The following is a 61,391-nucleotide window of genomic DNA, read 5'->3' as shown; positions in this document are numbered from 1 at the left end:
AAAGGATTGGAGTTGGCTCGTAATATTCACATCAATAGATTATCCTATTGGATAGTCTAGCATCTGTGTTAGTCTACGAGGTGATGCGAATAGCAAGGAGGATTGGGAGGTGAAAGCAAATCATATTTATCGTGAAGAAGATCATATGACGGATTGGCTTGCCAATCAAGAGGTGATTCAATTTAATAATTTTAGAGATCTTGACAGGGGGCTCCCAGAGACCTTTGTAGGAAAATGTAATTATGGATTCATGTCTCACACTAATCTTGTAAATTTGTACTAACGCAGATACAGAATACTTAAATAATACTAATAGTTAGAGATATATATTTGCAATTGAACAGAGAAAATACAAGTTTATCTTCATGATAAATGGCGGTAGCATTATTTTTCATATACTTTCATATTGTTATGTTAGATGAATATCTTTGTGATTTTATTTTTTCTTATTAATTGACTCAATTCTGCACCTTATTTTTGTTCATTTGAAAGGAATTGCAACAAGAACAATTCATGTTATTCCCTTTTAATCGTTGACAGTTTGTCATATTAACCTTGTGTTTCTCCCTATAGTTCATTCATTGAAAAACACAATGCACGAAAAGGTTGGTAATTGCAGTTCAATTTTGTACAATATCCCAGTTCTGCAACCAAAACTTTTGTTGACATTATCAAACCCACGAAAACTTCGCGGTATACCTACATCGAATTCCAACATTGAATCTCCAAGAATAGAATTCCTCGGTGAAGATGCTGTACGCTTAAATACTATGTACATTTTGGTCTGCTGATTTTCAGTCATCTTCAACTGTACAACAAGCAATCATCTACACAATTTGTGCCCGGCCACCTGAAATAAAAGACAAGAACAAGAGTTAGATTTAGTTGATAGCATTCAGATTTCTGAGGCAAAGAAAAGGGTTAATAGCATTCAGATTTCTAAGGCAAAGATTAGGAAAACAAGTGGTCTATCAGCAAAAAAACAGATTAGCAAATTACCTTAAATAATCCAGGCATCCAGCCGCGGCTATTTTGCTAAAAGACGGTTTCCACAGGCTGCAGGAGCATGTTTTCCTTCCTTGTACACGAGATTTCCCCTAACAAATGTTGCCAATACTTTACCAGAAAGTTTTCTTCCCACGTAAGCTGAGATGCTCTATAATATATGAAATCAATGAATTAATTAAAATTGGGGAGACAAGTTGATAAAAAGCATATAGCACAATTTTAAGTGTTTCATTCTACAGTTGTTAAATGTAGTAACTTACAGGATGCTTGAAGTATGAAGGATGATTTTGGTCAAGATCAAAATCTGTTTCGGGTTCCCATGCAACTATATCTGCGTAATTCCCAACTGCAATAGACCCCTGCACATGTTCATAAGCTCAGGTTAGATTAATGTTTGAGTTTGTGTCTGAATTCATGCATTAGTCCTAAACTTCGTTCTTTTCACCTGGAAAATGCTTATCATAGGTTAAAGGAGCTGATTAAAATCAATACAGTTAAAAATAAACTTGGATAACCATTATATTAAACTTTTGTTACTGCACCTTTAAAGGTAGGCCAGCAAGTTTGGCTGGTTTCTCGCTCCACCATGAAGCTATTTGTTCAAATGTTACTCCATATTTACGACCAGAAGTCCATGTTGCAGGAAGGACATACTGCACATAATTGAAGGAGATTGTTTTAGCTGAATGAACAAGTCAGGATACTGAGATAATAATAATGATAATAGCGCGATACTTCATAATTTAGAATGGACAGACCTGCAAAGATGATATTCCACCCCATGCCTTCAAGAAATCACCCTGCTGTAGAAGTTTAAGGTCTGGGAGTGCTGGTGAATGGTCAGAACTCAGCATATCGATATCTCCACCCTAATATAGCAGAAAAATCAAGAAAATCCAATTCATTGATTGTAATTTGAAACAAGTCATCAAAACCTAATGCATATATAAATATGTATGTTGGTTCAGAAAAATACCCTCAAAGCCTCCCACAATTTTTCTTTGTTTTCAGCATCTCGGATAGGAGGAGCACACTTAAATCGTGTATCTCCATCAGGAATCTCATCCGCGGAAAATGACAGGTAATGAGGACATGTTTCTATGCTTATGCTGTCACCTCTAGCCTTTGCATTCTGCAACAAAAGAATTTTAAAAACACAGGAAACTACTAACAGGCATTGTATTATGTTGCAGGATAACTAAAACATTAATCATTTTTACACATTCACAAGGATTGTGAAAAATGGTAATATATACCTTCAAAAGGTTTAAAGAAGATTGAGCATCAGAAAGATGGACAATATGAAGATGAGCTCCTTCTGCAGGACCACCAGCTCTTGTGTTTTCGCTTACTGTCAAAAGATTTCTAATAGCTGCCTCCTCCCTAGCATAGTAAAGAGTAATGACAGTTCAATAAGAGCACGAGCAACATCCAATCTATAGACTAGTTAAGAAACAGTAACACTCCTTGCATGAGGGGTCATCTATGTATTTTAGGCTCAAAAATCTGCATTCTTTAGCATAATAAGCTAAGACATACGGAGTAACTTACATTGACGGGGGTCTTGTCTCAAGGTAGGTTGAATATAATCGAGCATCTTTCTTATCGTCCTTCACTGACTTGTCTGCAAAATCTTGTTGAACTTCTGCATGTACAAGCAACGGTCTTTTGAATTTAGCCAAAACAGACAGTCCTTCCTACAGAACCAATATACAGATTCAACGTTAATGCAAACGTAGAAGAAGCATAATGGTATCCAAGCAGAGGAAAATCAGAACAGAGAAGATTACTAAGGAAGATAACAATCACCTTAATATGGGTAATGTTTGTCATGGGGAAGTCATTGATTCCTGATGGACACATGAAAGACTGTAGGAGAAAGTGTCAGTAAATGATTGTGGTACTTCGATCTCCAAAATCTAATGCAAAACTCAGGAGCAAACAAAAGAATAACAATGACATTCTTACCTTTAAACCAAGAACACCAGCTCTAAGGAAACGTTCTAAAGCAGTGGCATTGAGGGCATTATCAGGCACTAGACCACCCCAGAAACCTATAGCAATGATCCCAAGTTAAAAACTCTATTTGACACAAACACACAAGGGAAATAAAATTAAACATGACTTCCGGAGCTTACCAACATCAACAAAAATTCTGTTCTTTGCAGCATTGATCTGTTCAACACACAGATAAAGTTTCATATTAGGTTTTTAGCTTTTTACACAGACGGCTAGTATATGTAACGGATATGCAATGAATGCTACTACAGTTACGTAGTAATACCTTACAGGCTTAGACAAGGACTAATTAGCAACATGTTTATAACTTTGGTCAAATAACAAAATGACAAGTTTTGCATAAATCATTACCTTAAGCTTAAGAGTTTCCTCTGAAATTGTTGAAGGTTCACTGTTCAAAGGCATGTCTATCAGGGTCGTTATCCCACCTGTCAAAATATTATTCAGTTTCGATATATGCTTAACAACCAGCATAGTGTAGCATGCAGATGAAAGGGAATTGCAATCACAAAACACAGGGGAAAGATTGAAGTACCAGCAGCAGCAGCTCTGGTACCAGAAGGAAATCCTTCCCACTCCTCTCTTCCAGGATCATCTAAATGCGCGTGCCTGGAGTCAGGAAAACAAATAAGTTGTTGAAAATAGAGGAATAAAACATTTCATTGAGATAAACTAATCAAGAAAGTCTTAGTCTAGCACTGATTGCACTTGCTCCTTGAGATGAAAGGAACAAGAAATAACTTATATTCATCTATGAAGCACAAGATAACACGAAAGGATTCAACTTATGTTGGTTCGTTATTAAGTAAAAATGATGCAAATGCAATGCAATTCAGGTCTCTCGGGTAGATATCTTACACATCAATTAGGCCCGGCATGACAACAGCCTCCCCAAAATCAACTATTTGACCCTTCCTGATATATCCATGCCAATCTTCTTCTTTAACAAGGCTAAAGACTTTGCCATCTTTTATCTCAACTGTTTAAATTGTGCGCATCGAAGAAATATGATTAATTGGTAGTATGGGAAAAGTTTAATTAGCGACGAGGTTTCTTAACTTCTTTCTTCAACTCTTGCGTATGATCTTGTCAAATTCAATCAAGGTAAACTAAAAACCATCTTCAACGGAAAAAAACTATTAGAGTTATAGACAAACCTGCACCAGAAATGACACCGTCCTGCGTTACAATCCGCTTGCTAGATATCCAGTAATGGTTGTCATGTAGAAGGCTACATCCACTTGGAGCAGTCTGCAACATCATCAAATTATTCTAAGTTATTGATTGTTCATGCGTACGATTAAATTAAAGTATAGTAAAGGTACTAACACAATTTTAAGCTTTTTTTTTACTATGCGCAATTATAACAGTATAAGTTAATGCATAATGTAGTCTCATAATTTAAACATCTCTTGAAGTATACCAATACTGTGCTCGAATTTTAGCACGCTCATTATGGGATATTACCCCCTTACCCTATTGTTAAGGGTCGAGTACAAGTCTGAGAACTAGTCAACTACAGAGTTAAAGGTAATACCCCAAAATGAGCTTGCTACAACTCGACCCTTGATATTCTGCTCGAAAGGAAGAGGGATACTAAAATGACTTTAGGCCATGGAAGGTCAGTTAACATGATTTTTTTTATGTTCCATATGCTACATACTACGTACAACCTTAGAATGATAGAATTGGTTAAGATGAGATACTCCTATCACATCAACATAATGGTGCTAAAGTTATTGTGATTCATTATTTCTTTATGTTGCAACCATCAATAGTGTTGAAGATTTTGATGAAAATGGGACCAACTTAGATCAAACGTACAGCTACTAAACTTCTGGTCTGCCCTTGATTTATACAGCTCATTTGAAACGTGTAGGCTAACAACTCATATGAATAAATTACTTGATCTGTCCTTTAAAAACACACCGTCTCATTTCCCATATAATAGTATTACCTTATCATAGTAGTATTACGTCGATAAGTACGGAGTAGACAGATATTGAAGTAATTTCTTACGAACAAAACACAAAAACAGAAAATATGAAAATCTTTTATAAACGGAAGAATTATAAGTTCGACCGTATATATGTTATTAAAGAAGGATTGTAAATTACAAATTGAAACACAGGATAATATAAAGTGAAAAAAGAATCAATTGAAAATTGAATCCAACTACCACTACAGTTTAAGATTCTAATTGGATACGAATTAGACATTTGAAAAAGTTTGAGTAGTGCCGTAATATTTGAGCATACTATTCATGTGCATGAATTTGGTTGTTAGTGCTTTTTCTATTAATAAATTTTTATGAAGTGCAGTAGATTTTTTTTAATTTTTTTTTACTAGTACTCCGTACTATTTTTGTGCGGTTAACAAGAACTCAGACTTCTCCAAACACTTTGCAACTTGCATTGTATAACACTCAGACAATAATTTTGATGAGGTATTTTAGGGTGACATTGACTCAACAAAACCTAATTTTACCCTCTACTTAGTTGTTATGCCACGAGGTTAAAATAGCGTCCACACAGCATATTATTGTTGAATCTATCACTCTGGAATCTCGAATTTTTTTCCTACAAATGTGTTTATATTTGAGAATACCTTTCGAAAACAACTAACTATAATAACAACCCGATATAAACCCTGCATGCTCGCTTTTATTAATTAAATTATTAATCAAAATAATAAACCAATAGAATCAAAATGAAGCCCTAGAATTTATGATTCTAAGCCAATATAAGAACATGAAACCCTAGACTTTATGATTCTAACTTACCCCACCAAGAAATAGTATCCCCTCAACCTTTGCACCAAGAAAAATAAAATAAAAAAAGGCAAAATCAAAGATTATACATATGTAAATAAAAAAAGATTTTCTCCAATAACAAGACAAATGAACAATTTAGTAAAGTATCATCGGTTTGAGAATAACTAAATCGAGTAACCAGAGAGAATCCTCTCGTATCATAAACATAAGAGAAAATGTGATAAAAGAAAGGTCAAAAAAATAATTAAAAAAATGGGGAATAAAAGAACAAACCTTGAGAGAGAACTTAAGAAAGAAAAGAAGAATGGAAGCAATAACAGGAAGTAAAGAGAAGAAGCTCCGTTTTTGAAACTCCATTATTTTCTCTCTTCTCTTCTTTTTTTTCACTCACACTCTCTCTCACCTCTCTCTAAAAAATATAATGAATCAACGTATGATATAAATCGAATAAATATTTATACACAAAACAAAGATACTTAGACCTACGCACTAGAGGGGGACAACCACTTGACTTAAAAAGATTAGGTCCTTTTTTATACTATACTTTATTATTTTAATATATCGTGACTGCGGAAGTCCTTAGCCTTCTATTTTATGCAATTATAGTATATCTAAATATCTTATTATCTCGTACTAGTATATTGTTATTAGTTAATTAGTTAATTTGAGATACTTTTCATCTCGATCAATTAAAAACACGTATTTTTTACGTGTTAGTATTATTATACAAGTAAATAGGAGTATAAATCGTTGTATGAGAAATATTTCGAGTAGAAGGTGGGGATCCGGGAATCCTTGGGATATTATAATGGAAAAAAGGAAAGGAATCAAAATGCTCCGTGATGTAAGGGACCAATTAGAGACGTTTGCAAGTTGGATCTTTACTTTCCAAATTTGTTGTTTACTTTATAAATACGAATAGTCTATTATTTAATTTAGGAGATATGTAAAAGATTCTTTGTTCTTATTCTTTTTGGTGTTCACGGCAAGTGGATTCTAGACATGCTCGTGCTGTCATTCACACTTATTTGCATGCACCTTTGTTTTTTTAGTTAATACTGTAAATAAAACACAAGTATAAGGTATTTTTGTTTTGTGTAGTCGCAACCTTTTTAGTTTTTACACATAATAATATTAATATATACTATGTATTAAATTTTAACTATTAATAGACAAGTATTTTATCGTCAAAAATTATATATCATCAAAAGTTGATAGATTAAAATGTACTATATGAATTACTACAAATTAAGATAAATTTATCTTATATGATAGCTTTTTCTAAAATAATCAAAATTATTAAAGTAATACTCAATACTGTATATGTAATCAGCCTGAAAAATACTAAAGGCCTTGCAACTAGTCGTATAATTTTCTAAAAATGATATAATTATGAAATGGCAAAGATATTATTTTGAAAAATATTGATTAATTAGCTAGCTAAAAGCCAAGGGGTAGTCTGCAAGATGCCCACCACAATCAGCACTCACCGGCCATACACGACCCACACCAACCCACCATGCATAAAATAGGCCCCATACTTCTGGTCAGCGATTTAACACTTTTAAAAAATACTCCTATAAAATAAAAAAAAGTGGTAGTAGAAAATTGTGTATAATTATTATTTCGGATTTTTATTATCAATTATTATAATTTGCAATGTACTCCCTTTGAAGACATAGATAGATAAATGAAAAACAAATAGCTAAACAAATCTATATTAAAAATCTTGAATATTATTTGTATGAGGGATTTAAGGGAAGAGTTAGGTTATTATTATAGTTACGAAACTAGATAATACCGAGTCATGCTCGGTAATTGAAATTAAATATAGAAATCTCATGAAAAATTTGATCTAAAAGTCCATCATAATAATAATAATAAAAATCTAAATGAAAAATAAATAAAAAAAAAAAGAGTTTAGGAGGGAAAATTCCCTCCAAAAAAAACTCGCATATAGTTTCGTATATAGATAGATGGGCTTAATATTTGAGCGGGAAAATTTTTCATGAAATAGCATCACGTGTACATATTTGGGAAAAGATGACATCAACAATTGCTGCTTTATTATTAGTTATAGATTTTAACATAAAACAGTATTTTCATAAACACACAATAACATTTAAAAGTTATCTATGCAAATTGATTTCAAACCTGTATTTTTCAACCATTGAAAAATTTTCTACACCATAGTTCGTTCCCAAGACTTTATGAAGACCAATTGGTTTGAATTGAAAAAATTAGTCTATACTCTATATGCATGTAAAAGCATAAACAAAATACTACTCTGCAACTTTTTATATTCACGAAATATGTGTTACATTATATTAGCTCACTTTATTTCAACAAGATCTTTTCCATATTACTTATGTCTTATTTCACATAAAAAATAAAAAATAAAAAAGTTTAAATTATACTATATCATTTTATTTGTAATTTTTATCATTAAATATCTTTAATTTTTTGTGATGAATAGAAAAAAAATAAACAATAAACATTAATTCAAATCTTATAAGGCCCCATTTGATATTTTTATTTCCTTATACTATAGAGATAATATCACTAAATATTCAGATTGAAATTAAAAAATACTCCGTAAGTTTGAAATCAAATAAGTAAAAACAATTTGAACTGAACATAGCCTTACTAATATACTTCAAATTAACTAAGGATTACGTAAAGTATGGAATTCAGCCCTTTCATTTGCCTATGGGTTTAAATTGAGAATCATAGAAATTAGGAAGATTACATATTCTTATAACTAAATATAATCCTTAAAATTTAAAATGTCACGATCTTTTCCCTCGGAAAAAAAATGTTGCGATCTTGTATGAGTATATTATTTCTCACATTTGTACATGCTTTTGGTAAATTTTTAATTAATTTACTTTAATTTATAAGAGATTAGAAATGTAAGGTTATTTAGGTGGTTTAAAATCTAAGGCACTAGATTGTTTTTTTTTTTTTTTTTTTTTTTTTTGACAACAGGCACTAGATTGTTAGTTTGCTACGAGTCAGTAAAAATAATTTTACTGAAGTAGTTCGTTTGTACTTCATATTCTCTCATTTTATTTTTATTTTATTGTAATCAAAAAAAGTAGGGAGAAAATATATAAACGAGTATATATATATATATATGATGAATAGCTTAATTCACTCTCAATTAGATTACACTCAATCAAAACTAATTTTTAATTCTTGTTTTGGATCTCTATCCTACCAATAAACTGAGCAAAAAATAAAAATAAAAATAAGTGTGGATATATCATTATATTGTAGATAGTGGTCATCATGATAATATAATTCGTGTAACAAAATTAATCTTCAAATTAGATAAGATTGAAGCCGTGAATTATCACTGTCTACTTAATACTTCGCATAAGATAAGATTGAATTAAAATCGAGTTAATTTTGTTTACATATTTGGAAGATTTCGCAAATATATCAAGTTCGAAAAATTAGCTAAATTGATAATATTTTCCTATTTTAAAAGATATTATTGTTTGTTTTTTTCTTTTTTTTTTTTAGTAAACTATTATTGTTCATTGGAATATCTGCCTTAGCAAATATAAATCCAACTGACAAATAAGGTGCATGTACCCTTCTTTTTCTTTTAAAAATAACCCTATTTGATTAGAGAAAATCAAATATTGCAAACATTGAAATTATGCATATAATATAATATGAATTACTATTCGTATATGCTAGGAATCTGGAAAATATGCTTGTTTAGAATTTTGATCCACGCGCTCAAGTCATTATCTAACTTATCAAAATATGTTCCGTCAAATGTATTATAGCAAAAAATAAAAGACCAAATCAATTTTCAAGATTCAATTCACTTAACCAATAACAACATTATTACGAGTACGAGAAAAAATACATATGTACTCCATAAGTTCATAGTAACCTATAAAATAATATAACATTTCAACTTTTATTTTACTGTAAAAACAGTCACGATGATAATAATAATAATAACAATTATAATAATAATCTTTCAACCATAATGCAAGGATGTAATACAAATGGAATAAGTCGTGATTGATTTTCTCCGGTAACTAGACGGTGCAATTATTGGGGAATTTGAGGGGTAGATGATAACTTTTTCAAAGAGAAACATGCAATATGTAGAAAAAAAAATTCTAAAAAAGAAAAAATATAAGGAAAGGGAAAAAAAGAACAAACCTTAATAGAGAACTTAAGAAAGAAGAAGAGAATGGAAGCAATAACAGGAAGCAAAGAGAGTAAGCTTCGTTTATGAAACTCCATTATTCTCTCTCTCTCTTTCAAACTCACTCTTTTTCTCTCTAAATGAATAATGAATGAATGAATGAATGAATGTTATTGAATCATAATAATGATGATATATTTATGCACAAGATCATAATTATTAAAGAATGAGAAAGATAGCCCTACATATATACACTAGACAACCACTTGGCTAATACAATATTATTAAGGTTTTTTATTTTTCCTTTTAAATAAAGCCCACTTGACTATAAATTAGGTTACTATAATAATAAATATATCCATTTAAAAAAAACACACACATTTTTTTACATATAAAATTATTCGTATAGTATATGGAGTAGTGTTTTTAGTCTTTTTACTATGTTTTTCTAAATTTCTAGTGATACTCCATTGGATTCTTTTATTGGTGCCATTTCACTTTTTGCACATTATAAATGCAATACTCTTTACATTTTACTCCACCCAATTGTTATTATTTTATTATTATCTAATTTGAAATATTATATGAGATCGATCCAGTTAGATTTGTCTCGTTTTAGGATTTTTAAATACAATATTACATTAAAAATTATGTAATTACACAAACAAACAAAAAACAAAACAAAAGGAGCACTTGACACCAAATACATATTGTAAAAAAAATAAAAATAAATAATCATACGTTTATACCTAGCATTGAATATTTTAATTTAATTTGGAAAATAAAGGTGGGTGAGAATTGAATTCATGATCTTCTTATCTAGCTATCTATTGATGCTATGACGGTTATGTCACATGATCAAATCAACCAAAAGCCTATGATTTTGGTTAAAGTCCCAAATAATTGGTTCTCTTTTATCAATTTGTACGCATATGATTGAGAATAAAAAAAATTAAGAGCATTACAATTTGATAATTATTTACATTCTTATACAGCGTGCAATCTAATTTAATACTTGTAAATAGTAGTATATATGAATCATATAAATACAATTTACATTCTTATGATCTAGAAAGTTACAATCTTGCATATTATTTTCGTATGCTTTTTGATATAAACTTGCGGTTGAATTTCTTTGAGGTTGAATTTCTCTAGGTTGAAAATGTAAAGTATTCTTAGTTCAAAATCTAAACAACACCTTTTTCTTTTTTTTTTTTTTTTTTTAGGAAATTTAAACAGCAACTTGTTACAAGCTAAGTTAGCTTATCTTTAAGAAATATAATATAGTAATAAATTTGTTCGTTTGCACCCGTATTCTCTAATTTTTTTTGTAAAATACTTGTATTACACAAGAAGTTGTTATATACGCCTTGGTGCACGGCGTATTTTATGACATTGCTTGTTTGCTCATTTTGATGATTATTGCTCATTTAATCACCATCAAATGCAAAAACTACCCTTGGGTGCACCATACACCCGTGTATATATAATTATTTTTAATATGGCACGTTGCAATTGAGAAAAATGCAGGAAGTATGCATATCTTAGAATAATACAAAAAAAAAAAAAAATCGAGAATAATACAAATGTTAAATTCTCGTACAATCAAAACTGTTTTTAATTCTCCTTCAGTCAAATTAATTGAGCTAAAAAAACAAGTGGATAGTGGTCATCATTCTAATCCTTATACGTGGATCAAAGTATAAATGAACTTCATATTGGATAAGATTGTAACATTAATAGTGTTCTCTATTATCACTAATTTTGTTTATAGATTTGGAAGATTTCAGAATTATTAATATTATTATATATGTTCAAGAAATTAATAAAAAGTTCTTCAAAAAAAAAAATTAGTAAATAGTACTCCATTTAATTTAATTAACTATGTATAATCCAATTTTCCTAGCTACTCCGTATCTTTTAATTATATTTATATTTGACTAAATATATAATATGATGTACATATTTAACTTGGATTGATGAGAAGGTTTATTTTGTTTTATATTTTTTTCAATCAATTCTTCTATTGTTTGCTATTTTCATTCTATAGTACCTCTTCAATTGGCCGGGTATTCAAATCTCTTAACAATATTATTCTTTGGATAATATTCTACAAAGTACTTATTATGGATCTTGCTAACAAGTGTCCCGGGACGTTAGATAACTACTTAATATATTACTTAAAATAGTATTAAATTCGGAATGCATGATAAAATCACACGTCGATCGGTATAATTAATGTTAATTTTACTTTAATACTTCCACATTTAATTCTTTTATCTAACGCCCCGGGGGCGCTCATTAGCTTTTACCTTATTTAATTTTGTAAAATATCACCCTATTTGATTTTAGAGAAAATTGGTTTCACTAAAAATTAGAATATATATATGATATGATAGATTCTTCTCGGTAATAAATAAGTACATTAATAAAAATAAAAAGTATATATAGGTTCTTCCAAATTCATAACGTGGTGATAATATTATTCTTGAAAGTTAAAACCTGGAAAATATGTTTAATTTGTGTAGTTGTGTGGACTTTTGATCCATGCACTGGGGAAGTCATCTAACTTATCTAAATAAAAGATACGGACTAGATGTTTTGTTAGCATGGACTTTTGATCCATGCACTAGGGTCATCATCTTATGTACGAGTACTTATGTTTGTGGTAAAAAAATAAAATAAATAAATAAATGTACAAATCAACAAGTTTTAATTAATTCTCATTTTACTTATGGCTTATTTAATTTACCTTATTTTTACTTATTTAATCTGATTCGATCTGGTCTGATCAGATTTGATTGTCTGATTTGACCAAACTTTGACCTTATGTGTACAATAATCTATAAAAAAAGAAATATATTAAATGGGGTTTTGTTAGAATCGTATTAATGTGTATTTTATTAATATGTAATTTTTATAATTTTATTCATTACATAATTAAAGATATTTAGCGATACGCACATAAAACGATAATTTGATCTGAACTTATTTTTCTTGATCTGATCTGATCTAAACTTATTTTTTCTGAAATAAGTAAAAATAAGTTGAACTAAACAAGGCCTTAATAACATAGTACAAGGAAAACCATATGAAGTATTCATATTTAAATTTTTATAAGATCCTGGTTTTTTTTTTAAAATAAAAGCCCTACTATACAATATACATGCACTTTTTTTTTAGAACTTACTGTACATACACTTGATTAATAAGAAGAACAGTACATTTTTATGGTTTTTTATGGTTTTTTTTTTTTTTTTTGAAAAAACAAAATAAGAAAAAAGCCCACTTGACTAATGATTAATTAGGTTGTTTTAATTTTTTCTATTGTTAAAAATTGTATCATAGAGAATTAAATAATTTTGCATTTTGTTCATATATACTTCATTGACTATATTTTTTCATATATGCATTAAGAGTAGGTAGTAGGTTAATATTTTTGTTAATATAAATACTTGCATTAATTGGTAGTTTGCAAATATTTTGATGATTGGGAATTGGGATAATTGCATGGAAAGTATGTATGTATGAGGGTAATTTGTAAAAAAATAATAATTAGTTTAATCAAGAAAATAATTAAAAACGTAACCATGAGAAGAGAACGGATGGAGCACGATTTTAATTTAGAAATCATCAAAACGTAAGTACGTAACCTTTTTCTTTATTTTAGGAACGAATGGGATGGAGTACAATTTTCTTTATGCCAACTAAACATGATTATAGTATTTCCTATAACTTCGAGTATCGTTATTTATCATGTACAAGTATATATGTAGTAATATCATAGGAAAAATTGGTTTTATATCATATATTATAAATAATCTCAACTTTTGTTTTTTTTTTTAACATTGGGAGACATTCTCTTCATTTTAACAGGCCAAATGAACAGTGACTTGATTAAAAGGTCATTTTTTAATTTCTTTCTTAATTGCCACATGTCGCAGTCTCATTAGTAAAATTTAAATTTTTTTTAAAAAAACTGAAACTACCCGGCCCCCAGCCTTCCCTCGTCCCCAAAAGGCCAACCGCAGCTCTTCCACCCGTGAAAACTACTCCCCCCCCCCCTCCCTTCCTCACCCCGTAAAATGCCCTGATTGGTCCAAAATCAAAACTAAAGAGATAGTGAAACTCAGAAAGGTGTGGAGAGATCGAGAGATAGACATGTGGGGTTTATTACTTTATTTGTTGGGTGTGGTCTGTGGTGGTTTAGCAAATTTAGAGGGAAAAGTGGTGTGGAGAAAGCGAGGAAAAGAGGAGTTTTGGGAAGGGGGAGAGAAGAAGAAACAATTGTTAATGGCATTTTTTTTGATGAACATGAGTTAACGGAATCTCTCTACGGAATACGACTTGACGACAAGGGCGTTTTATGGGAAGGCTGGGGGTTGGGTTTTCGGCCGGGGAAGGGGAGGGGGTGGGGTCATGGGGTGTTTTCCGGTGGGGGCCGGGTAGTTTCAGTACATTTTTTTTGGATTTGGACCAATCAGGACTTAACACGTGTCAAGTAACATATTATAATAGGTCGTTGACTTTTGTTGGTTGGTTATGACCCAATAGAAGAAAACGCTCCCAAAAGTTGGGATTATTAAAAAAAAAAATCAATAGTTAGAATTAATTAAAAGTAAATAGCCCAAATTTGAAATTAATATTACCAATTTTTCCAATATCATATGCAAAAAATTATGCAGACGATTTTATTATTGGTGGAAATTGTGATGGGCCTAGAATCCTCTGGAATATTTTGGATACGGCGTATCATGATTCATGACTGAGTGGAAAAAATGGAAAGGAATCAAAACACTCCATCATGCAATGGACCAAATGACCAATGAGAGACGTTTGCTAGTTGAATCTCTTTTCCATTTTTGTTTTATTTATTTATTTATTTTTTTCTTTTGGAAATGGAATTTGCTAAAGCATTTTATGTTTGTTCTTTTTTGGCCACAACCAACTGACCCAAGTGCAATTTTGACAACACATTTATTAAATATACATTTTTTCTCTTTTAAATTTTGTTTGGAAACTTTTGGTGAATGAGTAAAAATTTGAGGAATACACATATGTGCCGTAAGAGAGAAAAAAAAAAACTTTGTATTTTTCAAAATCTATTAATTATCACTAAAATAAAACATTGATAACATCATCAACCCTCAAAATATCTTACGTGTCATTCTCAAAATCTGTTAATTATCAATAAAACAAAACATTGCTGACATCATCAACCCTCAAACTATCCTACGTGTCATTCTTACATTAAAATTTCCCCTCCAATTCTATGTGTGATTCATCAATTATTAATGATTTTTATTTTTATTTTTAATCTACATTGTTGACTTCAATGTATAAGTGTCTCTATAAAATTCAATTAACCAAGTTTCTCTCCTAAATTATAGTTTCACATACCTAATTTGTTTGATGTTTGATTGTGGTATCAATTTTTTTTCAATTTCCGTAAATGTAAATTATTTTTCTATCTCATCTAATCTTCATATACAATGTATTGCAAATTACAAGAAAGATTAATATAATGGTTTTTTCACCAAATACCCCTAAATTTTAACTTTATTCGCCAAGTACCCATGAGATTTTTCAAATTCACCATATACCATTCACTTTCATGAAAATGTCACAACATGCCCTTTCCGTTAAGTCTGTTAGTCATTAACGTTAATTCTGCCACGTGGTACCTTGTAATTGGTTTTTTTAATATTATTTGTTTAATTATTTAATTAATTAACTTAAATTTTTTTAAAAAAAACCTCCACCAGCCTAGACACCGCCGCCTCCAGCCCAGCCTGACCCCTACACTCAGCTGGCTGATGCCCAACCAAAATCGCCTTCACAACGCACAAATCCCACAAAACCCCACGCTCCTCTACCAATCCAGCGCACAAATCCGATCAGCGGGTCGAACACAATAAACCACCAGTTATACCTTGCAACACCAGTAGCCGCCCCTCTAAAACAACCAACGTTCACCGCAACAACCCTTCTCCTGTTCGCCGGTCCCTTCCCTCCCTAAAATGACCCCCTTCCTTGTTCGACGGCCCCCAAAACCCTAGCTAAACCCCACTCGAAACTACCCCAAAAACCAAACCTGTTTTCTAGGTTGTTTAAAAACCCTAAATGGGTTGGTTTTAGGGGTGGTTTTGGGTGGGGTTAAGGGTTTTAGGGGCTGACGAAAAGGGGAGGGGGGTTGTTTTGGGGAGGTAATGCCATTTTCGAGGTGGGGGAATTGGTTGGAGGGTGGTGTCGGGGTGGGGGAAATTTGGGATGGGGTGTTCTGGGGAAATTGATTCTGGGAAGGATTTGTCGCCGGCGTGGGAGGGGTGATGGGCGTCGGCCTGCCGGGAATTGGGCCAGCTAGGCGCCAGCCAACTGCGGGTGGGGGTTAGGCTCGGCTAGGGGTGGCGGTAGCTGGGTTGGTGGTGTTTTAATTTTTTATTTTCTTAATTTTTTAAAAGTTTTTTAATTAATTATTTAAATAATTAATTAAATAATATTAAAAAAAAACCAATCATAAACTGCCATGTGGCACAACTAACCTTAATGACTAACGGAGTTAACGCCGTCAGTCATTAAGGGCATGTTGTGACATTTTTCGTGAAACTGAATGGTATGTATATGGTGAATTTGAAAATTTCGTGGGTATTTGATGAATAAAGTTAAAACTCAGGGGTATGGTGAAAAAAACCGTTAATTTAATCGTGAGGGATAACCTAGTTTTAAAATATGTGTTGCAAAATGCAAATTGTGAAAAGCCAAATCAATACATTAAACAATTACACAATTTCTTATATGTGGTTGGTCATATGGTATGGTCAACTATCATGGGGTTACTTCATTAGTGTTATAGGGGTTACTCGATCAGTGTTACAGGGATTACTTCGTCAGTGTTATAGGGGTTACTCGGTCAGTATTACATGGTTACTCGATCAGTATTATAGGTGGTTACTTTTTTTTTTTTTTTTAAAAGTGGCCACATAATGTGGTCAGCCGCACACAAGATGGGCTGAAAAAATTAAAATTGATATATGAAAATAAATAAAAAAAACGTAGTAAAATATTGGTTTTCATTCACATTTATTAATAACAAAGATATGGACTCCCTTTGTGTGTGTGTTTTTTTATTTTTATTTTTAATAATCTTCTTACTTTTTGTTTAGACATATTTTTATTTATCTTACTACTTTTGCTTTATTCCTCACTTTTATGGTTAAAAAAAAATATTCTCAATTTTATCCCTCCTTACCCTACACATAATCAACTAACGTTACACTTTACAAGCAAAATTAATATCTCTACACAACTTTCTTTAATTTTTTCTTTTCCAAAAAGTCGTAAAAATAACCTACTTCCACTATCTCCTTTATTTTTCTTACTAGAATACGTGGGAAGTTTTTTTTTTTTTTTTTTTTTTTTTTTTTTTTTTTTTTTTAACAGAATGGAGGGAGTTAACTATTGATTGCACCTCATTAATTTTAACGATGTATTGTGCAAACTCCAAACTAAAAGTGATATTCTTTTTGTTTTATTACAAGTGCTCTTGTTACCGGTACATATATAATTTTGAACTTCGATTATAATAATTCATGAGTATCCAAAGTTGACGAAGTTGAGTCAAGCTAGACTAAACAATTTTCAATCTAATTTTGAAATTGGCTTGAACTCAATACTCTCCAACCTCAACCCAATCCAGCTGACCCATTTGATAATTTTTTTATTTTTTATTTTTTATTTTTTTATTTTTTTATAAAATAGAATCCCCTTGATACATTTATTACTCATACAAACCATATAACATGTTTATTAGAGGATGCTTGGTTCACAAATTATAAGTGTTTAGAATGAGTTAAACCTACCATGTGTTTTATTGATAATTTAAAAAAATTTAAACCTCATACCTTAGACCCTAATATCTCTTTTTTTTTTTTTAGGTTTCTAGAGTTACTACGTAGGTTAGTTTAGCTCATATACATATTTTAACAATATTAAAAAATAAAATATTCAAGAGTTGAACCAAATACATAATGTTACAAATAAAGTTTCAACACTATATCATCATGAATTTCATTCTCGTTTTTCATCCACAATACAACTCAAACGCCCTACTAAAGGTAAGGCCTTGATATTTTAAAGGTAAGGGCGTTGGATAACCCTTTAAAATATTTCCTAAGTAGGTATTAATTTTGGAATGCATGTCAAAATTACGCGTAAATCGGTGTAATTAATGTATATTTCAAGTTAATATTTCTACTTTTAATTATCTCATCTAACGCCCCTGAAACGTTCATTAGCTTTTGCCTATTTTAAATAATAAGCCGACCTGATTAAAGCGGAAAATAAGTCCAAAAGAACATGACACTTGTAAATAATCAAAATGGATCAATGGCTACTGTGAAATGTGAATATTGAACCAACTACCATTCCTCTATTTCGTGGAAAAACCGAGAAAGGAAAGGCGTACTCCTAACTCGTTGGCGAGGGTCATTAAGAAAAATGACAAAAATGCCCCTTTTTCGCCCTCGGACCACCCTCCCACTAATTCCCCTCTTTCGCCCCTCTTCCAATTCCTCTAGGGCTAGCCAAAATCTTGTAGCAGGAAAGAGAAAAAAAACTTAATTTTGATTTTGAGTGATTGATTTTATTATTGGGAATTATTATACAAAATTATTTCTTGAATAGAGACCCAAAAAAAAAAAAAAATTAATAATAATGAAAGAGATTGGAGATATAATTCCTCAGCAATGGACATCACCTTGCTGCACCCAATGCACCCACAAATTTGCTGCTCTTACCCAGATTCCCTGTAATTCCATTTCTCCTTTTATTTTTTTCTCTTCAATTTAGTTAATTTCTTTTAATCTTTGATTAATTTTTGTATTCTTGTTCTTTATTTTGTTTCACTACTTGATTTTTTATGAGATAAATTATTAAATCATTTTGTTGTTTACTAGGATATTTTTTGTGGGTTTTAGATTATCATGACAAAACTGTGGTTAAAATTTCATGTTCTGTTATAACTTATAATAGTCATGCTTTGGTGATTATTAAAGTTATTGCTCATCTATTGAAATTGGGTTAAATTTGTATCCACATTATCAATTGTTAGCTGGAAGCAGCTTAGTTTTTGTTCTGGTTAGCTTATTTGGTTGAATTACATGTATTGAGAGTAAATGTTCTTGAATGATCAATATTGAAAAATCGAAGATAGGTAATCCTTTGTCGAATACGTGTGTGCTATGTTACTCGGACGTGGAAACTCACATTAGACATGGGTATGTGTCCAAGTGCTGGACTTGATTATATTATGAGAACTTTTGATTTTATTGATCCAATAGGAAGTGTCGAAATGCCCATGTACTTGAGGTAAATTGAGTATCCGAGTAACATAATGTGGATGCGAGGTATTGGTTTTGTTTTAGGATCTTGTACCATAGATATGGTTTTGAAACCTGCGGGTTAATCTGCTCATGTGCCATTACGGTTCCTCATGAACCCTATATGAGAAAATTATCCTGTCAAATACAGAATTATTCTTCCTTGAATATTATTGTTTCACTAGTCATGGTGGAAGAACTTAGAGTGTTATTACTTGGATGATAGATTCGTTGCCATATGTAATCCCTTGTGTCTTCCCAGTCATGATTGATGTCCATTTTGTTTACTTTTTCTTCTTAGTTGCTCTAGTCATCTACTCATCTGTATGATCTTTATCTTTTTAGTGCTTGCATTTCTATCAAAATCTTTGTGCTGGAAAATTTGGATTTTTATCCATTTCCATACAGAGATATTGTTATTGGTCATGATGAGTACATGAATTCTACTGGTTTATTGCTGGTAGTGCTGATTATTATATAGGAGCTTCAGTGTATTAAAATTGAAGATTCGGCAATGGTAACATTAAAACTGAGATGCAACCTAGACTTAATCATGTAATTGTTTAAGTTTGTTCATGTAATATTTGAACTTAAATCATTATGTAATAATGCAATGTGTTAGTTAAGGCTTTTCCTCGTTCTTGCTCTATGCTCAGAGTTGGATTATAATGTTACACTCTTGCATGTTTCAACGAGAACACCAAAAGAACCTAATTCAGTGGTGGGTTTGGGAACAAATTTAATGAGGAAATATGGGGTAAAGTAAATATATGGAAATTTTTAGAAGAGAAAATCCACAGGATTCTATAGAAGATAATTAGACTCTAATAAGGAAAACTGAGTAAAAGTATTATTTGTTTGGTATAGGGTATTATTAAGTTAAAATATTGAATTCCTTAGTTTTCAATTTCTCCATCACTTCTTTTGTAGGAAAACTATGGAAAACAAAACAAGGAATATACAACTTGTAAATTTACCTACATCTACTCATTTTTACATTTCCATACTTTCCTTATCAACAACCAAACATTGTAAAACTAAGAATCCTCACATTTTTTCACTTTGAAAATAGTATGGTTATTTATGTTTCCATTTGAAAATCATATATTTTTCTAAAGATTCTGGATTGTTTTTATGTATTTGAAAATTTCCTTTTGAAAAAAACCAAACCAATGTGGGATTGCTGAAGCACATATAAGTTTACGACGAGGAGGCTGAATTAGATATTTAAACATTGTTAGAGTGTGATACCATCACATACAAATGCAATTGGCATTTATGATTTTAGATTCACAAAGTAGAAGTGTACACCTCAACTAATTTATGCTGAATCAAACTAATTTTGTTGAAAACAAAACAATTTTTGTTGAACCCTTGCTTAACTAGACTCACTTTGCTAAATAACTTAACTTATTTTTACTCATCACTTTAAGTTCAATGCATGAAGTCCATGTTCTTTTTAATTTGTTCTTTAATAAGTACATTCTTCTGTGTTGTGTATTAGGGTTTGTTGGTTTCATTTTATTTTAACTTATTTTATCTTATCTATAACTAATACTAAATAGCAACTGTTGATATCATCCTATCCTAAAATTAGATCTATGTCATGTTGTCATTAAAAAATTTCCCTCCAAAACTATAAATGATGTCATCATTTTATGATTTTTATTTTATTAAAATTATGGTCAGCTATATTATTATTAGTATCAATTTCCAAAAAACAGTCTATTCTTTCTAACAATAATAATTTATTTTTTCTTTCTCAGGTACCCCTTTCATCATTCAATTTTCTATGAGTTTAAATTTTTTTTGATGTATTATTTGTTTTGTTTTTAATTTTGGTATGAAAAAAAAAAAAATTTAGAAAATTTTATTCATTCAAATCGTGCATTGCACAAGACTAATCTATTTACAAATAAGTTCAGATTCAATTAGACAAATTAAGTATAGATAAGTTCAACCAACATAAATTTAGAAAAATTCAAATAAAATAAGTTTAAAAAAATTCAAACAAAATAAGTTCATATAAGTTCAAATAAAAGATAAGATTAGACAAATGAAATAAGTATAGAAAAAATTAGATAGTTTTAGAAAAAAATAATTTTAGACAAAATTAGATGAACCAAACTGAGCCTTAGCCTTATAGTATGCGAAGTATAGTTGATGTTAGATTGCTTGATGTAGTAAAAAAATTATCATGATAATCTTTTGGTAGAGATTTAACTTACGTTTGTCTTTTAAGAGAGGTCTTTTCTTTGTCGGGTTGTTATTCTTTTGCCCCCTTGTGCAACACATTATTTATTCTTCATTTCGGGAAAATATATACAAATATTATCCTATTCTGCGACAAATATTATCATAACTATAATATTATCATAACTATAATATCTATCAGTCTCTTCTACACATATTCAACATGTTATTTAATGTTTCATTGACTTCGAGGACTCAAACTGATTGTCTGTTTAAAAACCTAGACTACTAATATAGATTTGCTTAAGATTTGTTTCATTCACTTCTAACATAGATTTGATTCTATATGTCTCCAACCTAGGAAAACTTTAACACTTAAAACCTCTTATAAGTTTGTGGTTTAACTTTTATTATATCTGAGGAAGTAGTCGTAGACTCGTAGCTGCAGAAAATGTGTGAAGCAACTTTAACTTCTTGTTAATGAGCATAATAGTTTTGTGGTGGTTCATTTGTATGCAACTAGTAATTTGATATCTGACATATCTTTCTGGTTGCTTCATTTTACTTTTGACTGATAGGAGTAGTAAATTTTGTTTAAGTTCTCGTTGATGATTAATGCTACCCAGACTAGTTTTGTGACCATAATTGTCCGTGTTACTTTGTGTATTTTGTAGGGAGAGTATTTTGCAAAAAGGGATGTGGTGCAGATGGGGACACATGGGCTGAATGTGAGTATTACTCTTCCTTAATCCTGGGTGAATTTAAATCTTTGATATATATACTATATTAATAAAATGTCATGTTTAAATGTACTTATATATGTTTTAGCACCTTTCCTTTGCTTGATTTTTGATCTAATTGAGTTATTGCATTTTATACTACATGTGAATCATTCTTTTTTTGATGGTTCTTGTTGTCATTGTGGAGCCCGGGTATGAGGTAAACTCCATGCTTTAGTGAGTTGGAAGTTAGCTTATTGCTTAATAAATGTATATGGATGTAAATGCAACAATCCTTAGCCTCATCTGACTATAGGTAATGGTAAATTGGTAACTATTGAGCAACTGATGAAGTAAGGAGTAACTAATATGTTATCAGATTCTTACTCTGATTTAAGAATAGATTGCTTGTCGTAACAGGCTGTATAGTTATAGAAAAATGATTATGTAATGCTTCAGGCTTATGGGAAGAAGGCATTGTAGGTAGTGCAATATGACTAGTATCTTAAAGAGGATGATAAGTGAGTGAATAAGAAGGAATGTTTAAAGTAGCACATCACATTGGCGAGATAGGAAATAGGATGATAATTAAATTTTCCTTTTGTTTGGCATTTGCCACTTTGAAGCCTAGAATTGTCTGCTCAATTTGATAAATTAATTGCATCAAATTGCAATGTAAAATCTTTTATCTTCTATAACAAATTGGAAATAGAGCAAAGTTTTGATAACTTAAGATTTAGGTTATGATGTGAATGTGCTACCCAGGTAGTCAAAAAGGAAGAAGAAAGGGCAAACAAAAATGCTCTCTTACTATAAATTGTATATGAAATCTACTCTTAATAAATTCTACTTCCTCCGTTCCACAAATATTGCAACAATTATTATTTTAGGAAGTTTCACAAATATTGCAACATTTCTCTATTTGCACTTGTTTTCTCTCTTTCTCTCTCCTTATCACATGGGTCCCTATCTTTATTCATCTCTATCTCTCTCTTGTTTTCAAAATCCGTTTCCCATTTCTATGTTACAATATTTAGGGAACAGAGGAAGTATAACATACTACCTCCTTTTTGATTTTGTCCATTTTCAAAAGTTCTTTAACACTTTCACTTTATTCCATTAATTTTATTTTATTGCTTTACTCTCATACCCGATAGTGTTACACTTTGTTATACTTTGTTACACTATTTTACTTTACCCACCTTATTTTTACATCCACTCACCACATTAACATTGTAACTTTAATTACATTAATTTGTGTGCAAATAGCAAGTGTTAAGTATTTTCTAAACAGAGGTAGTAATAGATGCGAAGGATTGTATATACTCGCTCTGTATTTTATTACTTGTTCCATTTCTCCATGCACGGAGTTTTAGGAGGAACAGTGGAAAGTAATGAAATATGATGGAAGCGGGGTTGGTTGAAAAATGTAAAAACTCTTGAAAAACAAAAGTGAGTATAAGTAGAGAGGAGAGAGAATATGAAAAATATTAAAATATGATATGAGGGGACCACTAGTAAGGAGAGAAATAGTAAAAAATTGCTAAAAGTTTCCAAAAAAAGAAATGGAGCAAGTAATAAAACACGGCCGCAAAAGGAAAGTGGAGCAAGTAATAAAATACGGAGGGAATATTTATTTGTCATTGTGTTCATGACTCATGAGTATGGGAACCGAATGTATAGTTTTGACATTTTTGTTGTCATACCTCTTTTAAATTATGGGATTAAGGCTTTAATGGATTGATTGACCTCTTTGAACCCTACAGAATATGGTCCTATAAGGGGTGTGAAAATCTGTACTTATTTTCGTGTTTATGTTAGTCCCTAAATAAATGCTTATATTGTCCAAAAATTCTTAAATGAAACTCAAAAAAAAAAAACCATTTTTCATTTGAGCAATGTCCTATATACAGATGCCTTGTTCACTTCTTTTGATGTATATCGCACTTAATTATTTTTGTAGAACTTAAATTATTTTTAATGAAATTAAATTACTTTTGCTAATTTTTTTTTTTTTTTTTTGGTTGTACTTAGATAATTTGCCGAACTTAAATTATTTTTTACTGATTGAAACTTATTTTTACTTATTCGTTATTATATTTGTTATTTGAAGTCACTAATTTGGACTGAATAGAACTTATTTGTGCCGAATCTAACTTATTTTTACTGAATTGAAATTATTTTTACTCCATATTATTGTTCTAAGGTACAAGGCCTATCTTCCTTTTTTATTTACTTATAATAAACAAAATCCCATTAACCACTATATTTTATCTCACTTCTCCTAAAACAATAAATTATTTCACATTACCTTCTTATTTAATATTTATTTAACCTCAATCAACAATACCCCCACTACTCCTTTCTTGAATCTGCATGCCTAGGAAAATGAGGCTTTCATTTAAGGACAAAGGGAGTGCAATTTTTACCTTCTATAATTGACTTGGTCTTACATCTCTCAGCTGAACACAAGGCTCTCTGAAGTCTGAATCACAATTTAGTAGAGGATGGGTCATAACAGAATACATATTTGCAATTATATTGATTGGATTTCTCCTGGCTAGGTGAGATAGATTAAAATTGGTCTTCTAGGTCAGAGGCTTTGTTGTTTGACTTAGCTTCATTGTTATTAATTTTATTTATGACTATGGGAATTAGAAAGTTAAAGTTTGTGATCTAGTGAAGTATCATATTCAGTTAGTATCTTTTTTTTAATCTTTTAAATAAAATCTATTTCTGAAAAAAATCTGGTTTTCCCAGCTAATTCGATTAACAAGCTAATGAAGACAAAATGAAGAAATTAGTGAACGTTTGATAGAAATTTGTATTACATGATCAGAGTACTATTTACAACTCAACCACACTGAGGGGCATATTTCCTCCCAGTAGACTTTCTCTCACCACAATAATTGTTATCTTCCATACAAACATTTCCCTATATATATTACATCAGCAGCCACAACTTACTTGCTTCCTAAATTTCCCTCTAACAAACTACTTTGCTGGTTACCACTTACCACTACTACCCTTCCAGACCTTCCCTCTGACCAACTTCTGACAATAACCAACTATTTATGCAATTCCTATTTTGTAACTATTTATGCAACTTCTGACAATAACCAACTATTTATGCAACTTCTATAGTTAGTATTATTATGTTTTTATTTTTATTTCTATCAGTACATATCAGCACTTAGAAATTCTATTTCTGTAACTGTTTAATTTCACCTCATGATTTATAAGATTAAACTTAGAGATATATGGGAAGTTCTATGAAAGACTGGATTAACATTGCCTAACTAACTCAACTGATTAGTTTAGTATACGTTGTGCTTTGGACCCCTGGACAGAAGCCATCATATGACTTAAGGATTCCTTATTGAGGTTTGAGACGCGGCCAAGTCTTCAACCCTGGAAAGTACTTGTTTGTGAAATACCTGGGTAACTTCTCAATGCTAAGTCTTCCCAAGATCTTGCAGTTCTGCAATAAAGGCGTCCTTCAATTTTGATGTTCTGTGTTCTTTGTCGTACTTTGGGTTCTTGGACAACATTCTGTAAGGACATAATTTTGACAGTATAAAGCCGTGGACGAAGTGTCTTCCCTTTAGTTGCTGTGAAAGAATTTCAAACCCAATAACATGTCCTATTTAATATGTGTTGGCGAAGCATTGGAATATCATTAAGTAACAAACTTAGGTAACTGTTGTAAATATTTCAGGTTACCGAAAGTCCGAAATTGATTGTTGCTGCATATTTACTCTTGTATTGAAAGGGTAATTATTGTAAGATTGAGACATCGCTTGATCAGGTGAGTAGAATGGTGTTATACACTAACACACCACGTATATGAAGGGTTGGACACTTGGACTTGTGTATACGTAGATTTTTTTTGATATAACGGAAGCTCTATATAGTATCTGGCTAAAAAGTTTGATGAGTCGTGAATGTCTAATGTCAATTAAGGGGAATTCTATAAAGGGCGTCGCTTTGTCACCTGCCAAAATTCTTTTTTTTTTTTTTTTTTTTTATAATCCAATGTATAAGCTATTTCATGCAATCATGTAAAAAGGCAGTATAGGCAAGTAAGCAACCATTGCTAGTGCTGCACCAATGCACTCATTTCTACGTAGTATATGTCTGATGGACCCTTTTTGTTTGTCTCTCCTGTTTTGGCAAAAAGAGTGCAAATGCTTACATATTGTTGGTAGTATCACTACAGCATTCTTTTGTACTTGTCCACTGATTGATATTTTCTGATGGAAATTTGCTGGCATATATTGCCTTTTGGAATCATGCTGAGTAAGCAACTTCATTTGCAACTCCAAGAGCCCTGGGAGAAAACGGCTATTGATGTTAACCCTTATGTAGAATTACTGCATCAGTTTTAATTTATATTTTTATTATTATTTTTTTAAGGAAATTTTACAAGCTGTTGATCTGCTTTTAATTGCATTTAGGTGTGAGTGAATGTGACCAGATATGCTACAAGGACCCAGTCTTAAAGGACCAGCAATGGAGTGCTTATATTGATCGTTCTCCTGGGGATGCAAGTTACTCTGAGGTTCCTATTCTTACTAACTGCAACTTTTAATCTCATATTTTGCTTTTGTTGATAAAACAACCCCCTCCCCAGATGCTACAGATCTTTATGTCAAACTGTGGTTATCTGGTAACTCAATAATCCATTTTTGTGTTTGCTACAGATCTTTTTGTGTTTGTAATTACATCTAAAGGCCATCTAAAATTGGATATTATTGGGGGAATTATCAACCTTGAATTATGATTATATAAGTGGTGTTCCAAATTGAAATGTGATTTCATAGTTAACTAAAACTTCTCTTATGCGCTCTTATTGTCTGTGTTTACAGGAGTGTTTCCATGCTTGTGTTGCCGGTTGTGGTTACAAGGTCAGTTGGCATCCCTGAGCTTACCGGAACCATGCCTTTTCCACTCCGCATTCATACGTGATATGTAGAATAATATGTACATGAAAGGATTCAAATTTAAATTTTTTATGGGTTTGTCCCTTGTTAATCTGTGTTGCAGTTTGAGGTGCCCGTCGAGAAGGTTAAAGAGTGCCACCCAAACAGGCCATGTAAACCTCCTGCAGTGCCAAAGCCGGCCAAAAAGTTTGCTGAATCACAAGCACCTGTTGAGGATAATGTGCCTGGCACTTCTGCTTAACCTCTTATCTGGAGTCATACTAATAGTGAACCCATTTGGGTAAATTAGATTTAGAACACTTTTAAAAATAGGCAGACAATTATTTTTTGACAGAAAGGTTTTCTGTAGGGCCTTTCAATAATTATTTCCTCTTCTTCCATGTCTTCATTTTTGTGGCGGGAGAAGGGACCGACCCTTTTTTCCAACTTATCATGCTTCGGCCAGCTGCAACAGGTTCTAAATTTCTCATTTGGTTGAAATTTTTTTTTTGATGGAAATATTGTAAATTCCGAGACGTTTAGCATTTATACATAGAAACCTTAGCTGATCCTCAACTCCTAAAAGTTGGATGCTTGGATTGTGCTATTGTTCCATTAAAATATTAACTGCGCTAGAAAAGAAATTATGTAATTGTGTCTCTGATATATTTTTAGTCAAGTGTCGGAGGCCCCCTGAGGGGCCTTAGTAGCTATTGATTTTTCTTGGTGTTTCCTCTTTAAAAAACGCAGGTTCTTCGGGCTTTCGACTGATCGGAGTGCTATAATGCCTATGGAACCAATACAATTCTTATTCTTTGGTGATGGAACTATAGAGTAGCAGAGAATCTACCATGTGAAGAAAATGAAGAAATCTATCTTTGCTTAACAAAACTTGTGGTTATTGTCAAATTGCTACTTGTTTGTTACAATAATTGTCCTCATAGCACATTGCCCAAATAATATGTTTGCATCAAATAATTGGAGTTTGAACTAATTTTGGAATTTCCACCAATTTATTATTTGGTGAGGGTAGGTAATAAATGGATGGGAATGACAATAAATACAAAATGAAAATTTTGCCATTAATGAAAAGAATAAAAATGAAATCTTCATAAGGGTATTTTTGTAAAATTGTTATTTATTCTCATTATATTTTCACCCACTATCCAAACACATATTTTCATGTATTCCCAACAATTAATTCTCAATCCCATTTCCACTTTTTAATCCCAAACTCCCATTCTCACATTCCATACGCCCTGTAAGTGCCTTAATACCGATTTTTAAACAAAGGCGAGATCATGGCCCTTATGAGCCATGGTCCTTTGATTTGCTTTGAGTCTTGTTACTTTAATTTACGGTTTTAGTTTTATCCTTTGTAAAATAGTGCTTAATCAATAGTATTACATTTAATTGGAAACTACTTGCTAAAATAATACGAAGTAGTTTATTAGGATGAATCACTAATTGAGTTAGTGGTTATTACCTAGTATATCGACTCCTTGGGGATATATGTGATGACAATCATTGAAGTACATTTTAGTGTTTTAACTAAGTCAAAACGCTACATAATAAATAACACTTGGGTAAGTAAAGATGGGTTATAAGACTAATAACTCTAAACTTTTGAGTGACTTCAGTGTTTTACAATACAAAGCTAACAAAATTAGCTTTTGCAGTAGCATTTGTTAAAACATAAGGAGTATAAATTGTTTACCTTTAAAACATATGAATTTCGCCTTTAAATGCATCATCTTTCAAGCTTGTATACTAGTTACCAAACACTTTTGCTAACCATCAACATATAATTACACTACTACAAACTTTATATCTTACATTGTTTCTACATTATATTTCGTAGCTAACATCAATTTAGCCACGGCTATAACTAATTTTGCCAAGCACGTCCTCGAAATAAACCAATTCACTGCTGCTGACGTAGACAAAATGCAAATTTTTTGTAAAAAGAAACGCAGTTGAGGAATTATAGCTTCCTCTTTCAACTCATGCTGCCTGGCCTACCTCCCTCCCAACCTGCGCATCATCGGTATCACTGCACCATAATAATCCAGGTTCTGTAATTTTAATTGCCTTCTTATTTTTACCATCAATTAATATTATCAAATTTATTTTCTTTCATACAATTATACTCAATTTAAGCCTTTTGTCACTAAAACCTAAGATCACTGACAAAATTTCCCCTAATTTTGCAGAAATTGTTGTTAATTTACAATGCCGCAAGTTAGAATTATAGCCAAGAATTTCATTGACATGGTTGCTTCTTTGCCTGCTGTCAAGCTCGATTTGCTTTACGCTAACCCCTTTATTTGTGAAGCCATTCTTAGGTATTCTTCTATTTCTTTCTTTTATATTCTGTTTTTTAGTGTGTTTGAAGTTATTTATTTGATTTGTTTGAACTTTATTTGATTAATTGTTTTGAATTATAGTCAATTGTTATAGTTATGAAAATGCCCTATATTGCAGAAACTTGCTTAGATGTAAGAAAAATGTTGGTTGATCATAAGGGTTATCTATGCCTTGTATTTTTATCACTGAGCATATCATGGTCTCTCTAACATGGAAACATTGGTAAAGATTTTCACTTTCATATTCGATGTTGAGAGGTTTGGGGAAGTTTGAATAAGTTTGTACTCGTACTTGTACATATTTGTTTGATCATAGTGATATATGTAAGTATCAATGTTCCCAAATTCCAAGTAAGGTGGGAGTTAGCTATTTGCGTGTTCCTCATCTTTCTTGCTTTTAACTTGAGTTATCTTACCCCTGAAAGCACTTTGGTTACTCTACCTAGAAAGGTTTGCCAAGTCTGAAGGAATCCCTGCTGTAATGCTGGAAAAGGCAGGGATTTTGGCTGGATTGGAAATCATCGGTTGGTTATTTTGACCAAGAAAGGCATGTATGTCTGTGGGAAAGTGAATTGCTTGGGTTGAGTTGTTTTTGAACAGAATTCCCATAGGCGAGAGGTGTAAGAGTCTTTTAAGTTATACCATGATTTTGAGTTTAAATTCTTGTGTGCCTGCACAAGAGCCTCATCCTGAGAAATGTTCGATTGATATCCGAGATCAACAGTCAAAACAAATTAAGATTTGTGATTGTATATTTAGCAATCACATATGTATTTGTGTATAAGACAAACTGTATCTTTTTAATTATCTAGTAAAGTAAAGAGTTTTAGTAACTAAGACGACTATATATACAATCATTTCGGCTGTATATGTTTGTCAATTATATTATGAATTGCCATTTAATTTGCATTAAATGTTATTTTTAGAACGGCTGGATGGAGCACATTTCCTCCTCCCTTCCCTCCAGATTAAAGTTATCCCCCCTACTTCAAATCAAGTGAATGTCTTAATTTGCACATTTCCAAATCTATTCCAATAGTGCAACTTTTTCTAACTAAAATATATCATCACTAGCATTTCATTGGGGAAAGCTTGTAATATGAGGAAACATTACTCTAGTAGTCACATCAATGTACCTGAAAATATCCTTGCCAAGGTCATCGGAAGTAATGCAAACATTGCCAAGTGAAGTGTGAAAAAATTCATGTTAGAGAATGCGTGAAAACATGGCTATGATGGATGATGTAGTTATACTTATGCATTGCTGACGTGGTTTGTGGATCAGGTCCTTGCCACCTTTGGCCAAGAAGTACGTATTGCAGATGCTGTACATTGACGCTCCAATACCTGCCAAATCCTTGGAAGAGTGGGTTCTTCCTGATGGACTTTCGAAACATAGAGTTGCTATTGATCGATTGATTCAACTAAGAGTTCTTTCTGAAACTATTGACAGGTAGTATGCCTTTGAAGTTATAGGATGTATCTTATAAAGTATCTTTAGACTGTAAACTTTGGCCTATTCATTTGAGAATACATGAGATTTTGAACCTTAAGCTGCTCTTTTATCTATAATTCTTGCAAATATTTACACTAATAGTTTTTTTGTAAATGGTTGTAGACTTGTAGTTATGAAAATTGGCTAACGATGTTAGCTTTCTACATAATTTTTTTGCAGGAAAAAGGAGACCAGTTATGAAATGAATAAAAAATTTCAGATTAACCTTCAGAAGCAGCTAATATATGGGTAATTGAAGTTTTTTTCATAATTGATATTAGTCCTATTTCTTTTTTTCTTCTTGATTACACTGTGTCTGTATGGTTAATAAAACGAGGATGGATGGGCTAAGTCGGTGGAGAAGGTGGTCATATATTCTATGAAACATAACAGCTACTGCAGTATTTTTTTATTATATATATTTAAAATTGAGAAATACACGTTTAGTAGGGCTGGTCGCTGATTAAAATTCTATGCACTTCAGTAGGCTTTGGTTATTAGCTTAATCCTGTGTCAGTTGTTGCTAAGCAGTGCATATCTCTTGAGCCTTATCACTTGAAATCGCTGATCAAGGCTCTATGTAAAATATGTCTCGATGTTATTAAATGCATATAAATTGTCAATATGTTTTTCATGTTGGATCACTGAATGAAGATATGTTTTTTCCTGTCCTATGTGTCTTTAATATGGCTTCAATGTGATTTTTGAAAAAAAATAAAATAATGTGGTTCATGTAAATCCCCACTTGATTCCAGGATGCTGAAATATTAAGTAAAATTCTGATCGAACTTTGTGTAAGTTAAATTGGTTGTTGCAGCGGAAAATTAGCAAGGGAATCAATGCCTTCAAATGCTGTGAGGCTCCCAAGCTTGGAGGAATTAGAGATCTATGCTCTAGAACAGTGGGAGGTGTGTTGTTTTTGTGCCTCAAATTCCTACTATGACGCAAATTTTTTACTTTTTGGAGTTGATTTTGCATTTGACATCCTGATGATCCTACTTGTAGGCTATATTATAATTTAATCTAGGTCTGCTCCTAATTATTTTTTAGATGTTCCTATTATGTGTTATTAAGATCCTTGGTTGTGTTAACAATGCTTGGTTTCATATCAGCGATTCCTGCTGCATCTTATCAGCTCCAAAGAAGCAGAAAAGTTGACAAACTTCAGTTCTTCTATGATGAAAGTTTTCCAACGTGGTCTCTTAAGTCAAAGGTTAGTTCACCTCTCTTACGCTGACTATAAATATCTTTTGATTTGTGTATTAAAAGTAAATTGTTTGCTGACTTGGAAGCTGTTTTTGTTTAATTTTAATAAATGCAAAAGACCTGTATCCTCAGATCTTAGTTTGTAACCCTACTATTAGATGAAGGGGATGCTTTTGTCTCATATACTTCTACATTTTTTGTTATAATCACAGAGAAAAAGAAGGCTCAAGGTTAACTGAGTATGGCTTCCAGTTCCTGGTATGTTCACTGATTTTTTTTTTTTTTTTTTTTTTTCCCTGATTATTCTTAGGATATTGCATTAATATATAGTCTATATTTATCACAGCTGATGGACACAAATGCACAACTGTGGTATATCATCAGGGAATATATTGCCAATGCTGAGGTAAGGACCACATTGCCTGTTGTGCTCACTGCTTTAATAGACTGATGTACACTCACCTTTTCCAAGAAAAAATTTAATCTACGCACCTTTTCCAGAAGTAGATGACTTTCTTTTCATGAACACTCAACTACTCAAGCATTTTATTTAGAAATTCATGATTATTAAAAGCATTCAAAGATCACTGTCACTCACAATGCTCGTTTTATCTCGTATCATATAGGAAAGCGGAGTTGGATGTATTTATGGAAGGCTAAAACTAGTGTTTTACAATTCAGAAATAGGTGTATGGGACTATGTCACTGTTCATGTTGTAGATATCTTGTTTTTCATTGCAACTCTATGGAGGGCGATGATATGAATATTTGATTTTGATGATCACATGTAAAAATCAAAGTTAAAGACATGCTACTACCCTATTACTTTGAATATTGTTAATAATATCCACTGTCATTTGGTTTCTGAATCACAGTGGACTCAATCACTATGGCCATAAAATTGTCTGCTCTTCTTATATGCTGTGAAGTAGTTGACAGTCATTGCGTAATTCAAGGTTGATATCAAACAACTTCTTTGTTTTTCTCACAAACAGGAGTGGGACAGCATAGATCTAATCCTGCATATCTTGCCCAATGCAGGAGCCTCTTTAGAGGCATTAGGGTAATATTGATATGCACACAATGTGTTCTGTTCAGTGCCTAAGAATTCTTTTTTTTTTTTTTTTTTTTTTTTTTTTTTTGCCTTTTCATCTAGGTCCATCTAGTTCATTCCACGTATCGACTTATAATTCAAAATTTATCCCTTATAGGCACATATATGCTACTTTTCCTTTCTAAAAGTTGGACTTGTGATCTAGCCACAGAAATACAGCATATAGATGGTGGGAGTGGGGCTGATGTAGGAGAATTATTATTTCCATCTTTGATTACTGGCTGAGTAGCTTTTTTCAATGCTTGCTATTGAATAATTCACCACATACAGGGTAGCATAATTATCATTCCATTTGCTGCATTTTTGTAGGAGCGTGGTGTAGATCCAGCAACAATAATTTCATTTCTGCTGGAGCTTAGTTTTCACGAGACAGGGCAGGTAAGATTTCCAATTTTTTGAAAGCATTGTTGTCTGAATAAAGAATTTTCCTAGCACTTGCTTTGGAGTTTTTTTTGTAAGGTACTTGTGAATTCGAACTGTAGTTAAGATTTCCAAGACTCTGCCAGTATCTGAAATTTATTACAATAATAAAGCTGGTATGGTGCTCATCTCACTTGGGGCTGATAATTGGCAGGCGTACAATATCAACACATTGAATGAAGTTCAGCTTAATACAATCAAGGACCTCAGTGATTTGGGATTAGTCAAACTTCAGCAGGTTTTTTGTTTATCTGCGTTTCCAATGCATATTTTAGGTATGACATGCTCCAGAGATTTGATGTACATGTGATTTTTCAGGGAAGGAAAGAGAGTTGGTTCCTTCCGACAAAGTTGGCTACCACTCTTTCAGTCAGCCTATCAGATACAGCAACTAGGAAGCAGGTATCTTGCTGAAACTTAATTGTAGAGTTTGGCCCCTCACCCCTCTTTGGGCATAGATGCTTGATATATTTCATCTTAAGCTATTGGATAATCTGTACCTCCATAATGTCCATTCCCAACCTCTGAATTTTTTGTTCCATGGTCAATCTGATGGTCAATTAATTTATTTCTTCAGTTATTCTTATTTCCCTAGGTGCTGATCTATGTTCCTACACAGCAAAGACTTTACCTTTGGCCTACTAGTTAGCTTTAACGAGTTTTCTTTTTCCAGGGTTATGTGGTTGTGGAGACGAATTTCAGGATGTACGCTTATTCTACGTCTAAATTACATTGTGAGATTATGCGTCTTTTTGCAAGGTACTTGCAGTATTTGTTTGTTTAAACAGTTCTCCCATTTCTGTTTCTTGTCGCTAGTGCCTAGTGGTTAGCAAGCATGTTTCTAATGAACTTCAATATTCACATATTGTTGTAGCGGTCCAATTTGTTCTCTGGCTATCGATGATATGAAGTATTTGTTTATGTGCTTGCCTTTTGATATTTTTTGTTACTTTACCATTGTTCTGAAAATTGCTTGCTTGTATAGTTAAATTTGGGTTCTTTGCTCTTATCTTAGCAAATATACTTGCTTCATTTTTGCAGGATAGAATACCAACTTCCTAATCTGATTGTGGGGGCGATTACTAAAGAAAGCTTGTATAATGCCTTTGAAAATGGCATTACATCAGAACAGGCAATGATTCTTTCATCAAGATTTGTCTTTGGTTCAGGAGCTATTATGAGTATAATCTCAGAACTCTAACAGCGGAATTCCATTGCTTTGCTTAACATGTGGATAAAACTCCAAAATTAGCAATTTAGCCATTTTGTTTATTTGGCTTGGTCCAACAGAATCTAGTAAAGGTTGGCTACAAATGTTTGGTATTGTTGTAGCCTGAGTTGTGCGCCTGAAACTTTCAAGCTACAGTAAGCAATCACAGGATAGCAACCCTTTAAACCCCTTTGTCAACTTTGTGTGCTTTCTAAGGAGGGTGCTGGGAAAAATATTTGCATCTTGGATTTTCCTAATGGGGTTTTAGAAAGCAGCATTTACGCTTTGTTTGGATAGCAAATAAGGAAAGGAAGGGGAGGGAAACAGGAGGAAGGGAAGGGGAAAGAAAGGGAGGGGGAGGTGAGCTCCATATTCCCTCCAAATCTCTCCAATTTTGGAGGGATTATGCTTATTAAAGAGAGAAGGAAAATGGATCCCTCCTCCTGCCCTTCCTTCCCCCAATTTTTTTACCCAAACAAGAGAGTTTGTCCCCCTCCCTTTCTCTTCCCTTCTTTTCCTTCCATTTTCTTCTATCCAAACAAAGTGTTAAGGCTTTTAGCAAATATTTACTTGGCTGTTCTGGTCATGTTAATATGCAGCCTTTATTAGGACCACATGCAGGAGATATGGTTTTGGTACAGCGTAGATGGTAGAATAAGGCCTCTGCTCTTTTTATTGGGTGTATATGGGTTGAAAAGATGGCTAGGATTTTTTTCTCTGAATCTCTTCCTGTTTGCTTGGACCATGTATCTTGCATATCTTTGGGCATGGGTTAAAGGTGCTTAAGAGATGTGATGGTTCCCTTGTTGATATTGAAAGTTGGGTGGTCCCATTTAACCAAAAAAAGGAAAAAAAAAAACAAAAACAAAAAACAAATTTGGGTGAATATACCATTGTGTCCTCTTACTCCCCACCCCCCCACCCCCCTTCTTTAGGGGGGGTTTGGGGGGTTGAGGGGGGGGGGGGGAGGGGGTGGTTATTCTGTCTCATTAAGATGGCAAACAGTTCCATATTTAGCATCAGACATACTTTATGCTGTATTAGCATGAGAAGACAATATTTATGCTGTGTTAGAAATTAAGTGTCCATATTGATTTTGATCGTGATAGTGAACTGATACAACCTTTTTTATAACATAATCTGTGGTTAAAGGAAGTCCCCTTATTAATTCAAGATTACTAAGTTCTACCATTTTTTATTTGGGATGGAGGGAATCTCACATTCAAATCACTTTTTATGTGAAAATGCCTTGGGAGGGCAAAGCAGTAAGACAATTAGAAACAAAAGTTTGTTAAATGACGCTTGTACGCTTGAATTATTGACGTGAAATTAAGGGAATTCTGATAGGACCTAATTGCATTCCTGAAGTTTGGTTTCTGTTTGCAGATAGTTTCATTTCTTCAACAAAATGCACATCCTCGTATTGCTGAAAAAGTACCCACTGTTCCAGAAAATGTCACAGATCAGGTTTTTAAATTGTCTTTGATGTTGGACATGTTGATAAATGCTTTACACCATTGTTTTTTTTTTTTTTTTTTTTACCCCCCTACTATGTTTACTCTGTTGCTATTGGGAATTATTCACAGTGTGAGGTGCTTTGCTCTCGCAGCCTAGTTGGTATGAGTTAGTAAATTCAGGGAATTATTTTTGTTTGATTCACTCAGGAATTTCCTACTTAGATATCTAAAGTAATGTATCTCCACTTGCCGACATGTTTTTTCTTCATTGTATTCTCATTAATAGTAATTGCCACCTAAATTAAATGGCACCAGACACCAACCCTTAATTATTTTCTCATATTGAATGAGCCATCAGTGTTATATATTAGACTGCATCAAGAGGATTTCTTAAGTAGATACTTGTACTGTTTGACAGATAAGGCTATGGGAATCAGATCTAAATAGAGTTGAAATGACACCTGCTCAGCTTTATGATGAATTTCCGTCTAAGGTGAAGACTGAGGTCCCATTTAAATGATATGGCCATCTTTTCGTATAATATATCTATTTGACTGACCTTACGTTCTAATCTCTGTTCCTCTTTGTCTAGGATCTATTCGAGTCCGCTTGTGATTTTGCACGTGAACATGGAGCTCTATTGTGGGATGATTCGAAAAAGATGCAGCTAGTAGTAAAAGCTGAGCTGCATACTGAAATGCGAGAGTATCTCCGCCGCCAAAAATAATAGTCATATACATTCCAAGTTGTCAGTGAAAAACTCGGGAAAAAAGAGGTGGTTATCCGAAAGGAAAAGGTGATTGCACCGATGCGGCCTATGTTGTTGATTAAATTGATGGATGATTTGATCTGATCTACTCTGATGCAATGCTAAAAGGATAGGCAGATAATTGTGCATGAAGACGAGTCTTTCTGGAGGATAGTCATTTCCTCTGAAAGGTTTCTTGAAAGATTCTGCCGATATTTTGAACTCTTCTGTTGTCGTCATTCAGCCAAAATCATCCCAAAATTTCCAACCCCCTGGAAACTCTGCTGCAAATGGATTTTTTGAGAAACAAATCAGTTCCAAAAGCTTGTATCAAGTGTATTTTGTTGTGGACAATGCTTGTTTGTAAATGTGTATTTTTTGGGTTCAAAACATCCTAAAATATATATCTAAAGGCGATACGAGTGGATTCTAGCCTGGGTTCAAATTAATTCAAGCCCCTTCATGGTTTTGATATGATTGAAATAATAAGTGTGAGCCTAAATTCAGTCTTAAAGTGATTCCTAAGTTTCCAATTTGCCGTAACCCTTTCTTCTATCTTCAGTTTGCTCATCTTGCATATTTCCCCTAAACAAAATACTAATCCCTAAAAAAAAAGAAAAAAAAAATCAAATATAAAAAATTTAATACAACTGTTGCTGCCCAGGATCGAACTGGGGACCTTTAGTGTGTAAGACTAACGTGATAACCACTACACCACAGCAACTCATTGTATAATAGGATCATTTTATAAATTAAGTACTTTTAAAAATCAAATTTTATAAAAAGACAGTAATTAAACAATTTCTAGGAAGTTTCTCTCTTTTGACATTTTCGAAAAATAATAAAATTAAGGAAATTTCTAAGAAATTGAAAACTTTAACTTATGCAATCATTTTACTAATTTGATTCATCAACCTAACAAAAACTACATGAATATATATTTTGGAGACCGATCGAAAGTGATATATAGCATACAAACATGTAACAAATCTTGCATATCACACTTCACGTAAAATACAACACCAACATAAACCCTTTTAAGCTTAGCTTATTCATCAAATGTCAAGTAAAAAATACCCTAACCTTATTTCCATGGACAAAGCTGCCATGAATTGCATCAAATTATCATTTAAACTCGCCAATTTGGTCATGGCGATGACCGGGATCGCAATTCTTATGTATTGTGTATGGATGATCGTTGTTTGCTTAAGAGAATACTATAAATATCCTTTCTCTTGGTAAATTTTTCCTTCATTACTAACATTTTAAGGCCTAGTCTAGTCTTTTTTAATTTTAAATGATCTACTTTCATTTGTTCTGGTCCGATTTGATTTTTTCTACAACTTCTTCACTCGCTTGCCTCACGATTAACAACCATACCTCGAACTAGTTGTACAACTAACAACTACTACGGCAATTAAAATGACCCGATTATTTTTTTCAAACCTCCTAATTGATGTTAGTTACTAATTATTTTGAAACATTTGCAGGTTTTTGTGGGCTTGTATACTTACCGGAATCATATTTTGTTCCACAGCATGCATAGGGCATGTAGGAGCTGATACGAAGAAGAACAATCTTCTACTTACCTTGGTACATTTTTAAACAAAATTATTATTATTACTTGCAACTTTAATGTTCTTCATAATCAATACATATACGTTGTGATCTAATATATAATTTAAATATTACTGCAGTATATAGGGATTATGCTCGTTCTTATTTTGGTGGAGAGTTTGATCACAGCTGATATATGCCTAAATGACAAATGGAATAAGGTACAAAAACTTAATGCGACATTCAATAGTTATTATTTTCATCGAGTTTTAGTAGAGACGGACTTACACTAACTTTTTGCAAGCTGACTAAGCGCTATGAGTTCATATTTGTATGCTAAAATAGAAAATTTGTTATGCTGTCGTAATAAACTATTGTAAGTCCGTCTCATATAAGATTCTGTCTTTTTCTGAGTTGATCATTCAAGTGATTATAATTAAATTGTTTACTATTTTACGTCAAACTGTCAAAATAATTTTGTTTTGATGCAACAGGATATCCCTAAGGATCGCACAAAAAGATTTGATCACTTTGTGGATTATGTCGATGACCACTCCAATAACTTCAAGTGTTTAGGCGTGTTGATAGCATTCTCTCAGGTTATATTTCGAAATTTCGACATTTAACACTTTTGATTAGATCTTAGAAGTTAGTAATTAACAATAATATGAGTGTGTTAACAAGTTCGATCATTTGATAATTAAAGTTATTAACCGGTGAAAGGTAAGTTGGTAACATAGCAAGTAAAAACACAAAAGGTCCATTTTCTTTTGCTTTTCTTAACAAGTCGGTCATTGATCGTGTTAACTTTTGTCAACTTACAATAAATAAACTGGCTTATTATTTTAGCCGAAATGACTACATATATAGATTGTTTTTTGAAGTTAAGTATGGTTTGGACTCAATATTGTTACAGGCTCTTTCATTCTTCCTAGCCATAGTAATTCGAGCAATGCGATCCAAATCACACCGGAAATACGAAGATGAAGAAGCCAACCTTCCTTTCTTAGATCATCAAATTCAACCTCCACCTCTACCGTATGCCGTCGGCCACCCCGATCCACAATACTATCCACCACCACCCTACGCGCACGGTTATGGTTATGCCCCCTATGTAACAGGGAGTGAGAAGGGCGAGTACGTAGCTGCTACTGTACAAGCTGCTCCTTATAGCTTTACTCCTACTTCTTGATGTTGATCATCTGATTTTTGTAAAATTTGAATGAACTTATTATTGTTATTGACTTTTTGTTATACAAAATTTTATCTACTTATATACTCCGTATAACTTTTATTGTATGAGCTAAATATCGCTAAGTGAATTTTAAAATCTTCTAAGCAAAGAATCCTAAAAAATTTATCGGACTAACAGTGATAAAATGTATGCATTTGAATGACACCCATTGCAATTGATAATTGGCAAAAATTTATATGCAACGGATGTATATTGTATGCCCATTTAATCATTCCATAAAATTCAAATAAAAGTCAATTTCACAATTGATTCAACATTAATGTCATAGTCATATTAAATTTGTTGTAGTCATACAATAACAATAATTAATACGGAGTACTAAGTATAAACTTAGTCAAGATTCTAGTCATTGAACTTGCATTTGATGTACTCAGTAGTCCGTATCATATATGTCATTATAATTATCTCAACTATAATAATGTGGTCATTTTTTTTTATTTTTTTTTTACGGGATAATAATGTGCTCATTATTATGTGGTCATATGTTTGGTACTGAATATATTTGGACGTGGGCGTAATTTGCAGGGTACCACGGACTTTGGCATTAATTTATTTGTGCAAAATTACACTCGCCTCATTACCAACAATCCAACATTGGCATGTACTACCAAAACGTTGTTAGTATCCTTTATATTTGGATGTACAATTCAAATTCCAAACCATCAACAATCCAACATTGGCATGTACTACCAAAACGATTTTTACCTTACGCTATCAACATGACTATTAATGTTAAGCCTTATGTATATGTATAGCTAATGGGCCAATGTGATAGGCCCTAATCTCTCTAAGGTTGTATATATATGTGCTTATACAGTAATACAAACTACGGAAAATTAATTCGTGATATGGTATTGGAGCCTCTACGATTCTAAACCCTTAAACACTAAAAAAAAAAATCTAATCTTCTCTACTCTACTGCTTAATCAACAATGGGTGACGACGGAAAGATGATCCTTCTTCCCCTTTCTACCTTGGCTCAGGCGATCAATCCCAAAACTTGATTACTCACGTGATCTTGAAGGGTGATTAATTACAAACAAAGTGAGTAGTTCAATTGGAAATGCCCATAACCAGCAGAGCAATCATGCTGAAAGAATAAATACAAGTAAATATTACTCTGTATGAATGAAATAATGAATACATTAGCATCCTCTCTGACCTACAGATACAGCATATGCCAAACCCTCAAAAAGTGTGGAAAAATGTCAACAAATCATGACTAGAATAAGAGATTACAATTCAATAATCAAGAAAACAGAACCAAAAAATCAACAAATCAATCACTACTCTGATTTCTTCGGTTTTCTCTTCATCCGGCTAAAAGGCCCCACTGTTCTATCCATTATATACATGTATATAACCTGGCTCCAAGATTTGTATGACTCTAGACCTTCATAGTACTCGGGTGCAATTTCTCTCACCTTATGAAGCTTTGTTCCTGGAATCCTCGGAAAGTCATGGTGCTCGTTGTGATAACCAACATGCCATGTCAAAAGATTCAAAGGGCCATAGTACGAGTATGTTTCTTGATCAGGATTGAAGACATAATGCTCGGAGATGAAGTGGCCGGCCATTGGATGCATCCCACCCCCAACGAAAGTTGAAGCAATCAAATAACCAAAAGATCTCCATCCATATAAGTAGACCATAGAGGCATCAAGTGCCACTTGGATGGTCAAATTAGTGAATTCCCACAAACAAGGCGGCTTTGGTTTGAGAAATAAGGGCCGGAGAGCATAGAAGAAGAGTTGTAAGACTACCCAAATGGATTTGGTAAAGGCATTTCGGACCATATAGGCCTCAGCTTTGCTTGGAATGTCCATGTCCAAGCCATCAACACCTTGAAATCTATGATGCTCAAGATGGTATTTTTGGAATGTGATAGACATTGGCACACCAATAGGTAGGTTTGCGAAAATTCCAAGCCAGCGATTGTAAGATGGGGTAGAGAAAGCTAGGTTATGGCTGAGCTCATGGACGGCCAAGAAAAGGTTGTGGTTAAGGAATGATCCAAAAAAGTATGCTACTACTAGTATTTTAAGAAAGCTTGCATCGTGAAGTAGAGTAGCAGTTGCAAGCTGAGTCAACACAACCATCGTAATCTGCAAGTGCCAAAAAAACATCAAAAGGTTAAAACCTAAATGAGGTAATTCCATATGTCAGTAAAAATCAATATTCAAGCATACAGAGCAGATTGATCATAACAGAATCGGAAATAATTCACAATAGAGCGTCGATTTAGCATGAACAAAAATTGAATTGGTTTAGCAAAACACCAAGATCTGTTGGAGATTACAAAAAAAAACTGATTGCAACTTTCAACCTTAAATATGAAACAGACCTATAACTGGAGTCTAACATTCAAAGATCATCACAAAAGAATGATATTGTCATCAATTTGGTTCAATTCAATCCTTCTGACATTTCCATTATACTACTCCCTTCCCATGAATTTAATTGCCACATTAGTAATTCACATTATATCATCCATGTGACTAATTTGGATGGAAGGTTAAGTAATGAGTACATTACACTAGTTTGACCTTGTTAATAAGAGAAGTCCTGGCATACTTGATTGAGTACATTACAGTAGTTTGACCTTAATAAGAGAAGTCCTTGCACACTTGATTGAGTACATTACACTTATTTGACCTTGTTAGTAGAAAGTCCTTGCACACTTGATGGAGCGCGGAGATAAACCATATGCAAAAGAGTGTTTTTGAAGAATGAGGAAAGAAGGGGAAAAAAAAAAAAAGAATTTAGATCTTCATTGATGCATAGGAAAAATCACCAATCAACTTCATCACTCGAAACTTAAACAAGAATAGGCATCAAAGCAATCGAAGTTCAATAAAATTCACTCAACACCCGTTTATTTCAAGCAGCAAATTATGATTTGAACATAGAACTACGAAAAAATTCAGCCAAAATGAGCGAAAGCACCACATAATACACAAGGCAGATTTCCTATCATATAATGCTGAATCAAGTGCAACTCCTTTACAAAACAAAGATGAATCTAAACCAATGATGAATGATAAACTAATCCAAATAACAAACAAATTAATCAACTATATAAATCATCATTAAATCCAAAGATGCTACATTTCAAATTCCCAATCACCAATGAGCAACTAAACTAATCCAAACAACTAACAAATTAATCATAATCAATGTTTAATTCCATCAATGAAGATCTAAACCAAAGATAAATGATAAAACTTTATAATGTCCAATAAAACAGAGAAAACCTCACCCTATTAATTAGATTAATGCACATAAACTAGCCCAAAAGGAATATGCACATTACATAACAAGCAACAAAATTAACCAATGCCCATTAAAAAATACACAAAAATCAACAAAATTAACCAATACCCATCAATGAAATCATACAAAATCACAAAAATAACCAACAACCATTAACTTGGATCTAGATATGAATGAATTAAACCCAAAAAAATACTTCAAAAAATAAAAAAAGATTGAATCTTTAATAACCTTAGCAAAAGCCCAAGGATCAGGGCCAAAAAGCTCTTTAATTTGAGGGTATTGAGAGAGGATCTGGCGCCTTCTAGAAGCATGAGGTTCATCTGTGTATGACCAGAAGAAATCTTCCGCCATTGTTCCTTCTTTCTCCTCCCCTCTTCCTGCCCCCATCTCCCCCCTTCCTTTTTTTTTTGGGAATTGGAATTTATTTTTTGAAAATATGTTGATATTTAGCCTTCAAAAAAAAAAAAAAAAAAAAAAGGTGGTGGAACTATATTTGGATAAAAAAAAAAGGAGGGAAAAACGTCGTGAGTTTATATTATAATGGACGAAAAAATAAAAGTATTGGTATGAAGAATGAACAGGATATCACGTTCATCTTTCGCTTTCACTTTCACTCATGTGAGGTGATTTGCTCTTCTCAACTTGGGTTTTATAGCTAGGGATTTTAGGTTATCTTCTCCTTTAAAAAAGTATCATATTCTTTTTTTTTTTTTTTTTTTTTAATTTATTCCATTAGTTTTGTATGGTAATGGTAAGTTGTGGAAAAGATTGGTCTTTTTTATATGTTATTATAAGTTTAAAGTTTACAACTTATATGATCAAAAAAAAATTATAATAGAAATTTTGGGGCTTTTTTTTCCTTCAATGTTGAGAAAGTCATAAGGGCGGATGGTGAATATTGATTCCAATTTTTTAAAGTGGGAAGAAAGTTTTTAACCACTTGAGCTATTCCTGAAATCGAGAGGGATGATGAGAACCTGGAGGCTTGTTATTAGATGATTTTTTTTTTAGGATCATAAAAATGAAAACATGGCAGGTATAAGAATGAGATTTCCATAATATTTTTGTACATGTAACTAGTTGCATTGTTAAGGTCGTATTAATTGTCCAGGATCATTATAGTTTTACCCTCTCTATTTTTTTTTTTAAGTGTGACAAACTAGCAATTTTCAAGCAGCTTATGCTACTTTCTTTGTTATTATAATATTGCACCATGTTGACTTTTACATTATTCACAACGCTCCGTAGACTATCTATTGTAACTTATATATAATGAATGACATAATTGTGAAATCTTGTTAGGATCATCTTGATTTATACTTTTAAAATATAAACTTTTTATAACTTTTATACATTGAGAGTAAACATACTTACGATCAAAGTTGTACATTGGCAAGTCTAAAAGTCAACATTGTGCAATGTTAAAAGAGCAGAGGAAGTATAAACATTATTGAATTAGTTAAAATGTACAGTATATTTTTACTATAGCACCATTTTATATTTTCATTGATACAATAATAGGTATTAAAAGACAAAGTTGTGCACTGACATGTGTGTCAGTTAAAGTGATGCACTTATTTTAAAATGAAAATAGTGAGTTGAATCAAACTTTTATATTTACGCGCTTAATTAACATTTATTTATTTTTTTTAACTTCTGATAAACAAGGTATTGTGATTTGTGACACATCTCGGAGATAATGCTAAGACGTATCTCAATTCTTCGACATATATAATTTAGGATTTTTGGATTTAAAACTCAGATTTTTAAACTTTAATGTGGAATTTTAATATTATACTTCCTCCATTTTTTAATACTTGCAACACTTTCTAAATTAGAAATGTCACAATACTTGCAACACACTATAATTGAAAAGTTATTTTGAGGAAAATTTGTATTATTTCTCTTATTTAAACTACATGGCCCACTAAATTATACTTCTAACATCTCACCCCATTTTAAAGTATATTAAACCATGTGAATCCCACTTTTCTAAAATACCGTGAAAAAAGTGTGTTGCAACTATTAAAAAACAGAGGAAGAATTTTTTATCCTAACCCCATTATTTATTATGTGTAATTTTCGAATTTTTTATATCTCATAAATAATTAACGGAGGTAGTATTAAAGTACTTTCAACTATTTTATATTTTTATAGTTTTTTTGTTTTTATTTATTTTGATGAAACTATTTTTTAGTGATGCAATTCATAAGTTTTGAAATCATTGTAAAAGTCTTTAGTTGTCAACCACACATGTCATTACAATTCTCAAAAAACTTAACTTACATGTCAATCAAAAACGCCCCACCTGGTTCACCACATTCCGATCCGACCCAGGTTGCACACCTGACTTATGGTGAGTGAGTCTCCCAACAAGAGTTTTCTGCATTCGGTGAGGCTCGAACTCAAAACCTCCCTTAAGCGATATCAAGCTACTTACCACTTGAGCCAACTCTCGTTGGTCAAAAACTTAGTGCTTCGTGTAACATATGTTGAAACTCGTCCGATATTTCTCTAATTAATTTATTAGAACTATTGGACTAGCTCTAGTAATCTTAGTCTTAAATATAGTGCACATATAAATTTGGCAATTGGCAAACTAAAAGTCATAAATCTTAATGCATCAAGCATTTGGACTTGATAATGGGCCGAAACACTAACTTGTTCACTCCAAGAAGGGACAAAGGGTAATAAGGCACAAATTCGTGAGATTACACATATTGACATACGTAGTACGAGTATATGTTAATACTAGGTTAGGTCCCGTGCCATGCACGGTATTCTTAATAACTATTTTTAACATTAATAATGAATTTTTCCAAAATATTATACGGAGTAATGAATTTATTATAAAAGCGCCTATAATGCATTTAGTTATTATAAAAGAGTTTATTAGCTAGATATATAGCTATTTTTAAAATACATTTGACAATATGTGTTGTTCATATATTTTTCATCAATAAATTGGTACAATTTTCTTGTTGTTAACCAAATAAATTTCTTAAAAACATTGTACATTGCACTCTGTAGTCCATATGTATGTCACAAATTATGGAAAGAACCTGCTTTTTTTCCCCCTTAAATTTATAGTTGTTACTTATTAATATTTATTTGTAGAAGGATACATCGAATCTTTTATATTAACTACCTTTTTAATATTTGAAATTCAAATTATTTTCTTAGAGGTTTTTAACACATAATTAAATAAAAAAAATAAAATTATTGTTATAATAGGTAGTACATAACATTCTAGCACAATTATTTTAAAAATCTGATTTAATATTTATTTCTTTTTACTTAATTTTATATTTTTCTCAAAAAAAAAAAATAGTTGTCAATGTATATATTATGGAAAGACATATCAAATCTTTTATTTATGTATAATTTTGCGATCTTTTTCATTTATGTATAAGATTTTCCAAATATTTTATTTATGTTTATTTTGCTATCTTTTTATTTATGTATAAGATTTGCTTTCTAAAGATTATTTAAAAAAAATTATAATAAGAGACACACCAGAAAATGACATGTGTTATTGCTAGTGTGTCTTTTAGTATATAGTTATTGATATTATACATTGCAATAACAAGTACATATTATAGAGCTCAAAATTATATCATATTGAAAGAGTAGAATTAGAAGGAACAAACTAGAAGGAAACCATTTATTTATTCATAACTTATACTTCATACGAGTACTTTAGTATTTAGAGCAATTATAAAAAGCTACATGTACGCTTTCTTAAACCCAAGTTCTCAAAAAATTTAATACGGAGTACTAATTAAGCCTTTAATTTGATTGAGTGAGAAGTAGGGTTTATCAAAATTTGTTAAACATTATATATTTCAAAACACAAGTTACACAACTTTCTACATTTCGTCAATCAATCGACCACAAAATTTATATAACTTTACTTTGGATATCTCAAGATGTATGTCAGTTTATTGACCACAAAATGAATATACCATCACTAAGGAATTTGAATCCACTAAAAACAAATAAAAAATCCAAACCAATTCCAAGTATTCAAATTCTATTTGAATTTGGATATTCCATTTACAAATACACCATCAAGCTTATTTTAAAAGGAGGTGCGTGTCATCGCTCTTAATCCCATACACTTTCGCTAGATTGATTGCTTACAATACTTTCAAAACAAATTGATTGATTATAAACTTTTTTTTTTTAATCCCATATACTAGTGTGTGCTGTACTGCTGTGGCCTGTGGGTTATCTTTCTTTGTACTTTGCTAGAGTTAACAAATTTGTCATTGTCACTAAGCCTAGAGGCGAATTACTAGAGTCATAGTTCATTATTTATTACGAGATACTAAATATTTTCTATGCGTTAATAATTATGAAAACACATTGAATTACAAATGACAATATCTCACTTGAGAATGTTTTCTTTCGTAATAGAAGCGTAAATTAGCTAAGAGTAACACAAAATCATACCGAAGCATAAATTACGTAAAAGTTTTATAAAATCATACGCCTATTTTAAGTGAAGAGAACAAGTACTAAACCTAAAGTCCTTAATAGCTTTTGGCCAAACCACCTGGTAAAAAATGTGACATGAAATCTGTACAGGGCTCTCTTTTTGGGAAATATCAAAATTTAATTAAAGCACTTCTACTGAATTAAATCAGGAGTCCTATTTTTAAAAATCAGAAGTTTTCAGATTTCCTAAATTGGAACTATCAACACAGTACAACACATCTACTTCCTCCGTTCTTTTTATCGCATCACTTACTATTTTAGGAAGTTTACTTATTATTGCATCATTTCCTTTTTAGGATAAAAAATATCTATATTTACACTGCAAATACCCAACATACCCTTACTTTTTCACACTTACATGGACAATTTTGTATTTTTACGTTTCTCTCTCTTACTTTTTCCCACTACCAAATTTTGCCTCCAAAACCCCTATGATGCAATAAAAAAAAACGGAGGAAGTATAACTTTTGTATACCCAATTCGTCGCCCAGGACGAATAATTTTTACAGCCTTACACAATATCTTGGTGAGCTCAGCATCATCGGCGGCAGCAGAACTAAGAGATGAAAGGCATGTGATCACAACATAATTTAGGAGTGCCTTGGGTTCCCGCATTGAATATAAACAAAAGAAAGGAGTTCCCCTTTCTTTCTAACCATTTTTTTTTTTCTCTGAATAACAGAGCTGTACAAGCATGTACACTTTTACCTACATACAAATTTACGGAACCCATAAAAGCAAACCACCCCAACCTTCCTTCTCTTGCCTTCAAATAAATCAGGCATGAGATTTAACCACAGAATAGACAGCAAAGTCATTTAAAAGAACATTTGCACTTCTAACTAATCTAACCAGACCAGTCTATAAGCAACTGTTGCGACAGCAAGAATACTGTAGGCTAACCACAGCTGCGACAGCGACAATACTGTAGGCTAAACAGACCATAGTCCTTTCCCTCATTTCAGGTGTGAATCATATGCATCGAATAGGGATTCTGGAACAATCAGGGGCAACTTCTCTATATACATAAACAGCCTCCTAAGATTCTCCTTCGTCAATGTTGTCATGTCAACCACGTCTCTACTGTCGGTGAACACCCAAAGATCTCCAGAGTTCACCCTCTTCAGACTATCTCGGCAAAAGGGGCAGGATTGTGATCTTGAGCGCCTGCAACATGTAATAATCACTCTCAATTCTGCTCTGAAGATAACACAGATGAAAAATTCAAGTGATCAGGGGAGAATATCTATCAAAGTACACAGCAGAGATTATAAAATAACAAGGTCATTCTTCTTAAATTAATTATTTATACAGCCAAATTTCATTTATCCTTTTTTTTTCTATATAAATATAGAGGTTGCCAAAGTTCATTTACATAAATGCCCTTATCATTTTGTAGTAGACTGATAGGTTCACTCAAAAAACCTTCATATACCAATCAAGTCTTTTAACCCATTGACAACAGCAACAAAGAAAATGAGACTCAGAATTGAGCGGCCAAAAAAAAAAAAAAAAAAAAATCAGTATGTGATGATCTTGTAGTTCTGACCATTTTTTTTAAGGATGCCTACCCGGTTCACCAGAGCTTAACTCCGACTACATCCGAATTTGACTCGGATCGTACACCTGGCTTATGGTGGTTGAGTTTCCCAACAAGAGTTTGGGCGTACGGTGAGGCTCGAACCCGAGACCTCCCTTAAGCGACATCAAGTTGCTTACCACTTGAGCCAACTCTTGTTGGTGTAGTATGGTAGTTCTGACCATTACTATACAATATAATATACACAGCATAATTGTATAAATAAGGCACGTTGTGTCGCATGCCACAGATCAAGGAACCAGTGATGGACATCATGGGGAGGCTTGTTATTTCTTAGGGTGGCACTTAATGGCTATTCAAGTGAGATGCTATGAAGTTTCTATTCTATAACTTTTGAAACATCTGGGGTGACCTTTTTGCAACAAAATGGCCTGTGAAATGTATATTGGATGAAGTAATACATAAATACCAGACTAGCAACCCCCACTCCCCCAGGAAAAAATAATAAATACATAAAAATCATTTTGACCATACAAGCTAAATTGTAAAACTTGAAAAACTTCTAGGCCTCAAGATCAGTATACAGGCATTGTTAAGCCCAAGATCCATAATTTAGCTCAAGGCCTCACCATATAAAGCACAATATACCTATATACCAACCGCAACTGGTGTACCTATGTCAGTTTTGTCTGTACAAGTAATTTGGCGATGCACAAGTAATATGCTTGACATAAAAATACTGATTTAAGTACCTCACTTCATCCTCATCCTTGGTTAACATCTTTGAACCATCAAGCGCATCACATTTAATTTACACAGCTTCAGCCTCTTACTTCTAAAGTCAACTCTTAGCTTCTCACATTGAACTGCAATGATACCTTAACATAAAACTGTATAGGCCTATTACTACACAGATGTGCAGCTGTTATGTGTTTTGTCACAGCAAACAAAGGCTCCAAAGAAAAGGAGATCATAAAATAAAAATTATGTTACAAAAGCTAGGCTGCTGTGCAGTCACCTTAATTCAGTTTGAGCACAAGAATCACAACAGTGCCCTTTATGTAAGCACTTGAAGGTGACATACCAAAGCACTTCAATCAAACCTGAAACAATTTCCATGGTAACAAAGAGTTCAAGGAGTTCCAAACCCCAATATAATCAAAAGGCCGCTAATCCAATTCATGTACTTACACGGTGTTATACCCCAATATCAGGCAAGTAGGTAACACTGAAGTAACCAAGTAGAGGACAAAAAAGCAGCCATCTCCATCTACAGAATTATAGAGCTCCCTAGCCTAGACTCCCTGCTCCCTACTACTATAAGCACATATTCAACCACTTTCTGGTAGTATACTTAAAGCTTAATACTAGAAACAGCTCTAGGTTATAAAAGAGGAAAAAAAAATCCACTATAGGCGCAAAGAGATTACCTCAGCATTGAATCACGGGCTAGGCCAATCTGTCCATTTCTTGACAGGCCAAAAAAAAAGCATTTTTAAATTTTTTTGAAAAACTACCAAAGAAAAGCTATACCTCTATTTGATAAAGTCAGACAAAAATGGGAGGGTTTAAAAAAAAAAAAAAAGACCAGTCAGACTTCCAACAAGCAGCATTGATGAGCACTATTTTTCAGCACAATAGCTCTAGTTCTCCAATTGCACTAAAAAAAAAAAAGTTCTCTTCACCTCTTCCCTTTCCCATTAGTAGCAGTGGCACAGCATTGTCAAAGCCATGACCTAAATAAAGCAGCTAAAGGAGCAGATATCCAATTTAGCAGCAAAAACTCTTTCTCATAAATACATGATGTCATGATCCAATAAAACAACTTGGCAACAGAATCAGTAAGACATACTCCACCCTTGATCAAGATCAGTTAGCAACCTCTAATAAGATGAATTCTCCAACTTTAGAAGCTTGAAAAACACCTGAAAATAGCTACTGCCCTTATCTCTTCCTTATTTCCCTCTAACATCTAGCATGCAATACCTTAAACTGACATCCAAGTTATCAACAAACATCTTATGCTGACATCCAACAAGCATGCAACAAAAATCAAATTCCTTGTACAAAATTCCAGAACAAAACTGTCACCCTAGGATATACACAGCAAGGCAGCATGCCAAAGCAGCTAACCACTGCTACAACTGGGAAGATATAATATACACACAGCCTAGACATACCATCAAGTCAGGCTTGTTTCCAACAAAAACTTTAAAAGACCAGGTTGCTTTGGGAGACCTCAATGCCCTCAATAAAATAAGCTAATGTGAGAGGAAAAAAGAAAAGGGATCAACAAAGATATGGTCAAGGAAAATAGAGATTATCTCAAGAGAAGTTCCAAGTGTAAATGTGGGTGAACACAGGACACTGAACGTACATCATTTCTATAATACAACAGATCCACCAAATGAGCCTCACCATCAATAGACAGAGAATTAAAAATAACAAACCCTCCATTCACAAATTGACAGCAGGGGTTCTGACCTTGACCGATGTAGCAGAATGCACCATCACCTATAAAACCTTTTCTACAGGGGAGGGGGGAAGTGGAATAAAATACTCAGTTTGGGAAACATTGATGGTTTTGGCAAAGAGGATGAGGATGTGCTAATATTTGCAAACTATATGTTAAAAAATAAAAAATAAAATTAAAAGTTTGGGCCTAGAGAATTTCTTCAAGAGAAGCAAGAACTGCAGCTGTCTTAAAGACGGACTAACATTGAAGGCTTCACAGCTGTTAGATTAGCTGGCTAGACTCTTATCGGAGGTTCTCAAGAAATCAAATTTTCCTTAAAACCCTCCAAGAGAAAACTTTGAACTTACCATTCTCGATAACACTTTAGACACATGACATGGTTGCAATTGGGCAGCACAATTTTGCTGTAATTCTCCATGCAAATACCACACTCTTCCTCTCTTTCAATATCCATATCTGTATACTGCCTGTATTCCTCTTCATCTCTTTTCCGATATCTCTCCATGCAAACAACTTTTTGTTTTTTATCCTCGGTATCAGTAACGCCACTTTGAAGTTGTAATAAGGAGGGATATATTACCGCTGCCAACCATAAAGAACATGTATCATACGAAAGAAGAGGTAGCAGCTATATCTGTGGCTCAAGGCTTGCATTACACTAAACTAAAATAGCACACCTACCATAAAACTCTCGGATACTTGCTTTTCTTTCATGTGTTGACATGGTAGTGGTGCCATCCACATAAACCTGCATAGAAAGAGGGGAGCTAAGCAACAAGCTAAAACATTGCACATAACATTAAACAGCTACTCCGTAACAAACAATTCAGAAGATTGATAGCCAACCTTATAAATTAGAATTCTCAACAGACCAAGTGCCCCTGCCAAGTTGCAATCGGTCCACTGGACCAAGAAAAGCAAGAAATGGGCAGCAGGAGCGTATGACATTCTCATCTGAAGGCAAGCCCCATCATATTCTCTAGGGAATTCTGATGCCCTGCGAAAACAAAAACAAAACAAAACAAAACAAAAAATCAAATAAGAAAAAATATACTTCGTATTTGTCAACCTAGCAAAACATAATACTTGAACTTGGTCAACTAAGGAATTTGCACCTCTCACTATCTTTGAAACAGTAAATGACCACAAAAAGATAGCATATTAGCATAATGCTGAAGATAATCCGACAGTTGAATAGGCATTAACAAGCATTACTAGCTATAAATCCATAATAAGTTAAAAGTCCAAAACCAAAAACCACGGCTAAACCCATCATTAAAATTTAAAACTTAATTTTACACAAAAACCAGTTTCAGTGATATTGATCATAATCACAATATGTAGTAAGTGTTATTGATCATATTGCTCAAACAAACACATGCTCTACCACTCCATTCCAATAAGACTACAATATCGAAAACTCTAAGCAAATGCAGATTAAACTCCACAAACTTACCACAATGGTCAGCATTATAATTGCACAATTAACTTAAACACCAAACATTTCCGCGATAACACCATAAGTCCATAATTACTAAACTTCAAAAACAAATCTCCCATGTCATTATCCTCAACAAACCCACTTCATTGAAAGTCCAAACAGTTAGGTACGTGGGGTATACATGAATAACTCAAAAAAATGAACATCATCATCATATTATCCTTCACAATTCATCAAACCGACAGCTCACCGACCGCACCGTCTCACAAATATCTTCTTTCAGGAAGTGAATTCGTTGTTAATTGTGAAAACTAGTAAGTTTAATCAAAGTGAATACAATTCACAACAAAGTGTTGATCAAAAGGTAAATTTTGTAACCAAAAATACCATAAGAGCTGATTAAGAACAATCTAAATCCCACAAATAATACTACAGTGCACTAAGATAACAACAATCCAGTGAATCACAGCTTTTGGTTAAAGTCTCGGGGGTGGTGCCTATTGCTAGGACCTGGAATCGAATCTCGTCTATTTATTTACATCACTGTCCTTTTTTTACACTCAAAAGCGAAAACATCAACCCAGAATCATAAGATTCATAAGGGTAACTGGAGAATCAATAATCAAAAAATCCCAAAAAGGAAACTTTATCCAGATAATTCAGATAATATATATTTTTTTTTTTTTGTTTTGAAACCAGATAATTCAGATAATATTTTCAAAATAAAACGATTTTCTCAAATATTATAAATAAAAATAATAAACTAATTGTTGATGGCTTACAGAGTATTAGCATGTTGAATATCAGCTTCTAGAACTTTCAGAGAATCCTTGAACGACTTTCGCATGGGAGAAGCCACATACATTTCTTTAATTTCTATCTCCTCTGTTTCTTCTTTCAAACCCTCAAATTTAACCCCAGAATAATAATAATTAAAAACAAAAACAAAACAAAACCCAGAATTTCACCATCAAATTAAATTAAATTTGAACAAACCCATCAACTAATTGATGATTTTTAACCAAAAAATCCTTCAATTTGAAAAAAATAATAATAATAATAATTTCAATTTCATAAACCCAGAACAAAACCCTAACAAAAAGTACACATGAACTTTTGTTTCTCTCTCCAGAATTGAATGAGGTTTCTCTCTCTGAAAGAGAAGGAAAGCTTAGCCCTTTTTCTGGGTTCTTCTTTGAACTTCTTTTTAATTTTGATTTTTAATTTTTTTTTTTTTTCCTTTTTTAGGGAAAAGGTGGATGATGTTAGAAGTTGACAAGTGGAATTATGCAATAAAAGTCATTGTGAGGTTTTACTCAAGAAAATATTGTAAACAATAATTATTGATGTAATAACAATAAAATGATAAAGATAAAATTGATAATGATAATACTAATGAAAAAATAATGATGAAGGGTAAATAAATTAGTAAAATAATAATGATGGATAATGATAAAATGGTGGAATTGCCTTATCCAAACCTTTTGGTATGTCAAAACAAGCCACCCCACTATTTTAGTGGCTTGGTTTTTAGCTTATCTTTTGCTTTCAAGAGCTCCCATTGTTGACTTTTATTTGTACTATATTTTTAATTTCTAGGATATAATTTTCTTTTGGAGAAATATCTTAGACAAGTGGTGACTAGGATATTTTTTATTTTTATTAGTTGTGAGACTTCAAATAGTTTTATGCAATTTGTTATTCTGTCAACATAATTTGTAATTATATTTTCATTGAAATTCTTAATTATGTTATTGTACGGAGTATTTTATTTTGGTCTATTCTTATCAAAAAAGTGTAAAGCTTACAAATTTATTTTGAAATAATGACTATTGTCGAACTTGACTAGAGGTAGTAGTTTTTTATTAGTGAAATGGAAAGTCCTTAAAACATTTTTACTTTCACAGACGTGACATGAGGAATATGGATAAGAAGGATAAAAATGTGAAATAATAATAGGGAAATTGGTGAGTTAAGTTAAAACATGTATTATCTCATATTTGGTATGAGTTATGAATAAGAATGAAATAAGCAGCAAGGTTTATTATTTTCATTAACAACATATCCTTCTTTCTCTCATCCTTTAATTTCCCATCCTTGTTATCTCTCCCTATACCGTGCCATACTACCACTCCTAGTTATAGGATTTGAGAGAGAATCATAATATAAGGAGGGATCTTTTCCTTATGACCCTATCCTCATCCCTCCTTTAATCCCTATCTCCATTAACATACATTACACTTATTTTATCCCATCGTCCTTATCCTATCTTTTCCCTTTTATCACTCCCCTTTGTTATTTAAAAGTGAAAAGGATTTCAATTTTAGTTAGAGGTGTTGGTAATAGACATAAATGAGAGTTGAGTTGTTATCAATTTGTAAGAGTAATATAGTGTAATACAAATACTAGTATAACTAGATGAATCCTTTTATAATTCCACTCATTCATGAACAATAATTTACTATATTCTTTAACTAAATTCATCGAATATTATACTCTCATGCTCAAGAATCAGTTTTCTTTTTATAAGAGCTATAATCACTTATATTGGCTTTTAGACCCCATATTGTAGGATGGCGGTTCGTTCGAGAAAATTCTACCTCTAGCTCTATCTATCTCTGAGATGTTTGGATTTTTCAAAACTCCATGAACATGCAGAAAAGAAATGTTATTCCCATTCGGACCAAGACATGACTTTTACTTGTTCAAATAACAAGTAAGGTGAGCAGGGTCAGGAACAACGAATCTCTTTTCTTTATGATATCTATCTATTTGGCAAGTTCGTTATTACGGGAGACATTATTGGTAAAACCCTCATTAATTAACATTTGTGCTAAATTACCATCGTTTAAAGTGATACACTTAAAAAACTCAAAATTATAAACTTATGAATTAATATTACTAGGTAAATCATTTAATCATTAGTTCATACATTATTATCCCAAACTACAATATCTTCTTAATAGTTAATACTAGCACAATTGCACTCGGCTAGTCGGCAAATTAAACATACAAAGCCATGAGTCATGCATGCATGCACCTTTGCTACAGCTATTCTTTGGATCCACCAAAACCATGAGTTGCCCAACCAACCACTCGCAACTCAAAATCACCGCACCGTTTAATCTACAACTCATCAATTCGCCAAATTAAACTAGACTACAATTACCTTATTATATTCATACTACAGTTACATTCATATTAGCCAGTGTTACAATGGAATAATCTTCTTTCATTCGATTTAATTTGATTTCCAAGGCACTACATTATTTTTAGTAGTTGGGTTGTAAATTACTCTATCATCATTATACCACCATTTTTTCGGGGGCGTTAGAATTATTAGGAATGCTAATTGGATCATATCATAATGAAGCACATGCATGTTTGATGCTAATTAGAATTATAAGGACCCCGGGCTTTAGTTAAGAATTTAAAATATTTCCTAAAGTAGTATTAATTTAGGAAAGTATACCAAAATTACGCGTCAATCTGTATAATTAATGTTTATTTTAGTTCAATATTTCTACTTTTAGTTATCTTATACAACGCTCCCGGAACGTTCGTTAGCTTTTGCCTTAGTATTTTAGGAGATAAAATAAGGGGTAAAATAAAAGAACAGGTTGATAGATTTTCAAAATTTAGGTTTATTACTAATTTAAAAATCATTATAAATACGATATTCTTTATTATAAAATCCATTCAAAAACTATTTTACAAAATTCAAAATACTGAATATTCTTTAACAACTACGAGTACATTTTTTTTTTAATGGCATCTTATTCAAAGATTAATAAATGCTTTTCTCAAAAATAAAATAAAATAAAAGATTAATAAATGCAAGTCCAATTAAACAAGGAGGATCGAGAATATACTAGATAACTAGAATACAGGTATACAACGGATGTTGCGGTTGTTTTTTTTCCTGACGCTTTTTGTGACATAATAAAAGTATACTCCCTCCGTCCCTTATTTTTTGCCCCATTGTAAAAATATGGGTCAAATTTTTAAAACTTTGACCATGAATTCTCGTTAATCTATAGGTGATAATATATTAATGTGCGATCTTGTTAGAATCGTCTTATTGTATAGTTTATTAATATCAAATTTTAATAATTTTTACTCGTATAGAAATGGAGATATATACGTTTGAAGATGCATTTTGGAGACCGTGAAAAATCAAATGGGGCAAAAAATAAGGGACAGAGGGAGTATACTACAAGTTGTTTCCAAAAAAAAAAAAGTATATACTACAAGTAGTATTTTAGACGGATTTTTAAAACAAATTGACGAAAAAACAATAAATATTCGAAAACAGGAGTTCATATAAACTTGAAACCAGAAGCGCAGTTGGTTTAATTTAGGATTAGAGTAGGTAATGAGATAAAATCCGACATTTTTGGATTAATTTAGTTGTGGGTGGTAGATAGCTCAGCACTAAGTACAAGCACATTAAGTCATTAAATCACTTAATTAATTCCAATTTGTCTTTTTTTCCTCAATAAAAATTCCAGTTTTTCCGGTGTCTAAATTTTTATTTTTTAAAATCCCAAATTGTCTTAGTATAATGCACAAGGGTCTCTACTACATTGTTGATCTTCTTCATTTAATCATTCTCTCGACTATTAGATAGAGGGGATCAACAATTCGGGTCGGGCCGCAGTTGATCAACTCTAGATTGCACAGAAACGGGAAATGAAAACGGAAACGGAAAAACCGGGAATCGGGGAAACGAAAATTTTAAAATATTGGGAAACGGTGTCACGAAAAAATGAATAAATAAAACCCATTTTAATTAGAACAAAATACCAAATTGTCAGAAATAAAAACCAAAATATTAAATAATAATAATAATAAAAAGGTATTAGGTGCGGACTGCCGCACACATAATTACGTGTGGCAGGTTTGGCTGATATATTTCATTTGTTGGCTGATATGTTTCATTTGTTGACTGATATGGTTTTCGTGTTTGCTAATATATTCCTTTTGTTGGCTGATATGTTTTTTTTTTTTTGATATGTTGCTTTTGCTAGCTGCTATAAGACATCAGTTGGCTGATATGTTTTTTTAGTTGGTTGATATCTTTATTTTGTTGGCTGATATGTATATTTTAATTGTTGACTTATATGTTTTTATTGTGTTGGCTGATGATATGTTTTTTAGTTGGTTGATATCTTTATTTTGTTGGCTGATATGTATATTTTAATTGTTGACTTATATGTTTTTTTTTTTTTGATATGTTGCTTTTGCTAGCTGCTATAAGACATCAGTTGGCTGATATGTTTTTTTAGTTGGTTGATATCTTTATTTTGTTGGCTGATATGTATATTTTAATTGTTGACTTATATGTTTTTATTGTGTTGGCTGATGATATGTATCTTTTGTTGGCTGATATATTTCATTTGTTGGCTGATATGTTCCTTTTGTTTTGTTTTTTTTTTTTTTTTGGCTGATATACTTTTTTTGTTGGCTAATACGTGTTTATTTATGTATGATATGTTCTTAATGTTGACTGATATCAGACATCAATTAGTTGATATGTTCCTTTTATTGGCTGATATTTGTATTTTGTTGGCTGATCCACATAATTAAACATTTCAAGTTAAACTCATCAAAAAAGAAAAAGTCAGGGGAGGAGATGGAAGTAGAGAGAGAATAGGAGGAAAAGGAAGCAAAGAAAGGAGAGAGAAAGAGTGTCGCTCAACCAAATCGCACCACCAACCTCCAATGAATCCTCTGGCTTTCTGAAAAACGCCTAAAACCCTCGCAAAACCCCTCCAATACCCATAGCATCTTATTCATTCCTACAAGGGCTGCAACTCCTTATCAATGTAGCTTCGTAGATTACTCACTCATCATCGCACCTCTTTCTCTCTCTTCCTCCATTCTCGCCCAATCAAAACTCCGCCAGCAGCAAACCACCGCCACCACTAATCGAACCTGCAAATCGCCACCAATCGAGCTTGCAAATCGCCACCACCAATCGAACATGCACCAATGAGCTCCAACCACGACCCCCTGCTCAGCCGCAGCAACACAAGAACTCCCCTGCTCCCATCTTCCACGCCACCAACCCAACAAAGCAGCCACCTGCTCGCCACCAACCGCAGCTCCAATTCCCCTGCCTCACTCCCCTGCCTACTCCTCTCACCTTCAATTAGCCACCAGCACCAAAGTGAACTCCACTAGCACTCGCAAATCGCACCGCTTCAAGCATCATGATGTTGTTTTGTGAATTGTGAACCCTAAATCTAAGTTTTCTTTGAGAATTGAATGAATAAGTGGGCATCTTAGAAATGAAAATGGGCTGCTACACGAACTACTGGGTGCGGACTGCCGCACCCAATAGTTTGTAAAAAAAAAAATGCTGTCAAACAAATTAAATACTCCCTCCGTCCCTTAGTTACAAGCATGTATTCTATTTTGGGAAAATCAAAATTACATGCCTATTTCTATTTAAAGAATGTATTTTTTTTTACAGTATTCTCTCTTTTTATGAGTTGTCATCATTTTTCTTTTATTTTTTTAATATACTTTTGACATCATTTTTCAACACTTTCTCTTTTCATCTCTTCAATAATTACCAACTACCTTTTCTTTCTCTCTATCTCTCTCTAACCCCACATGCATATTTGTACTTCCCAATCATGGGTTTTAAGGAATCTTTAAATTCCTTAATTCCCGTAAAAAATGAAAAATAGGCTTGTAAAATAAGGGACGGAGGGAGTAGCAATCAATGACGGCGTTAACCAAAATTTTCCTCTTTTCTTACATGTCCCCATTCCTCACCTTTAATATCTTTCTCTTCCTTTCAAGCAATAATGTGTGCAAATACTTCAATTGCAAATAAAAACCAAAATTAATCTTCTACTATGTAGTCAAGCAGAGGTCAATGACGATAAGGCCGAAGAATTCTTCTTTTTTTTTTCAAATTAAAACCAAAATTAACCTCAAATCAGTGAAATCGGTCGATGGTACTTGCCTTGACGTTGTTTCGGTGAGGCGGCGACGGCGGCGGCAAAGCAAGGGGAAACGCTTATCTATTCCTTTAATTAAGTTTTCCAAAGGTTTAATTTCCAAAGTTGCAAATTGTATGAGACGTTTAGCGAAGTAAGCAAACTCTCATAGGCGTTTCGAAACATGTTTTCGAAACGAACGCGTTTCGAAATGTAATACGTTTTCGCAACGTTTCGAAAACGATATGTTGGTGAATTTTAACGTTTTGTGCATCAGAGATCAACTCTATCGACAATATCCACCTCTCCTCTTTACTTTTCTCTCTTCTCTCTCTTCCTCCTTTTAAACCCTTAAAAACTTGTTCCAGAGGCTACCAACTTTTTGGTTGACGATAAGCCCCTAATTTCTTGTTATTTTATTAGTTTTTGTTTTATGCTTATACTTTCCCCATTTTTTTTAGACACATCACTTTAATAATCATGGATTCTTAGAGAATTTTTGGAGATGAGAGAGATGGAGATAAAGAAAAAAAAAAGAAAAAAAAAAACACCCTATGTAATAGGAAAGAAATAGAGAGAATTTATTAACTAAAAATAAAAGTAATGCATCTAAATTAAAAGATTATATATATATATATATATATATATATATATATATATATATATATATAATAAAATGGATTTTAGCTACCTCCTTGTGAGAGTTTGACGCTATGTTTTAAAATTTGCGAGAAAAATTGGTTTTTCTGATAAGGATTTGTGCAATGTCACGACAAAGGTCAATTCTACATCTTCGATCAATTACATCAAATTTTAAGTTAATTTGACTTTTACTATCACTAAAAAGCACCACTTTAACTTTTGCTACCCATCTAAAATTTTATTTTATTTTACTACCGCCAAAAATACAAAAAAGTAGAATTTGCGACCACTTAACGGTTTCAGTTAGGGTTCCGTTAGTGGTCAGTTATTAATTTTTTTTCCTCAATTTACATGTTAAAAAATGTTCCGTTAAGGTGCTACCACTTAACGGTTTCAGTTAGGGTTCTGTTAGTGGTCAGTTGTTAATTTTTTTCCTCGATTTGCATGTCAAAAAATGTTTCGTTTAAGTTTTAGGGGTCATTTTGGTTCTTAAAGTTCCAAATTGAGCTTGGAATTGGCAAAAAATAATGTAAGTGCCTCGTTTTGTGTA

General features: G+C 32.5%; 6 protein-coding genes and 1 non-coding gene across 10 annotated transcripts; 3 read left to right on the top strand and 4 right to left on the bottom strand.

Annotated features, from left to right (window-relative positions):
* Positions 1–495: 495 nt before the first annotated feature.
* Positions 496–10,141, bottom strand: LOC110706896 (allantoinase-like). Of its 2 annotated transcripts, none has more exons than XM_021884881.1 (16): positions 9,989–10,141; positions 4,185–4,278; positions 3,886–4,006; positions 3,563–3,636; positions 3,379–3,455; positions 3,147–3,183; positions 2,977–3,062; positions 2,818–2,877; positions 2,560–2,705; positions 2,265–2,391; positions 1,985–2,140; positions 1,767–1,877; positions 1,551–1,661; positions 1,269–1,367; positions 1,000–1,156; positions 496–850 (listed from the first exon to the last, which is right to left on the bottom strand). In XM_021884881.1, the coding sequence occupies exons 1-15, from the start codon at positions 10,070–10,072 to the stop codon at positions 1,028–1,030; spliced, it is 1,512 nt and encodes a 503-aa protein (XP_021740573.1). In that variant the 5' UTR covers positions 10,073–10,141; the 3' UTR covers positions 496–850; positions 1,000–1,027. The 2 variants fall into 2 exon arrangements, with proteins under 2 accessions (XP_021740573.1, XP_021740572.1); XM_021884880.1 differs by lacking the exon at positions 9,989–10,141 and adding an exon at positions 6,074–6,234.
* An 8,227-nt stretch (positions 10,142–18,368) lies between these two features.
* On the top strand, positions 18,369–27,837 carry LOC110706894. Its single transcript, XM_021884879.1, has 5 exons — positions 18,369–18,780; positions 22,219–22,272; positions 26,721–26,824; positions 27,132–27,170; positions 27,310–27,837. Exons 1-5 carry the CDS (start codon positions 18,687–18,689, stop codon positions 27,445–27,447), a joined length of 429 nt encoding a protein of 142 aa, XP_021740571.1. The 5' UTR covers positions 18,369–18,686; the 3' UTR covers positions 27,448–27,837.
* Positions 27,838–29,113: 1,276 nt separating this feature from the next.
* Positions 29,114–37,744, top strand: LOC110706893 (RNA polymerase II transcription factor B subunit 2-like). The gene is made up of 16 exons (XM_021884878.1): positions 29,114–29,257; positions 29,399–29,530; positions 30,837–31,004; positions 31,227–31,295; positions 31,864–31,954; positions 32,159–32,259; positions 32,465–32,510; positions 32,599–32,658; positions 33,676–33,744; positions 33,941–34,024; positions 34,105–34,188; positions 34,460–34,545; positions 34,828–34,918; positions 36,383–36,463; positions 36,872–36,946; positions 37,046–37,744. Exons 2-16 carry the CDS (start codon positions 29,418–29,420, stop codon positions 37,178–37,180), a joined length of 1,353 nt encoding a protein of 450 aa, XP_021740570.1. The 5' UTR covers positions 29,114–29,257; positions 29,399–29,417; the 3' UTR covers positions 37,181–37,744.
* A 108-nt stretch (positions 37,745–37,852) lies between these two features.
* TRNAV-UAC lies at positions 37,853–37,925 on the bottom strand. Its single transcript has one exon. It is a non-coding gene; the product is annotated as a tRNA-Val (tRNA).
* A 228-nt stretch (positions 37,926–38,153) lies between these two features.
* On the top strand, positions 38,154–40,029 carry LOC110706892 (tetraspanin-19-like). Its single transcript, XM_021884877.1, has 5 exons — positions 38,154–38,439; positions 38,692–38,794; positions 38,899–38,979; positions 39,253–39,357; positions 39,675–40,029. The coding sequence occupies exons 1-5, from the start codon at positions 38,261–38,263 to the stop codon at positions 39,948–39,950; spliced, it is 744 nt and encodes a 247-aa protein (XP_021740569.1). The 5' UTR covers positions 38,154–38,260; the 3' UTR covers positions 39,951–40,029.
* A 342-nt stretch (positions 40,030–40,371) lies between these two features.
* Positions 40,372–43,733, bottom strand: LOC110706890 (sphingolipid delta(4)-desaturase DES1-like). The gene is made up of 2 exons (XM_021884873.1): positions 43,518–43,733; positions 40,372–42,118 (listed from the first exon to the last, which is right to left on the bottom strand). Exons 1-2 carry the CDS (start codon positions 43,674–43,676, stop codon positions 41,300–41,302), a joined length of 978 nt encoding a protein of 325 aa, XP_021740565.1. The 5' UTR covers positions 43,677–43,733; the 3' UTR covers positions 40,372–41,299.
* A 4,631-nt stretch (positions 43,734–48,364) lies between these two features.
* On the bottom strand, positions 48,365–54,466 carry LOC110706891. 3 transcript variants are annotated; one of them, XM_021884874.1, is made up of 5 exons: positions 54,029–54,465; positions 52,652–52,802; positions 52,487–52,553; positions 52,153–52,387; positions 48,365–48,956 (listed from the first exon to the last, which is right to left on the bottom strand). In XM_021884874.1, exons 1-5 carry the CDS (start codon positions 54,109–54,111, stop codon positions 48,746–48,748), a joined length of 747 nt encoding a protein of 248 aa, XP_021740566.1. In that variant the 5' UTR covers positions 54,112–54,465; the 3' UTR covers positions 48,365–48,745. The 3 variants fall into 3 exon arrangements, with proteins under 3 accessions (XP_021740566.1, XP_021740567.1, XP_021740568.1); XM_021884875.1 differs by having other exon boundaries at positions 48,829–48,989; positions 54,029–54,466; XM_021884876.1 differs by having other exon boundaries at positions 48,829–48,984; positions 54,029–54,466.
* Between the last annotated feature and the right edge of the window lie 6,925 nt (positions 54,467–61,391).

The sequence above is a fragment of the Chenopodium quinoa genome, unplaced genomic scaffold, assembly GCF_001683475.1.
Source record: "Chenopodium quinoa cultivar QQ74 unplaced genomic scaffold, ASM168347v1, whole genome shotgun sequence".
NCBI lineage: Eukaryota > Viridiplantae > Streptophyta > Magnoliopsida > Caryophyllales > Amaranthaceae > Chenopodium > Chenopodium quinoa.
Note: the sequence above shows the minus strand (reverse complement) of the source record. Positions and strands in the feature narration are given on the sequence as shown.

Coding starts and splice junctions, on each gene's coding strand:
- LOC110706896 (XM_021884881.1), bottom strand. CDS start 10,072: ATGGAGTTTCATAAACGAAGCTTACTCTCTTTGCTTCCTGTTATTGCT. Junction 3,456..3,562: donor TACCAGAGCTGCTGCTGCTG/GTACTTCAATCT, acceptor ATATTTTGACAG/GTGGGATAACGACCCTGATA. Junction 1,157..1,268: donor CTTCATACTTCAAGCATCCT/GTAAGTTACTAC, acceptor CATATATTATAG/AGCATCTCAGCTTACGTGGG.
- LOC110706894 (XM_021884879.1), top strand. CDS start 18,687: ATGAAAGAGATTGGAGATATAATTCCTCAGCAATGGACATCACCTTGC. Junction 18,781..22,218: donor TGCTCTTACCCAGATTCCCT/GTAATTCCATTT, acceptor TGTATTTTGTAG/GGAGAGTATTTTGCAAAAAG. Junction 27,171..27,309: donor TTGCCGGTTGTGGTTACAAG/GTCAGTTGGCAT, acceptor TCTGTGTTGCAG/TTTGAGGTGCCCGTCGAGAA.
- LOC110706893 (XM_021884878.1), top strand. CDS start 29,418: ATGCCGCAAGTTAGAATTATAGCCAAGAATTTCATTGACATGGTTGCT. Junction 31,005..31,226: donor CTTTCTGAAACTATTGACAG/GTAGTATGCCTT, acceptor ATTTTTTTGCAG/GAAAAAGGAGACCAGTTATG. Junction 32,511..32,598: donor AGTATGGCTTCCAGTTCCTG/GTATGTTCACTG, acceptor TATTTATCACAG/CTGATGGACACAAATGCACA.
- LOC110706892 (XM_021884877.1), top strand. CDS start 38,261: ATGTCAAGTAAAAAATACCCTAACCTTATTTCCATGGACAAAGCTGCC. Junction 38,440..38,691: donor TATAAATATCCTTTCTCTTG/GTAAATTTTTCC, acceptor AAACATTTGCAG/GTTTTTGTGGGCTTGTATAC. Junction 38,980..39,252: donor TAAATGACAAATGGAATAAG/GTACAAAAACTT, acceptor TTGATGCAACAG/GATATCCCTAAGGATCGCAC.
- LOC110706890 (XM_021884873.1), bottom strand. CDS start 43,676: ATGGGGGCAGGAAGAGGGGAGGAGAAAGAAGGAACAATGGCGGAAGAT. Junction 42,119..43,517: donor ATCCTTGGGCTTTTGCTAAG/GTTATTAAAGAT, acceptor TGGCACTTGCAG/ATTACGATGGTTGTGTTGAC.
- LOC110706891 (XM_021884874.1), bottom strand. CDS start 54,111: ATGTATGTGGCTTCTCCCATGCGAAAGTCGTTCAAGGATTCTCTGAAA. Junction 52,803..54,028: donor ATTCAACATGCTAATACTCT/GTAAGCCATCAA, acceptor TTGTTTTCGCAG/GGCATCAGAATTCCCTAGAG. Junction 52,554..52,651: donor TGAGAATTCTAATTTATAAG/GTTGGCTATCAA, acceptor CTTTCTATGCAG/GTTTATGTGGATGGCACCAC.